This window comes from Fringilla coelebs, assembly GCF_963513975.1.
Source record: "Fringilla coelebs genome assembly, chromosome: 20".
Taxonomy (NCBI): Eukaryota; Metazoa; Chordata; class Aves; order Passeriformes; family Fringillidae; genus Fringilla; species Fringilla coelebs.
In genome coordinates this window covers 1678352-1749998 of record NC_140046.1, presented here as the reverse complement: position 1 = coordinate 1749998, position 71647 = coordinate 1678352, and positions in this window count along the sequence as shown.

The following is a 71647-nucleotide window of genomic DNA, read 5'->3' as shown; positions in this document are numbered from 1 at the left end:
GCTGGCAGTGCCTGGGGCTGGCCCTTTGTGGAAGGGGCTGGGTGCTCTGGGCCCTGCTCCCCTCCAGGAGGAGCTGGGGACAGCTCTGTGGGGTCACTGCCACCTCTCCTCTTCCCCCTGTGGCGTTGTTGCTGGCACAGCTGGAGCAGCTCTGGGGGTGGCACAGGGTGGGCATTGCAGGGCGGGGGTTGTTCCTGGGTGTCCACCTGTCCATCCTGTGGCTTCAGGACTGCCTTGGAGGGAGCAGGGCATGGCAGGGAAATCTCCATCAGCTATCTGTGCCTCAGTTTCCCCACCCCAGATCCTCAGTTTGAGTTACAAAGTGGTGCAGAGATCTCAGTTTTCCCCCTCCAGGAGGAGCTCTGCCAGGAGACACCGACCCCCTCCGAAAGGAACAGCGCACAGAGCAGCAAGACTTTAGATGAACGTGCTGACAATTAAATAATCCTGCCCTGGCCGGGAGCTGGGTGCAGTGGGAAGGCTCAAAGCTGATCCCAGCAGAGTGACACGGTGTCCCCGTGCCGGGTGACACTGCCACTGCTGCCATCAGCCCGTGACACCCAGATGAGTCTGTCGGTTCCACGTAGCGTGATTGCCACCTCCTCCTCGCCCAGCACGGCAGCCAAATTGAAGGAGAAAAGGTCAGAAAGCCCTGGTCATCCTCTCCCTTTCCCCCACATCACTCCCTGCCCGGGACGGGAACGAGAAATGACAGGTTTGTGTGGCACCTGGGAGCGGGGGGGTGGCAGCTGCAGGAGCTGCACAGGCACCGGGGCTGGGCGCTGCTCCTGGCACCTGCTGACACCAAAGTGACAGTGACAAGTTCTTTGATTAGAAGAGGTCCCCAGCACCGCCTCCCCCCTGCAGAAAGGTTTGTGGGAAGCACCACCCTCTGCTTAAAATGCTGGATGCAGAGGGAGGTCAGCTGGGGAATGGATTCTGTTCTCGTCTTCTCTTTCCATTTTGGTGCAGCAATGTGTCAGCTCAGGTCCAGGAGAATCTCAGCCTGAAAGTGCTTTTTGTTTGGTTGGGTTTTGTTTTCCCCTTCTTTTCCCCACTCTTCACATGTTTTTTTAGAGAAGGAGCAGTATTGATAGCACCCATCCAATTGTTGACCCCCCTGCAGTTATCCCTTGTGTGAAGAGCACCTCAGTGCTTTCCAGGAGACCTGTAATCACTTCGGGCTGGTTTGCACTGCTAATTGTTTTTCTGTTTTTATGCAAATGTGAAAATCCTCATTTGATCCTTCTAAAAAATACTATTTTTACAACCAAGTGTTTTATTTGGGTTTCAGGGAGGAAGCGCTGCTCTGAGAAGGCTGGAGGACATCACAAAAGAAAAAGGGGAGATGAATATTTGCCACAGATCTGCAGGACCTTGTGGCAAAATGGGATGGGGAAGGAGATGATGACAGGTAGGGAAGGTGAGAAGTGCCTTCAGGATTTTTTCTGTTGAGGCAGGTGAGATAACCCAGCTCTGTAATGCCTCACTGCAAATCTGCCCAGAAAATTAATCTTTTCATAATATTTTTATATGTACAGCTCTTCCCCAGGTCCCCCTGGGATGTCTTTAATGGGGTGCATGGGATTTTTTTTCTTTCTTGTTTGTAGAAGAAAAACTTTTTCACAGGAAACAGCCCTCCCTTTTTCTGGTGGGAAAATAAGTGCCAGTTTTGTTCACCTCTATTTCTGTGTAAATGGGGTTGTTAGAGAGAGAGCCTGTGCCTGGGGTATGCAGAGCCTCACCTGTCTCACAGACAAAACCCATCACGCCTGACAGCACGAATTCAATGATTTCCCCACGATTCCAGTCGGAGAGGAAGGCACAGAAATGAGAGAAAGAGAAATGCACACTGTCCAGGTGGAAACTGCTTTCCCAGCACTGTGATTTTTCCTGGGAACTGAAGCCAGCAGACTCCACGGCAGGGCTCCTCCAGAGGCAGGAACTTTTCCAGCTGCTCGCCCTCCCCTCCCTGGGTGCTGCTGCTTCTGTGCAGTTATAGATTTTAAGATAAGGTGCTTTTGTTTCCCAGTTGTGCCTGGGTCACCGTTTGGAACTGATATGACAGGCCTGAGGCTAGCAGAGAATTTGTTACAAGTTCCCATTTCGGGGACGTGTCTCCAGTCCAATAGCCTATTTACTCTCTCAGGGATCTATTTTTAAAAGTTATTAGCAGATTACTGGTTTTCTATCAACCTCAGGCACCAATCTCCCAAAGATACTATTGTACTTTAATAAGGTGCATTTGATAATCCTCAGATAAAGGCATTTGAAGTGAGGGGGAGGAGAGGGAGAAACTCTTGCACCGACTCGAGTAAGGGACACACGGGCCAGAAAAGGGTTAAATACACTCATGTTTCTAAATGGCTGAACTACTGTATGTTGTAGTTTTCAACTGCAAATCATCTTTAATAGCAGACATCACGGGATGGCTCATTACATTAAGCTATTTTTCATGCTATCTCCTGTAATATCCTTTAATCCAATGCGTTTCAAATCACCTCAGGCTAAAATAAGAGACATAGCGATGTAATAGCCTAGTGTATTAGTGGGTTAATTGCCCTGTTGTACTCTCTAGTAGATATCTCTGGAATGAGTTCTATATTAATTGTAAATTGCTTAATACATTTAACTCCTTGAGCAGCTTGGTCCTCCGCTCTGTCTTTAATGAAGAAGAAAACTTTGGAGTTGGGAATAGTTGGGATTTTTGGTGGCCGGCCCTTCCCCACCAGCTCCCAGCACTCACGTCATCCTCTGGCACTTGGGGAGAGTCAGCCTGAAGCACTAAAAGGAAATTATTGCTCTTTTTCCTGGCAGGTGCCAAGTTCTGCAGCCTGCAAAGCCACAACACCTCGCTCAGAGGGAGCTCAGAGCCAACTCCCTGACCCCAGGCCCTGCACAGGAGCAGGGCTGGCACTGCAGAGCTGCAGGACATTGTCCCTGAACTGGACAGGCAGAGGAGGGGAGAAAAAAGGGAAGGTTTAAATAATACATAAGATTTTGTCTTGCCAGAAAGGGAAGATGGATGAAGTGCTCTGCAGCTCTGCCAGAGGATGCAGCAGTGGGTCACTGACACACACAGCTCACAAAGTATCGCCCATAATGTGCAGCAGCTAGTTTTCTAAAATTACTTCTGCAGCACCAGGCAGATTTGCAGTCACTTTTCTGAAGATTGGAACATAAGTGTCACCAGGCTACCAGAGGGTAATGTCACTAATTTCTTTGGATTGCTCCCAGTGTACATCAGGGGGGTGCAGAAGGAACAGGCACAGTGGAGGTTGGAGAGGGTTGTATAATTTTCAGGTGAGACATTTCTTTTTGGGACATTCTGGATTCTAAAACTCCTGGCAAAAATGTTAGTGTCAATTTAAAGGCAAGGCATGGAGGAGGAATGCTGAAAAGTTTCTTGCTTTGAAACTTAGGAAGAAATTCTTCTCTGGCCTGTCAGCTCAGCCTGTTCCCAGCACAACGTGGCCATGGAGCAGCATCCTGGGTGCATTAGGGATCCCTTTCTTTATGCCTGACAGCAGTTATATGTTCTATATTAAATATAATATCATAAAGGTGCCATTCAGGACACCTTTTGTACAACTTTAATCTCAGATTCCAGTGGTTCTGATGGAGCAGCTCCTTCCAGCTGGAGGGTTTCACAGAAGAGCTGCTTTGCTCCAGGTTTGTAGTGGGGGCTCAGACAGGTCCTTCCCTGACTTTCCTGTGCTTTACATGGATAGTCTGGGCTAAAAGAAATATCATCCCTCTGTTTTAAAACCTAAGGTATTTTGGAGAGAATGTGTATGAGAATTTCATATCTTGTGAAGGAAAATGCCTGTGGAACTAGGGAGACAGTTGGGCTTGGAAGGGAAGACACAAAGTGCTTAGACTGCTGGAAAAAAAATCCATCAAGTAATTCTCTACCTATAAAATAGGTGGTAATGCAATCTGAGCTTAATTTTGATGGCACACTGTACTTCATAACAGTGACAACACCTTAAAAATGTAATGAAAGGGCCTGATTTATTGCTGAAATAATCCATTTAGCACTCCAATAAATAAAAGGAGAAAATACAACCAATGTTTCGTCAGAAAGGGGAAAAAAAGAGAGAAAAATTGCAGTGTGTAGCAGTTTTCTGGAAATGCATCCAGAGTTTTGGGGCTGATTATTTTCCTGAAGACAAATATAAATTCCCAGTTAGATTTTAAGATTTAGAGCTGATGTCCACTCTGCATTCTCACGTACTTTAAAAGCAGCAGCCCTGTGACACAGCAACGCAGGGACCATGTTTGACTGACAAAGGGGAGGAGAAAGCACTGAAAACCCACTAACTTACTGCATTACAAATATTTGATTTTGAATATGCTCTCGTAGCCATTAGGAAGTGCAAAGCAAACATATTTTCCCCTCATGCCAAATTTGTTTTAATAACATGAGGTTACTCCTGCAAATGTCAGCTCCACCCTCCTTTCCCCGTTTCACTTGGCCCACGGTGGAGCCTGGTGGGTTTTACACTCCCTCTACATCACTTCTATTAATCTGTTTAATCTGCTCCAGGGCCTGGCAGTGGCAATGACAGGAAAAGCAATAAAATGCTCCCGTGGCAGATGTCTGTGTTCAGGTGTCCTGAGAGCAGAGCTGCTGCTTCTCCAGAGAAGAGGAAAACTTCCCAGTGCAGAAACAGTCACTGCAGGAGCGGACTGAGGGTTCTGGACTCTGACACCAAAGGTTTTAAAGCCATGAATGCTTCAGGGTGACCTAATTGTGACTTCTCAGCACCTGAAGGAGCTGACAAAAAAGATGAAGAGAGACTTTGCAAGAGCCTGGAGTGAGAGGACAGGAGGGAATGGCTTCACACTGACAGAGGTTTAGACTGGGTATCAGGGAGAAGCTCTGTTCCCATCTCCCATTCCAGGCGTCGGTGCTTGCATCAGCCAGGGCTGCCCAGTGTTTCAGCCATCACCAAACTGAGTGGGAAGCAGCATGGATGTAAAAATAAGGGGAGAAAAATCAGCAAAATGCAGGCACGCTGCCCATTTTGGGGGATATTTTGCTTTGAGGCCTCAGAGCAGCTTTCCCTGGTGAATCCATCCCTGTGGGCACTCTCAGCAGCCGGGGCTGCAGGAATGGCCCCAGTGCTGGGGTCCCACAGTGCCCTGCCCAGCCCTAATTGGCCTGTTTGTTTTGCAATAAGTGATTCCTGCCTGTCTTGGGGTGGATTGTTTTTCACACCATTAAATGAAGTTCTGCTGTATTGATCCCTGTTTTTCCAATTTGAAGCCTGAAAAGTGATGAAGACATTTTCTTGTTTTCTCATGTACTTTTCCCTCAGTTCATTTAGGTGACCTGTCTTTAGTTCCTTGCTCTGCTCGCTGTAATTGCTTCTTCAGAGTAATGTTACACCGTGAGCGTGGCACTGCAGCCGGGGATGGCTCCCTGGGAGTGATAAGGACAGAACAGAGCAGCGTCTGACTCTGATAAGGGCAGGAGAACAGCACAGCCTTGCAGAAACAGATAAAGGATGGAAGTCAGGCAAACAGAAGCCATGCAAAATGCAAGCAGGAGGCCAGCGCAGCTCTGCAAGGCTGGCAAAGCAGGAGCTGTGCACAATAATGATGATATTGTGCTCACTGAAAAGCAGGAGGTGAGGAACAAGGACACCGGACCTAAAAAGGACACCGGGCGTGAAAACCCACCCTAAAGAACCATATTAGGACTTCTGCTAAGGGGTGTGACTATGTAAAATAGATTAATACATATGCATGATGTAAGTGGGGGTGGTTCATGAATATGTAATCAGGGTGCGTGATTAAAACTCTGTTACCTGGCGCTCGGGGCACTCGAGCAGAGAAAGGGCTCTCTGAGCACTCAGCACAAGGAGCTTTCTAATACCCAGAACTGCCAGGAAGTTTCTGTCTGGCCGATTCTGGTATCGGGTAGAAGTCATCCTGCAATATTTACTGGGGAAGGTTTGTCTCAAATGACACCCCAACAGCAGCATCTCTTGTTGAAGCCTTGGTAGAGCAGTGCAGAGGGTGAGAGCAGGACCACTGGACAGCTTTGTCTCTTCTGGGTGCTCAGTGTTTTGCTTAAGAGATGGGACATTATCTCTGGACACGTTGTCATTGATGTGCTCCTTATCTTTGTGAAGAATCCCAGTGCTCCAACGTTTGCATGAGATTTTGCCAGATTTTTGTTTAACAGGAGGGGTGGGTTTCTCTAGAAGAGCTCAATAGGGTGAGTGCTGAACTCAGGTTTAACTAAGGAGGGAGCAACGGTTGCTCCAACTCAGCCTCACCTGCAATTATTTAATGTGTGAGATCTAAACAGAGCCCATGCACAGAGAGAAGTTTTCCGGTGGCTTTGGTAGGCTCCACACTTGCAGAATTTACTGCTGAAAACAAGAAGTGCTGCAAGCCTGGGAGGTTGGGATTGTTTCCTGTATCCCTGAGCTGTTCCTCCTGAGCCTGGCACAGTCTGGGATGATCCTGGTGGAGGAAGGGAAGGCAGGACCACTTTGCTGGCTCGCCTCAATGTGTGGGCAGGGACTGAATTTACAGTTTGAGTTGTGAAATGTCTCAGAGCAGCATCCTTGGTACCCCTGTACTCCCCAGGCTGCCTCCCCACGTGCTTGTATCAAGAGGGTGGCGCAGTAGACATAGTAAAGAGCAGAAAATGCACAAACAAGGAGGGCTCAATAGTTTCCTTTTTTCCCTCTCCAAATCCTTGGAAAAAAAAGCTAAAAAATTAGGTGGTAATTTGCGGAAATGTTCAAATCTGCACATTCCCTAAGAGATTGGAAAGGATTTTGGGTTTTAATTTTTTTTTTAAATTGTAAACTACCTTATGACAATTGGTGATAAAAGAGCTGAGCCTTTCAAAATCCATTTTAATAAAACACCGTATGACCTCATAGATATGCATAGGATTTAGAAATAACATGGATTTTAATGAAGGTACTTGAAAGGTATGGTGCCATATTGCAATTTTATGGAAGATCTTAGATTAATGAAATTAAACGTGAACTGCATTGTTTAGATGATGAACTTAAGGTCATATCTGCAGCATTTGAAAGAGAAACCTTGAGTGGAGGGTGTAGAATCATTGATTTAGACCCTGGTAGACAGCTGAATAGCAAGCACTGAAGCATGAAGGTAAATTCCCATATTTCATTGTTAGAAGGTTAGCTGGTGGCTGCCAGCTTTTCAGTGATAATCACCAACCAATTCCACCCTGTTTCAAAAAAGATTTTGCCTTTGTGTGCTAAGACACTTTTAAAAACCATTACTGTTCAAAGCAGGGGCACACTGTTTAAAGGGAAGCTATTTCTGCAAAAGGCAGGATGGCAATGAGTTGATGCTGTCCTTGGATAGTGATGCTATTAAGTTCATTAGGATCATCATCCATTTTAAATGCTTATAAGCAGAATTGCCCCTGTTTTGCTGGAGACACCAGAGGTACCTCCTCCAGCGACCCCCAGTGATGTGTCATCAGTGATTAGCTCTCTTGCTTCCTTTAATTTTTGGTAAGACAAGGGCCCTTTTGGGTTTCAGTTCTGTCTGCATCCTCAGGCACACGCAGGGAATAAATGCACGAACATGCACACGTCTTGGACTAATAGACAGGAATTTGTACAACAGGAAAATTGCAAGGGACGAAATCCTCAGGCCTTAAGAATAAGTGATAATAGAATGATACTGCCAATTACTGCTGGAGACCAGTGTTGTCACAGGGAACAGCTCCTGGAGATGGAAGGACGAGGGGCGGAGAGAAGATTCCCTTTCGACAGTTTGCCGTTAAAGGGAATTTGTCAAGGATGTTAAAATTAGATCTAACTGGGCCAGATCCTCAGATGACATAAATCAGCCTGTAGACTTCAAACCCTGATCTGGCCACATGCTCCCCTTTGTTCTTTTCCCAATCTTTATTATCTGCATCCCGACCCTGCCTGGGTGCTGCTCAAGCCCCAGCCCTGCTGATGAGGAATATTGTAATATTTACAGGGAGCATTTAGCTGCTGGGGTGCTGGACTCTAGCTGGGGACCAGAGAGAATAAACCTAAAAAAGATGCTCTCAGGTGGGAACTGAGGCTTCTGTGTCTAATGTACTTCTTTGTATGTTCTCTTCCAGCCTGAATTTTTGGCAAGCTAAGCTAAACTCTGCCGCATCGTGAAACCGTGTGAAAGCTGCCAGTAAGGAGATTGAGTAAGAAATAGTGTTAGATAATGGCTGTAAATGCATTATGATCACTCTTTTCATTAGAATCTTCTTTGTTTTCTCCCTGGTGTATACCACAAACAGCTTGCACATGATTTATCTGTGTGTGCTTGGGAAGGAGAGGCAGAGGGGAAAAAAAGTCTTTGCCATGAGATGTTTTAAAAGGCAGTTGGGACACTTAGAGACATGGATGCTTATTAAAATAAATGGAAGCTGACTGTCTAAATCCCCAGGTCATCTTTGGAAGCCTTGTCCCTCATGTTCATCTTGCAGTAGTTTCCAAAAGAGGGATTGCATACCCCATTTCCAGGGTGTGTCAGTGCAACTGGACAGCGAAGCTGAGATCACACAGGGGCCAGGCACAGCTCATGCCATGGTATAAAGCTTTGAAATGGCCAGAGCACTTTCTGGGAAACTCTCTGTAGAAAAACAAGTCCAGGTTCTACAGAAGTTAAGGGATTGTGCCTTCCCTCTCCCATTTCCAGAGGTTTCTGCTCTGTGCAGCTCTCAAGGCTGGACAGACTCACCCTGCTGTGTCCAGTTCTGCCGGGCTGATTTGCTGAGCTTTCAGTACATTCATAACTTCCCACCCTGTTGTAAATCTTCTGACAAATATGTCTTAATTTTTAAAAGAAAAAACTCTTGGCATTGTCCACTTTGGAAATGCTGGCCCATTAAGTCTAAACAGGGCATGTTAAATATCAATTGATTATAAAACCCATATTAATTGATGTTCAGCAGCCCTGCTAATGGAGAGGAGCTCATTACATAGCAGTTAACCCTCAATGCATATATATTAAATAATCAATTAGTATTTATTTAACATACAATAACCTCCCTATTAGTGCCAAATTAAAAGCCTCTTTATGGAGGCCTTGCAGAAAGCCCTGCACTGTGCTAACCTGGAGCCAGGAATTTGCATTAAGAGCTCCAATCTTTGTTACCTCTGGTGCCCCCAGGATGATTTTTAGATGTTAAGTGAAGGAATAAAGGGGCTGTGTTTGTGACAGTCACTTGGCCCTGCTGGGGAGGGGGCCAGTGCCAAAAAGTTGGTGAGTTGCTGCCCATGTGGTCACAAGAAGATGCAGAGACCTGGCAGGTGATGGGTGAGAGGAAAACAGAGGGACTTGTACTCCAGTAAAAGAAGTAGAAGTAGAGGAAAAGTATTTTCAAATGGAAAAAGAAAGGAGAATGAGCAGAGAGACAGGCAGACAGCAAGACAAGATAAAAGCAGAGAAGTGGCACGGCTGGGTAATAGAAACAGGGCAAACTGGGGAACTCGGAAAAGGAGTAGTTGAACTAAATTGCCCAAAATGAGTCTCTCCTGTGCTACGTCCTGAGCTGCCATTTATATCTGTGTGCTGTATGGAATATTAGCAGGTGGATTCACTCCCATCTCTGTCTGGCCTGAGTGTGACAAGGAGGGGAATAGAAGGCAGCTCTGCTGTTTTCCTTGGAGCCTGGGTGAGTTTTATATTGGGGTCTAATAGGTCCAGACCCTATTTGGAGCTGAATTACATCACATGCCTATGCAATAATCTCTTTTCTGGTGGGGGGAAGCTGGGAAATCAAGCAGCTTCTCCAAAAGTCAATTCTGGTTCTCAAAATGGAGCCAGCTCAAGAAATTGTCATTGATCCACTTCTGAACTTGGAGCAAATTTCCATAAAAATAATCAGATCCTCTCAGCTGCAGAAGTTTTAATGCCATGCGTTTCACTGGGTGGGATGGGCAGGCTGGGAGAACAGGAGCTGAGCAGTGATTTGGGCTCTTCCTCCTCTTCCCTGAATCACTTCTGAACAGGGTGAGGGGGATGGGAGACAAGGCTGGTCTCCTTGCAACTTCTTGGCAAAAGGGAGTAAAAACCAGTAAATTGTTTGGTCTGATCCTTAGTGGATAAAAACTAGAGCAGTCCTTAGAAGGGCTTTAAAAAGCTTGATTAATTTTGGCTCCTGGGAATGTGGCTGGCTGAAAACCCCTTGGAAACTCAGAGAAGCTCTGACAGTGGGGCAGCCAGGTCCAGGCTGGAGCACGTAATGACAGCTCTATCTCAGAGGTGTGAAGAAGAGCAGAGACCCTGTGGAGCAGCCCTGGTGGGATGGGGGTTTTCAGACATGTGTGAAGGGGGTGGGTGCCCCCCTTCCCTCACTGCCCTCCTCCAGAGGGAGAGGGAGAATCCTGTGGGAAAGGGAGACAAGGAGATCTGGGGCTGACAGAGATGGGCCAGAACAGGTAAAAAACCATGGATTTGAAACATCAGCAGGCAGAGTTTAATGAAGGGATAAGCAAAATAAAACTGGAGGTGAGTGTCAATACTGTCTGAAGGGTAATAACGAAGCTGATGGAAAAATTGCTTTAACCATTTTGGATCTCGGGGAAGACCCAAATGTAATTTTACTGAGGAAATGTAATCATATTTCAGGCTTTCCAGGCCTGCCAAGGAGCGTAAGGCATGCACACATCACCGCCTGCTCTTCCTGAAGCTCAGGAGGACTTTGCTGTTGGCTGCTCACTGTGGTAGAGAGAGAGCTTCGAGGTCTTTCCCTCCAAGGACAGCACCAGCTGTTTGAGCAAGTGATGGTCACCTGTATTCACAGGTATATGATGTATTTGTAGCACTTGCAATAAATTACTTCTTTTTCTCCTTACAGCTTCTGGAAGCATTCCCAGTGGCTGGCCTATTCATCAGGGCTGTTACATTGCTGCTGCTGCAAAGAGGGAAGTACCTTTTTTCTCTTCCTCTTTATTAGCATGTGCCATGGTGTGAGGAACGGTGCTGGGGAGGGAACCCCACTGTGACCAGCACTGGGTAAACACAGCCGAGGTGACAGTGACAGTCCTCATCACTGAGTGTTAGCAATTCAAACAGCCACGTCAGTCAAGGAGCTGGAGAGAAGGGAGAGCAGAAGGGAGAATGTGACAGTTTGCAAACACTCCGCTGCATGATTTTGTCGTAGGTGTGTTCATCCTGGAAGTGTCTTGGAGGAAATGCAAATGAATTTTGTGCTGGACAAGTCTGTGTGCGAGTGAGGACTGCTGGGGCTTTGTTGAGTGTGGGGAAATTTCTTCCTCTTGTAGATTGAGATAATCAAAGGGCTTTTGGAAATTTCAGGAAATTATCCAAGGCCAGGTTTTGCCTACATGGCAGTCTTTACTAATCTATTAAAAATAAGCAGGAGAAAGTAGTAAAACAAAAGCAGTGAAGCAAAACCAAACCCCAAAATTCCACCAAGCAAAACCTGATTATTTTCCACAGTGAAATTTTGGGGTGTTTGAAATGTATTGACATTTTCTAAAATCACCAATTTAATCCCTCCACACTGCACTGGAAATATCCAACCTAAGAAATTTAAGAAATTAGGCTGAAGGTTTTCTATTACCCTGAAATTTTGCCTTTGAGAATTGATAACAGATGGAATTTCCTCGGGAAAGAATTGAGTAAAGGATGCTGAGGAATTTTTTTAGTTAAACTGACTGCAATGCTAAAAATGAATCCTGGATTGGTACAGTAAAGAAACTCATACTGGAATATTAATTCTGCTTCCAATCATCCAAGGAATTCAGTCACTGAAGTCAGGAGTGAATTCAGTCTGTCTGGTTTCCAGAGGCTTTAGGGAGGCCTTGCCAATACTATTCTTTCCTGCTGGATTTGTCTGCAACTCTTCAAAGTTATTAGTGGAAATAATTTGCTCTCCGAAGAAGCAGCCGCCTCTGTCCTGCTGGTCTGTCTCTGCTGTGGATTACTCCCTCACACATCACATCTCCCCTCAGTCCTGGGAGGCAGCTGTGCCTGCAGGGTGTTGTTCAGCCCTTTACCCAATTATCCAGGCACAGAACACCCATCCCAAGCTAATCAGGAAGGACAATCTTCTCTGGGTGAAAACGCTCTCTGAGGACTCACCTCTGCCATGGCGCCTTCAGGGAATGAAACCACTAATTATAGGAGAGGAGTGTTTGCATTATCTGCATGATGGTAAGAGCAGAAAGGGAGACCTCAGGGCTGAGAACCCTCTGCATCGTGGGTTTGCTGTGCTCTTTCTGTGGGGGACTCCCCTCCTGGAAAATCCCAATCTAAGCACAAGTGTGCAGAACTTTATTGAGTGTAAGAACAAGGAATTTCTATCTGTAAGGAATAATTCCTATCTGTAAGGAATAGGTAATTCCTCTCTGTACCCCATTACAAATCCTCAGCCTGCAGGCACCTGGGCACAGTAAAATGGTGATTTGAGCTGTATCATCTCTATGATTTCTTGTCCTCCATCACAGCCCTGTTGATTTCAGCACTCCAGAAGTTCCAGAGCTGCCTCACAGCACTTGCCCACAAACTGTGCAGTTTGAGGAAGATGTTGCCTGTTTCTTGAAGGACAGGATGAAATCACCCAACATTTGCCCTCTATCTATTGCTTCTCTGAGCAGGGAAAACCAAATTGCCTTTCCCACCATTTTATTTATCGTCTTTCATCTGTTTCCTGGGAAAATCCTTTTTTTTTGTACTTTGGTGCGTGCGTGTGAGCCTGTGTGGGGTAGGCGTGTGTGTGTGTGTTTAGGAGGTTAAAAAAAATTTCTTGCTGTCAGCAAGTGATGTTACAAACCTGCTCTGACAAGGCTGGTTGTATATTTACAGTTGGTGAGAGCGAAGGCTTCATCAATCTTCACGCTTTGAAAGGGACAGGCCCGCTCCCATGAGCACCTGCTCCGGGAGAACAGCTGAACTGTGACTTTCCAGGGAGCTGGCTGTAAATTTTAGCCATTCCCCCTGCAGCCCACGCATGCTTGAGCTCTTTAACCTTCCCAGGCTGGCAGGAGTCCCAGCAATCAGTTTAGTGCAAAGACTGGGGTTCTTTTTAATTAACCTTTTGTTTCCCACTGCAGGTGTTTCAAAGTTTTAAAAGGAAGGGGGGGAGGAAAAAATATTGTTTGCAGAGGTGCATCCAGGTTTTCCATGCTTGGTGATCAAAGGGGATCAGCCTTTCTCGTGTTTCCCCTCCACGTTCACCTCCTGGATGTGTGTCTGTGCCAGCATCCGCTGGGAATTGGCAGCAAGGCTTCCCTTGGGACACCTGCAGAAAGTATTCCTGGGAGTGCACTGTGCTGGCAGAAAAGTGAAGTACTGCCCTGTTTGATCAATAGAATTATTAGTAGGACAAGGACCTGTTGTATCGCTAAGAAAATTCATGTGCGGGAATTTATCACAAGGAAAAAAAAATGCATTCAAGCCCCACTTAAAACAATAAAACATATCTTTGAGGGAAAGTTTCAGACTTTCTTCTATAAAGGAATAATGGTTTCTATAATTTAATAGGTGGTGAATTTGGTGAGGACTGCCAGCAAATCCATTTCACATAATGATATTTTATCTCCCTGGGTATGGTCATTTTCATGAATGTCTTTTTATTGGTTTCCTTGTCCCACGAAGTGTCCAAGGTGGTGCTGCTCATCCTCAAACGCTGAGCACATACAGAGGCAGGGATGGCTGGAGAAAACTATTAATAATGGTGACACAAAAAATGGGCAGGAACTGTGTGACAGTTAAATGTGCTCCCTATAAATAAAGAACATTTCTATTTGACCCTCAGGGCTGTGGCTTTTCAGCACTTACTTTTGTAGGAGTTAAGGTGGTCACAGCTATTAAAAACTAGAGATAAGCTGCAAGGAAATTCAGCTGAGGATAACAGGGTGTGGGAAAAAAAAAGAGGGTTTCCAAAGAAGATTTCACTGAAAGTTGCAGCTAGGAAAAAAAAAAATCTGAAATAGCCTTTGGTGAGGGATTTTGTTTACATAGGCCAGGGCAATTTGTTTCTTGGGAAAAGGAGTGATTTATTCACTTGGTATCTAATTGCAAATTCACAGAGGCAAACCTTTGCCTCATGTAGCTCTGCTGAGAGGGATGGGAGCATTAGTTATGGAGGTTCACAGATTTTTAGAACCCTCACAGTGTACCTCAAATATAAACTAAAACTCACAGTTATGGTTTCATTCTGGCTGGTACTTTATGCTGACTAGAGGAAGCAGCCACAGTCAGTGACTGCTATCACACAAAATAAACTGAGTTTCAGGAAAGGGAACTGAGAAATTTTTCTTGAGGGGAAAAAGAAGCAGCAAGTTGGAAGAAAATCAGAATAAAATGGAAGGAAAGGGGAAATATACAAGAGTAAATTTCCAAGATGCAATGTATGGTATTATCTATGTGACATATGCACTTGGTATAAAATGGCCCAGAGCAGCTGTGGCTGCCCCTGGATCCCTGGAAGTGTCCAAGGCCAGATTGGACAGGGCTTGGAGCACCTGGGACAGTGGAAGAATAGTGCCATGGCAGGGGGTGGGATGAGATGGGCTTTAAGATCCCTTCCAACCCAAACCACTCTGTGATGCTGTGTTTCACAGTCAGCACAAGGTCTTTGCTGCCTTCCCTCTGATGTGCCATACATGTGTGGAACCAAAATTGTCTGAATTTTGCCTTTGAATTCTCCCACCTAGCACGGCTGGTTGCCTGCCTGGGAGATCTGCAGACCTGCCTACCAGGAGGAACAAGGATTGCCAACTTGTGGTCCTGGAACTGCAAATTCAGAATGAAGCAAGGAGCAAAAGAAGTGACGAGATGAGCCGTCATGGGAAATGAAGGAAAAGTGGTGAAAATGGTTATAATAAATAATAAGAAATGTAGCATGGGCCAAAGGAATAATAGATCAGCACTGGGAAGACTCTAAAAGCTGCTGAGAGTTATTGATAGACATTGTGTAAGGAAAAGAACATAAAAAAAGAAACCCCTGACAGTTTTGCCTTCATGTTCACAAAGGCGGGTGGCAGGGCAGATGCCAAAGTGAAAGATAAATATCCTTTTGCATAAAGAAGAAATATTGAAGGAAACTGGGCAGAGGTGAGGGAGAAATTAAGAGTGTTAAAAGACCCTGAAAGCATGTGGTCCATGTCAAACCCCCTTCAGGATTTTGAGCCAAGTCAGCAAAACATATGAAAAATCTGTTGAGGGAAATGAGAACCTCTTTGAAGACCAGTAATGGAGAAATCCTACAAGTGTCAAGTCCAAGGAAGATTTCCAGAAAGGAAAGGTAGTGGTTCAGAAGAAGGTGCCTTGCACGGCCAGGAGGCCAAAGTGTGTTTTAATCTGGAGTTCCACTGGAGAAATACTTAAGAGAAATTATGAGCTTAATTAAGGAAAACCATCAAGGATTTAAAAAAATTGGGATCCGTGCCAATAAAGGGAGAACAAAACTGACAGCAGCTATCTGAGGAATTAATGCAAATCACAGGCCAGGGAAAAGCCAAAAGATATAACTTCTGCTGTGGCAGGAAAGGTTGGATACAACAGTGGGAAAGTGTAATCTGGAGTAAAAGTGATGGGTGAGGGACATGGAAGTGGCTGATGGGTTCTTGCCTCCAAGTAAGGATGCACTTGCTTGCGCTCGGAGAAAGCGTGATGCCAGAGAACTTCAGGACAAAGTGATTATTGAGGTGAATTTAACTGAGGGAAGCACAGGGACAAGGGGAAGGGAACAAACCCAGCCAGGGTTTGAGGGCGCCTGGCTTGGGTGGGGAAGCAGCGAGCAAGAGTTCAACACAAACACCGCACGGGCAAGTTTGTGTGTTTCTGCAACAAGTTTCCATGAGAGATTTCTGACACACACACACACCCCCTTAACGAAATAAACTCCAAGCATTACGGAAGTAGGTAAGTGCACGTTGAAGAGCCACCAGCAGATGTGGTGAGTTGGACTTACCAGTGAGGGAGGAGGACGGGAAGATGGCGGGGAAGGCGGGAAAGTACAGAGTCCGTGGGCAAGGTAAGAAGGTGATGACTTCATGGGGAAGATGGGAATGTGGAAGGTCTGTGGTGAAGGTGGGAAGATGATGGATCTATGGAGAAGGTGGGAAAACGAGGAAGGCGGGAAAGTGAAGAGTCTGTGGGAACGGCGGGAAGGGAACAGGTGTGTGGGGAAGGCCGTGTTGTCTGTGGGGAAGGCGGAAAGATGGAGGCTCTGTGGGGGAAAGCACGGACGCGGAGAAGGAGGGAAAGCTGCGAGTCTGTGAGAAAGGTGGGAAGGGGATGGGTGTGTGGGGAAGGTGGAGGGTCTGTGAGGGAGGTGGTGGGTCTGTGGGGAAGGTGAAGGTGGGAAAGCGGAGAGTCTGTGAGGAAGATGGGAAGGTGACGGTTCTGTGGGGTAGGTGATGGGTCTGTGGGGTAGGTGATGGGTCTGTGGGGTAGGTGATGGATCTGTGGGGAAGGTAATGGATCTTGTGGGGAAGGTGATGGTTCCGTGGGGGTGACAGGAGGGCGGGAGAGTGGCGGCTCTGTGGGCAGGAGGGGAAGGTGAAGGTCCCCGAGCAGAGCGGCCGCAATCCCCTCAGCCGAGCGCCCGCCATGCTGGCTGAGCCGACATGGCCGCCGGCCGCCACTAGAGGCTGCTCCACACCTCATTAAACAAACACAAACAGCAATTAACGCACGAGGGCCCGGACGGCGAGGCTTTGACCTCCCTTCCCGCACACCAGAAAGATGCGGGACATCTCCAGGATCTGATTCCCGCAAGGAGTTTGTGATGTACAGCGGGTGTTCTCCTCAGCAATCCCCGGGGGTTTTGCCAGCCAGAGTCCCGCACTAAACGCGTCTCCGCAAGTGCCCCTTGCCCACTCACGGGGAGGTTTTATTGGTGAGGAGAGTTCCTTTGTCTGGCAGGAACAGCACATGTGGTGTTGGTCAGGCAGCACCCCATAAAGTCATTCCCTTTTGGGAAAAAACCAACAAACAGCCCAGGGTGATGCTCAGGTAGCAGCGGCACAAGTGCCGCACTCCCCGTGCCAGGCTCGGCACCGTCGGCCTTGGATGTTCCTGTAACTTGCACCAAAGATGCAGTGGTTGTTGTTAATCTCGGTGCTGCTGCTCTCACAAAACAATGCACAACTTCATCCAAGCGTGCTGCTGTCACTGTCTGCCTGGCACCTCAGGCTGCTGCCGCCAGGGAAGGTTTTATAGGCACTGCATCTGCAGTAAGGAAATATCAGCATTTTCCTTCCTCCTCTCCCCCAAAGCTCAGGCTCTATTTCTGTTCTCCCCACCACCTTCTTTTGCCACCAACTTCATCTTCTTAGTTTGCAAAATTATAGCCTTGCTGTAAACCTGGAATTCGGAACTGAGGAGAGCCCCTAGCAGCAACACTCATATTTTCATTTTGTATTTTTCACCAGTGATGTTGGTCCAGGGTTGGTTTTATTATTACTATTATTTTTTAATAAACAGTGCTCTGGAAGGATAAAGCTGGAAAGCCCTATCTATTTCCTGGAAAAGGCAGTCTCTGTCTGTCAGTATCTGCCATGCCGTGTACACTATGACTTGAAAACAGCTACAGCAATGCACAGACCAGGCTAGAGAAGGGATTTCTCTCACTCTAATTCCCATATTCAGTGGCCCATAGTATTTCTTGTTTAGTCCCAGTGAGTGGGAAGGCAAGAAATAAACAAGAAATAAACAAGAAACAAACAAGAAATAAACAAGAAATAAACATCAATGAAGTGATGGTATCTTCTTTTTGCACCCTGATTTTTTTTTTGGAGTGGTCCTCAGCAGGGGCAGGAGTTGGACTTGGCAATGCTTGTGGGTCCCTTCCAAGTCAGGGTATTGTGGAATATTCCCCTTGTCTTCCTTTTCTCTCATCTGGAAAACCCTCCTGTAGCATTTACTGGTTTTTATAGCTTTTTATGGAACATGCAACTCTGGCATTTCATTGCTGCTCCATAATCAATGTTAATTCTCCTTTTATGATTTTAAAAATCTACAAGCTCTACTCTTCCAAACTCTGTAAAGTGCCATTAGTGTGTCTTGGGATGATCCTGTTTTGTTTACAGATCCCTTGCTATTGTAAGTCTCTGTGTTTCACTGGTACAGTTACCAGAAAATGGATTAAAAATTAAACTAACATGTTGCTTTGTTTATTTGTTTTTAATGAAAGCTGTTTTGCAATTAGCTTTTTATTTGATCAAAGATTGCCTCTGAGTTAATTGTGTGATTTTGCCCAGTCTACGATTCTTTCCCTGAGAAAACTGGGTCAAGTTTTGTGTTGTGACCCACATAAACTTCATGGTAAACCACACTTGGTTCTCTTTCCTAAAACCAGAGCAGCACATAGGACATGTGCCTGGAAATTAAATTAAAAGCACAACTGTTGTGTAGAGTTATTTGATCTCAGCATGTCTCACTTTTTCAGGAGAATTTTGATCCCCTGCTCTAGCTGCCATTCCTCTTTGGGTTACGTGCTGGGTGAACATTACAGACTTTGGCAGAGGCAAGATGCTGCTCACAAACTGTGTGTGCTGCTTGTTGAAATCCCTAATGACGTGTACGTGCTGGAGAATCTCTGCTTTGGGCTGTTTCAGTTTGGAATCTCTTACAGCCAGTTTTTAAATGCTGTTCCACCTTGTTTTGTAGTGCTGTGCCAGGCTTCAGACGGTTCCTCTTCTCCATGTTCATTTCCATCGTGGGCTCCTTCCTCCCCAGCTTTGAAGAGGTGAGAATGACTCCTGAGTCACGGCTGATCCCAGCTTTGCCCCAAACACTTGTCATTATGAGCCCTGGTGTGGCCACTGTTACCAGGGTCACTGTCCAGTGCTGTCTTAGGAACCATCGTTTGGAATTAGCCTTTCCCAGCAGCTCTGTAGGTAGGAGTCACAGCCTGGCCATCTCTGCCAGGAGAGCTCAGACACATTGCTGCAGAGGTTTGAAGAGTTGAATCTGGCCCTGAGTGTCTCTCTAGGATGTTCCTTTGGCAATTCCTAGCAGGTTTTGTCCCAGTCCTTCGTGCAGTGCCTTTGGCAGGTCCCTCTCTGCGCTCCGTGGTGACGCAGCGAGGGCGTTTTGCAGAGACAATGTCTGGCTTTGCATCCCTGCCTCTTAGGAGACCGTCCCTAGAACTCCTCTTTGGCCCGTGTTTCGCATTGCTCCGAGTGAATCACAGGATGTGATGATGAGCTCTGCTACCTGGGATCTGAAATGAATTGTTTGCTTTCTCAGGCAGCCTCACGCTCGTCCGTCGCCGTCCCCTTTGCACGCACACGGCCGTGCTTGCGCTCGCGCAGGCACGCGGGGCCGCGCCGTGCGGCAAATTGCTTATACACATGTAAGCAAATATCTTCTCAAATCATCTCTTATCGCCAAGTGGGGTGTGGTGCTTCTTGTTCAAGGGGTTGAGGTTGCCTTTCAATCTGCCAGGGCCAGCCTGACACCAAAAATAAACAGCATAAGCCTGGAACGGTTGTCACAAGGGGCAGAGAGAACTTGTCAGGCAGGAGTGTGTGAGCCGGCAAGATGATAATGTGGCATGACACTTCTGAAATGAGACACCGGTTGCCATGGTGAGGAGTCAGGAGGGACTATCTCTCCAGAGGCTGAAATAAAACATGCTTTAAATGATGTTTGATTAGAATTTAGATCATGTAACTGAGTGGCTGGACCCTTTTTTTTTCTCCCCTTCCTTTTTTTTCCCCTCCCTTTACTTGTTGTTGTCGTCTGTGGCTGCTGGCAGAGTTCACTTTGGGAAGAAAGGGCTCCAGGGTTCCGAGCAGCCCCAGCTGTAACCCCCCTCGCTCCACCACTTCCAGCGTGCTGAGAGGTTACTTAGTTCCATGCCCAGTCAATTATACTCCTTGCTAACTCTGCTTGCATTTTCCACTTGAGTCCATCATAGTTTAAACCAGTTAAAAATGATTCCCTCTGTTCTGAAAAACAGTTAATCAATAACACCCTGAGAATATTTCTTGCCTTCGTTTTCTTTCCCTGACCAGTCTGCTCAGGGTATCTGTCACCTTGTTAATATATATTAAAAATGCAGCCCAGGAAGGATTATACACAATATCCTTCTTGGACTTTTCATATTAAAGGTGGATGTGAATGTGTGAATATGTGACAGTCTGAGTGGTAAAAGGAACCTGAAGCACAAGGGACTGAGAGAATAATGCAAAACAATTGTCCTTGTGGTCCTGTAAATGGAATAGGATGTTTAAAAGTAATTTTGGCTCTGTTTGCAATTTGAATGCAGTGCAAAACCAAACGTATTTTTCATGTCTCTCCCAGCAGAAATGGACAATGAAAGAGCTGGTTCTGGGGTATAGAGCTTTCTTCCTCTGTGGTGCCTTTTGGTTTATCACAATCTTGGAGTGGGTATCCAATGTCTGGATAAATCTGCTGGAAAACAATAGACAGCCAATTCCAGTGCCTGGATGAGGACAAAAGTGCTCATCAAAGAAGGACAAATGCAGGGAGTTCTGCTAATTCTGCGATCACCTGAGGGCAAGTTTAGCCCGTGCTGGTGCACAAACAGCACCAGGGCTTTGCCAGGTGTCATCTGCAATTGGCTATGAGTGGAAGGTGCTAAAATGCAAGGGATATTTTTTGTATGGATGCTGGAGTGAGCTGAGTTTGATGAATCACTGTTGAGTGCACGTTGGAGAAGTCAATGCAGGGCAGGTGTTATTGGCAATTTTTGACTGAAAGGCAGAAAGTCAATCGTGGAGACTCCACTGCAGCCTACACGGTGTGGAGACACTTTGTGGAGACGATCTGTACAATAGCAAAATTGCTAATGCCAGTGAGGACACTGACACACACACATTCCAAATGAGCTTCCCCTGTAGCAGCACATTTCAATTGTGCCCATTTGCTTTGGTATTGAAACAGTTACACCAGGCCACTGAACATGTGATTACGTTTTTCTCGCCTATTAAAATCCCTATACGAGCCCATGCTGATTAGAGATCCTATTGTGTGTGTTTAGGGGGAAAAAGGCTCTGTAGTGGCTATGCATGAGACAGAGAGTGTTCCAGGAGCCAGAGGATGCCCTGTAATTTATGAGAGACAAAGAGGTACATTAGATATTGTTAGAATACATAATAATCCCCTGGCAATAATTTATTTGGCTTGCAAGGTTAGGATCTCCATAATTCTTGGTTGCACTCTAATGAAGACTGCTGATGCTGATTATATATTTTTGTGTACATTAGGGATACCTGTGAATATATGGATACTGCACTTGCCTCCTGCTACCTCACTACTCACAGAGCTGCCAGTGGGACTATATTGTATGGTCCATTTGTCTAAATAGTCCAGGCAAGTGCATCAGCTGTATTGGCTTCTTGTCAGTGGTTCTCTGTAACTTTGGGCCATAAAATGATCTTCTGTAGATTTCACCTGCTTTTCTCACACTGTTAGGTCACCCCTGGCTCCAGGGTGACACGAACATCATCAGGAATCAGGGGTTTCAACAGGACATGCTGTCCCTCTGCAAGTACAGACAAACCAGGCTGGTATTCCCCCAGAAATTTTAAACTTGGAACTCAAAGCTGATTAATTTATTGGTGGGATGGGGTGGGGTGCTCTTGACTGAGAGAAAAGAGTGGAGGAAATGGAAAATTCAAAACTTTCCTCCCCCCTCAAGAACTCAGTGACTTTTCATAAAAATTTTGCTCTGAAATCAGTTTATGATTCACCAGTAAGGTCATTTTCAAGTGATTTATTACCATCTGACAGTCCACTCCAGGATTTTTGGTGACACTACATGGGTCTTTTGAGCTTTATGTTCAAATTTAATGGTGGTCACTGCAGCCAGATGGATGAAAAATACCCATTTCTTCACCACGGTTTCTTGTACTGGCCTCAGGGATTAGAAAAGTAGGTCTTTTATTTAGTTACACTGTCAGCAGCAATTTGTATGTGAGTTCAATTGCTTGGTTTGGAGTTCAAATATTCCAGTCTGAATACAGCTGTGTGGGCTCATAAAGCATCCTGAAATCTGCTCTGCCCCGTGCCCCACATCAGCACAGGGGATTGTGGTGGTCACTGCTGGGTGTAAACACAGAGGATGAGAGGGAAGAAAAGCCAGGGAAGAAAATAAATCCATTTTGATGGAAAAACAGGGAGAACTGGAAATGCATGGGTGAGAACCTTGCTGAGGGCAGCACAGACCTGCCATGGTTGGGTGTGTTCTGTTCACATCCTCCTTAAGAATCATGGTGAGGAAGGGGTTAAAACGGCTTAACTATAGGGCTTTTTTGTGCATATTAATTAGGCATTGCTCTATTTTATCACTGTAGTGCGCTTTGTACAGCAGTTTTAAAAACGCTCTGAGTAATGTTTGCTATGCTTCCTGCAACCTAATCTGCCAAATAATTTAGGTTATCCATGCCATGGAATTGACTTAACACTGGCGTAGAAATGAGCCCTGAAGTGCTGGAAGATCCCAGAGCTGCTGATTAGGGGGGTCTGATAAGAGCACAGGCCTATAATGATTTTATACAATGTTTTCCTGTAATGGTTCTTCTGGCTTTGAAGGCAGTCAGCATTTTGATCATGGAGATGCACATTTGATCCTCACCAGCCATTGGAAAAACCACTCTGGGCAGGCTGTGCTTTGCAAGGCTCCAATATTAAGCAGAAGATCCTTGTAGCAGAGCTGTGTCTGTGGTCTGGCATCAGCCAAGGTCACTCACCATGGTAGTGACAGTAAAAGAGCTAAATTTTTTTTTTCCCCTTCCTGATTTCTCAGGTGGTGCAAGACACTGTGGCTTCTCTGCAGTTGGGTGAGGTTTGTCTGTTCAATCCATCTCTAGATTTCCATCTCCCATTTCAGGGCATTTTAGTGAATCTGCAGCAAACGTTGGTAGTGTGTCTCTTTGAGAGTGGCTGATTTTTGCATACAGCTGGCTGGAATTTACCCTTCCTGCTGAAGCTCAGTGCATCCAGTCAGCTTCTGTGGTACAGGGCTCCACAAGATAATTAGGAATCAGCAGAGAGGAAGTGATCTGGAAATTATTATGCACCTTCTTGAAGGACTTTCTATGCAAGGAGATTTTTTTTTTCTTGAACAGAGCATTGAAATCTACGAGATTCTTCCACAGGGAATTTTCCAAGTTTTCTTTTTCCATACTCTTGCCTTCCTTTCCTTTGGCCAAGGCACATACCATAACATTTGCATGTGCTATTGGAGCACACAGCTCTTCTGATCCCACATCAGGTGTCAAATCTTTAATATGATTTCCTACATGTTTGACTAATCAATGCAGAACATCATCATGAAAGATAATTTTACCCTCTGGCACTTCAGGGACAGGATAATGAGGCCTGGTGTTTTCCATTTTTTATTCTTCCACAAGAATCTACATTTTTTAGTCCCAGCTAATTGATTTAAGTTCATGGAGGAAGGTTTTTTTCCCTTTTGCTCCCAGTATCTTGGATATTAATGGATTCTAGTGAGCTAGCAGAGCTGTGTGATCAGTGTGTTTAGAGATTCAATATACTGCCATTCTGACCTTTCAGAAGCCAAGGGAAAAACATCAGGCCCAGCATGTTGATCCCACATGAACACAGAAATCTCAGGCAGCTTGGAGCTGCTTGAGCTGCCTGGAGAAGAGGGGTCCTCTCCAGGAAGGGAGGTTTGCTCTCAAATCGTTTGCCAAACAGGAGGGAAGTTTCTCTGACAGTGCAGTGAGAAGTGGGAGATTGCAGGCAGAGCTGGAAGGCACAGGGGGGGAAGCAGAGACTTTCAAAAGAGCTGGGGTACCTGGCATTGCTCTGGAGAACGTGGGCAGGGAGCATGGCATGGCAGGGTGAGGGATAACCACGGAGCTCCTGCTCCCTTGACTCCAGCAGGGAGTCATTATCCCCTTCCTTTCAGCAGGCTGTGAAGTCTTTTTGACAAAAAGCTGGTCAGGTTCTGCACTGATCATCTGTGGAGCTGAAGGAATGGGACAAAGCCCTCTCCAGCAGGAGCTGGAGTCTGTTCATCTCAGCAAAAATATTTCTTAGTCTAAATATCCTTCCTTGAGACAATGGGAACTGTTTTGTTTACTGATATGATGGACCAAACATTTCCCAGCCACTGATATTGTCCCTGTTGGCCATGGATCCACTAAATCTACTGGATGAGACTCAAAAAGGAGTGTATGCCTGCTGCACCATGTACCTGAGGCTCTAAAAAGTGTGAGCTAGATGTGTTTTTATGAATAATCCATATATTTCTTCAGTATTTTACTACCATTAACCAGAGTTATTCTTGTATTATTATTTTTTTTTTAGGGATGGCAGCAGCTTATGACAGATTTGTTTAGGGTTAGCCCTATACATAAATTAAGTGGCAGATAAAATTTAATTTTTCTTATAAGAAAAGCCTATAGCTCCTTAAATTGCTCATTTAACATCACTGAAAAGTAATACTCCACTTTAGAATGGACATGGTATTAACTTTAAAAGGCCTATTTAAAGTGACGGTTGTCAGTGAGTGAAAGCCAGATATGGTAATTTCCAGTTACAAATCAGAGTGAGGAAACTGGAGAATGGACAACCTTGTTAACACAAGCGCGACGGAGGAAGCACTGGGGTCAGAGTGCCAGCACGGAGAGGAATAAAGACACAGCACCAAAAATATGTCCTATAATTAGGGCAGCTGTAAGAGTCAAGGTTGAAGATTCTTCACCATGACATGTCTGATATAGAAAAAGTGATAGCCAAGAGTAATCACTTACAGGCACTGAGCCTTAAAGGAGCAGCTCTGCGCTACCCTGGCTGGGGCAGGCCAGCCTGCAAGACAAAGAGCGGGGGGCACGGGGTGACTCTGAGACTGGGAGTGGGGAAGGGGGTGGGGAGGAGCTGGAAATTTCAAGGGTCAACACTCAAAGGAACCAAAAATAGAAAAAATTGCTCACTCGGCAGAGAGGTTTCTGATCATGGTGTGGAACACTGGTGACTCAGAGAGCGGGGTGGGCTGTGTTGTGTTGGGGAGGGTATTCTGGGTTCAGATCCGAGTGGATGGGCACAAAATTACTTCGGGGGGGGCACTGGGGGAGGAAGGTGACAGGAGGAGCCTGGAACAGTGTGTTTGTAAATGGGGGGACTGAGGTATGCTGGGCAGTGGGAGAGCAGAGCTGGGGAAGGGACAGTTTGGTGGGCACACAGCCACAGCCACTCAGGAGGCACAGAGGAGCCAGGCTCCGAGCAGGCAGGGCACACATCCCCTGGGATGGCCAGCAGAACATGGGGTGCAGAGATGCTTCCTCCAGCTCGGCTTCCTCAGGGCTGGGTGCTGATGGAGAGGGGGCACAGCTCATGGGGGTCTGCTCCAGACTCCCAGGTCAGCCTGCAGAGATCTGCCCCTTCCTTTGGGTAGGCAGTGAGTCAGGAGCTGGAGCCAGCGTGCAGCACGCTCCACACTTCCTGTGGGAATCTTCGTGGACACTGGAAAGGAGCAGGGAGCTTCCTCAGCAGCCTGGCTGAGGGAAGCTGGTGTGACCTGACCTGTGGGGATTTGGGGAATGCTCTCTTGTCCTGGCTGCAATGCTCAGAGGAACATCCCTGACAGCCGGGTCAGAGCAGAGCAGGAGACAAGGGGACATTTCCATTAGTGAGGAATAACTCTGTATTCCAGTTTTCAGGGGATGCCTTGGGATCTGTGGAAACCTTTCAGGCTTTCTGCCTCGTCCATGACCCCCTTTGGCAACGGGTGTGTAAAAGTCCCAGGAGGCTCTTACAGGAGGAGCCTTCTCCTCTTCTGCTGCCTTCTGCTGCATTTCCCCGGGGAACAATCCAGCCCAGGCAGTTAATGTGGAGTGACATGGGCACATGCTTTTCCTCCTCAGTCCCCACCTCCTCCATGGGATCCACTTGAAAGGAATAAAGGAGATTCCAGCTGAACTAAGTCCCTTATCCACATACTCTCTCTACATTAAAGGGTGTTCCACAAGAACAGCTGTAATGTAACATAACCCCCTTCCAGCTGAGCTCCCTGTCCTTCAGTGGGGAGCTGGGGCAGACCCTGGGGGTCTCTGGGAGCTGGGCAGGGCTCAAGCTCCAGCCCCACATTTCTGAATAACCCACACCAGCTCCCGGGACCAGCCCATTCCTCACCTGGCCTGGATCCCTCCTCTCAGTATTTAAAGGCTGGTAAGTAACAACCATGAGCCCTGAAGAGAAGCACTCTTTGACCTTGCTTTAGGCTACTGCCTCCCACTGCTAGTCCAGATCTGGTTACCTGATATCCACTTTTCCCTGCCAGCTCCTAGAGCCAAACCTTTCTTCAAGGGCAGGAGGATCAGCCTGCCCCTGTGGACGTCTCCAGCATCCATCCTTTGATTTGCAGCGTGCTCAGCACAGGGTTCAGAGGCTGATGGGAAGAAGAGCATTTCCACCTCACAAAAGATCCTGGGAACAGAGTCACTGTGGCACTGGACACAGTTTCCTGGCAGACCAAAGGCCAGGAGTCCTTCAGCCCCTTTGTCAGCCAGTTTATTTTGCCTTTGTCTTTGTCAACCTGTACTTTGGGATGCTAATTCGATTTTCCATTGAGAGGTGCGGATATCTATATTATTTTCCTAAAACTCCAGAGAATATTATAAATTTCTTTTTATTGCTTCCAGCCATGTTATTTAAAGTAATTAACCTTAATTTATAAATTTTTATATCAAACTGCCTTTTAACTTTTAGAACTGGCAGGAGAAGTCCATTTCCCAGGGCTCCTAATAGTTCTCCATTTAATCAAAATTCATCCATCAGATTCCAGTGTTAAATCATCTTTTAATTGGGAGTTACATTCTGGTTAATAGTTTTATAATTCGCCGCCTCTAATAGTTTTTACCACAGGGATCTACTCCATTTTTTCTCACTCTATTATTCCTGGTGTTCAGCAGGGACATTTTAAAAACGTTCACTTCCCCTGCCTGTTCTTTGTGATCTCATTAATTCTTGATAGCAAGTTCCCTTTCTCCTCATTACTGGAGCATAACTACCTTTATCACTAGGTGAAACCTTGCTTGTTTCTACAAGTGCTGTCCAATTTTATATTTTTTTCCTCCTCTTAAATAAAATAACAATCTGCAATTTATTTCAGAAAACAGTATTCTGTGTACTGCTTATGGTCATGGTGCTTCACACTGCAGAGATTTCAGAGAGGAGATTTTTGGGGCAAGAACTTGCTCTAACTTTGTGTTTGCAGTGTTTCTCCCAGCAGGGCCCTGATAGTAGCTGGGTTTTCATGGAGATAATTCCAATTAATAAATTACTGGTTCTAGTGGCATGAGAAAACCAAGGAATTGATTGACAGGAATGGCAGATCTTTTTGGAGGGGATCATTCCATGTGACCCACACCCCTTCTGCCTGCTCTCGTTCTCCTGCAAGTGAGGAGCAGGATTGGGCCTCAGCACCTCCACACCAGGGGCTGGTTTTGCTCCAGGTGAACTCCACGGTGGAATTGTCAGCCAGGGCCTCGCTACTGCAGCTCTGAGCAGTCAGGGCAGTGTTACATTAGCTTGGGATCCTCCCCAAACCATAAAAACTGCCCAAGGAGAAGTAAATAACCTTGTATATGAGGCAGTAAAGCCAAGCTTGTTGTTTTTTTAAAAAATGCCTAGAATTAGCGTAAAATTAAATTTGAAACCTTAATCCTCCAAGGGCTGATTCTCAATTTGCAGATCCACAAAACCTCTGCAAATTACCCCACCAATCCTACTGACAGTCTTATAGGAATATGTTATATTGACTACCCGAAGTCAGGCTCTGCAAAGGAGAGCACATTGTAAAGTGCCATTGGAGAGAGTGAGGAAAAACAATCTCCAAAGGTTTATATCTTAGTCCCTTGAACAGTCCCATAGAATCATTTCATATATAACTTTCTACAAGAAAAATAGGATGGACAAGTGTAAACAGAATTATTATACAATTACAGTGGTCCTTGCAATAACTATAACACTGTCCACTGTAATTTTTATGTCTCCATAAACTACCAGCACTGCAGGATTCCTGTAGCCCTTCTCTCGCCCCACGTGGCAACATAATAACTTTTCCTAGTTAACGTATGCATCAGTGCAGTAATTTGATATGACAATGATTACAAAATACTCCAGCAGTTTTAATTGACTAGTGTTGAGATCATATCACCAGCAACAGACAAGATCTTATCTCGTGTATGACTTCCATCCCGCCTGACTGGGACAATATTTATGTTAATAAGGATCGCAGGCATTAGCCAAGTATTAAGTCCTCAGCTGTGCTAACTACATTTAGATGCAAACAATAATTTCACAGACTGCTGGCCACCCTTTCCTATGTGTGTAGTGGTCGTAAATAAATAAAATATTTAGGGTTTTTGCACGGTACAAAATCTACCAAAGCAGTTTTTCTGCCTGGAACCCAGATTTCAGGATTCCTTGGGAGAAACAGGACTGTAATTCAGCAGTTAAGAAGCCACCAAAGCTTGATACTGTATCTGAAGAAATTACCATAAAAATCCGAGGCAGTATTGTGCCTCCTGTATGCAGAGCAGGCAGACTATTACCTCCTCCTTTGTTGCTGCTGCAAACATTTACTTGGAGAGACCTTATTGTCAATGAGTTTTTGACAGAGGTCAAAGTATTTCTGAGTGAAACTGAAAGAGGTCTGGGACTTATATCAGACAGCTGACAGCATCAACAATAGTGTGTTTACTCATCCTGCATGCTGGAAAAATTAATTAAAAGTGTTTGTGAGATGCTCTGAGCTGGCAGAAGCTTCACATGCTTTTGGTAATGAGGATGCTGCTCTTGTCTGTGGGTGGAGGAAGCCTTGTGGAGGGGCTGGAGCACAAGGAGGAGGGCTGAAGGAGCTGGGGCCGTTCAGCCTGGAGAAAAGGAGGTTTTAGGAGGCCCTTTTAGCTCTTTGCACTTCCTGAAAGGAGGTTGTGGCGAGAGGGCTCAGTCTCTCCTGCCAGAGAGGAGAGAGGATAACAGGAAATGGCTGAACTTGCACCAGAGAGGCTTAGACTGGGTATCAGGAGAAAGATTGTCATGGAAAGCACAGTAGAGCTTTGGAACAGAGTGCCCAGGGAAGTGTTCAAGAAACTTGATGTGTCTGGGTTTTTCTGTCAGTCAAGCCAGGTAACTGAAGCACCTCACAGACTCATCCCCTAAATTCAGAAAAATCCCAGCAGTGATGCAAATGACAGATTGGTAGGACATTAAAACCAGTGCCTTTGGTTTTGTGAATATATATACACAAACACTTTTAATATTTGGCCACTTCAAATATTCATCAATTATTTTCATTCTGTTGCTCTTCACGAATGCAATTTGAAATGCATTTCTCTTGAATCAGCCCAGTCTCCCCTTTATGAATCCTTATCTCTGTCCTATGGGCATCTCAATTCTGCCCTAATGTTCCGCTGTACAAGAACCAAGCTGCTCATAACCCTAATCATACAAAAACAGATGATTCATTACTGAAGTGGATGAAAGAAGGCATTAAATACTGGCATAAAGGAGAAAAGATAAACTGGTACCAAAAGGTTCATCTCTATCAGCTAAAGTGTTTGGGGACACCACAGAAATAAACCCAGGGTTATAAATATTGCCCTGGATTGGGAACCTGGAAGGAAATCTAGGAGAATGGACTTCTGTGTTCTGTTTTGGACAGGGGTCTGCCTGTGTGTGTCCAACTGAGGGTCAGGGCTGATCACTGCAGGAGCATCCTGGGTGCAGCTGTGCAGGATTTACCCTGTTGGTAACTGTGGGCATTCGCAGCCATGGAATAACTCAGGAATTAGAACTAAAAAAACCAACTTGTGGGCTCTTTTGTACTGCAGGGTGGATGTCAGGGATCTTTATCTCATGGCATTTCTCATCAAGTAGGAAGATTAAAGACTTCTTGTGTTTTTTAAGGCAAAAGGCAGTTGAATTCAGTGGACTTCAGGAGCTGGGACTTCAGGAGAGGATCAGGTCTTGTAAAACTCCTGACTAAACAAGAAAAAGAGGGAAGCAACCTGCAGAGAAGAACGGCACTGCTGTAGAAGGACATCAGTGATTTGCAAGGTGATAAATACAGCCCTGTTCACCTCACTGGTCCCAGATATGAGCTAGGACACAACATCAGGCCCCTACAACCTGTTCTTTGGTGCACCAGCCCAAACCCTGGGGATGGGCCTTTGAGCAGAGGGCAGGGGCGGGGTGGGCAGCAGGGAGGGTCCTGGCAAACCTGTTCCCACTCACTGCCGTGGGGCCCCCAGTTGTGGGTGATTACCCAGGAAATAAAAGAGGAGCTGGGGGGCACAGCCCTTCCTCTCCAGCAGGGTGAGGGGTGCTTGTGCCAGGCTGCTGCAGTATGACCTGCTTGGTGTGTGCTTTGGAAAGCTGCTGCCTTGGCTCCCACGTGTGGCTCATCTCCCAGGAGAGGTAAGACATTCCTGCTTTTTTCTCAGGGGCTGGGATGTGGAGGAGGTGGGCGAGGACGTGGCTGTAGCAGTGTGGTGTTCCTGCGTCCAGAGCAGGCTGTGTTTGGCTTCTTGTGTTTCTGCCTGGTAAAAAATGAAGGGTTTTTATGGCTGTGATGGTTTGTTCTTCCTCCTCTGGCCTCTGGAAAGGTGCCTGGATCTGTGCCCTCTGCAGCAGAGTGCTCTCTGTGTCTGGGCCAGCTCTAGGGTAGGAGCCAGAGTCTCCTCTGCAGAAGAGAAACAAGGTAGAGTTTCCAGATAGAAAACCTCTGAGTTCAAAATCCATGGAACAAGATTTGATTCCCTTTTATCACTCAGGTGGTTTCTGTGGAAGCAGTGCTTCCCTGGAGCCCATGTCCCAGAGCCCGTGAAATAACAGTCCCTCAGGCACAAATGAGCTGTCCCTGGAGAGCCAGGGAAGCGGGCAGTTGGGAAAACAGCATCCTCCGAGCATCCTCTCTCCCTGCCGATGGCGTGTTCAGCTACGTGCTGTGATGTAAGGCAGCCCTAAATTACAAGCAAACAAACACAACCCCCTGTCGTTCCTCATCTCTCTGCTGTGTGGGCAGAAACTCATCTGGTAGCCTGGAACAAAGTGCCTGGGTGGATGGGAGCCAGGGAGGCGGCTCGAACCGCTCCTCCCGCGGAGATGCTGCAATTTAGTGAGTCATTAAGAAATAATACGGGGTGTATCGCTCTCTCTTGTTCTCTCCACACACAGTCAAACAGAAAATATGCAACGTAATCTCGCGCATTTATTTGGGGTGAGGGATAATGGCCCTCAGAATTAAACACCAGCTGTCTTTGAAGGAAGCAAAACGCTCTGGCCGCCCTCTGTCCCCTGGCTGACTGCTGTACTTTATTCCTAAGAGCGGCAGTGAAGGGGGGAACCCTTACTGAACTAATTTAGTTAAAATTTACACTCCTTGATTTTGTGCCTCTTCTTTTTCCCTCTTCTAGTTTTGTAGCTATGATGCAGTATTGATCCAAAGATCTATAGGATCATACCATGGCTCCAGGTGGGTGGCAGAATTGAGGCTAGGCTTCATTTCCATCTGAATGGTGCAGAAAATAATTCCACTTTCCAGCTTTTATTGCTCAGAACATTGCATTTCTCTCATTGCAGTGTATGGGAATTAGCTCTGGAGGAAAGAAATGATTTTTTTTTTTTTTTGCTCCCCCCTTGATGTAGAGTGGAGCAGAAGGATTCAGGAAGAAGTAATGTAAGAAAGCAGACAGCAAGCTCATTGCTGTTTGAATTAGGTGCAGCTGGATTGCTCTAACGAAATGGGACTGCTCATCCAGGGTTCAAGTGGTGTTTCTGCTCAGGGATGGTCTCCAGACTGCAGATGTCTTGTCTGGCTGGGACAGCCCCCTGCAGCCCTGAGAAATGCAGGGATAGCAGAGCAGGCAGCAGCTCAGCTTTGTTCCGGCTGTGGGTGAGAGGGGATGCACGAGGAAATCTGGTTCTTTTCTATCGCAGCCTGCTGCAAAGGCTGAGGAGAGCAGCTGAAATGGTGACCCAGCCTGTACTGGCAGTGTTGCCACAGCTCATTGAGTTTGCTGTGTGAATTTAGTAGATCAGAAGGAACTTCCCTGCCAGAGAAGCAGGCTGCCACCTGTTCATCACTGTGGCCACCTTAAACTCATGCCTCTGCTATTGTATCCTGCTGGAAGAGCTTCCCACAGTTATTTCCTGCTAGAGGGGGAGGAAGGAGAAGTTCAATAATGTGCCAAGGAAATACTGCTGTCTGTGCATCCAGGAAAGGAAAGCCTTTCAGAATGCAGTGCATACTCTAATAAACACAGCTCAGAAAATGTCATCAGCATGCTATGACTGCTTTCAGAAGCACAGGGCCTGGGAACTCCTTGTCAGTGCCAGTGTCTCAGGCAGGAGTCAAGGGGAAGTAAAAAACAATCTACAAGGGTTTAGGATAATTTATGAAGGTTCCTGTAAGGCTGTAACCAGCAAGATGCTAAATGTTTCTCATACCACAGAGGTGCTCTCAGGAGAATACCTGTCCTCATGAAGCATTTCCCTCTAACACAGAATAGATGCTGCTGCTGCCTGGTGTCACTTTAGTCATGGCACTTCCCATGACAGCAGTGGGATTTTGCTGCCCTGCTCACCCAGCTGGTCCCACCCTTGGGGCTGTCCTGGGCAGGTCTCTGAGGGTGCTGATCTCATTAGCACCCTGAGCGGTGCCTGCTCGGCTCAGGGCTTGGAAATGTTCTCAGGCTCAGGCCACAGGATTTGTGCTTTTTGTCAATGACAAGTGGAGCAAATATGACAGTGCTCTCTGAGACTCCAGTTACTCTTGCTCTTGTTAATTCAGGGCAAAATTTATCCTCGTGCCACGGGCCTGTGTTAGTCTGTGCTATTGAAACAACTGGACTGTCTGCTCCCATTTTTTGCTGTGTGGATAATTTGGGGAATAAGGGAAAGAAAACTAAGGGTGTGTTTGGTCATCTGTGGAGCTTTATAAACTTCTTTTTTAACCCCATGCTCTTCTTTCTTACTTCTAACCTCATGTTGGACCACTCATATGCAAACATAGTGAAATTCTGTTAAAGTTACTTCAAGTTGGGAGAGGGGGGAGATGGAAATACAGAGAGCAAAACAGTAATTTTCTTCCTGAAGCCAGTGAACTTCTGGGTAATGCCCTGGACATCTATCGCTTTTAAAGACTCCTAGATTTAAAGAAGGAAAAAAAAAAAAACCCTGTAAAAAACAGACATGGAAAAAACCTGGATTAAACTGTCACTCATTCACAATCTATCCAGGAAACTCATCCATGCCCCTACAGGTAGCTAGTTATCCCATCAGGAATTTCATATTCTTGTCTGAATCCTGGAACACAAATTGCTCCAGCGCTATGGGTCTGCCTTGATTAGGGTCTGCTGACACAGATGTCCCCAGCATGTGTTCCTAAAAAGCCTGCTCAAATAACTGCTTCTTTCCCCAAAGGGATCAAAGGTTGAGATGGTCTTTCCAGAGCTTTAGCCAGGCTGTGCAAAGCATCTGCAAAGTTTAATCCCTTAACCTTTCCTTCCCTCCCTCCCTTGTCTATTTTTTTTTTTTAAGGATGGTATAAATGGAGTTTAAGGGTTTATATTTTTTTCTTTATAAAAACAGCTATTACTTGTGAAGAACCCCTGGAAAAGAAAGTGTAGCCTTGCTTTTTAGCCAAGAGACAGGTTTTGGCTGTTTTGTCAAGGATAAAGCCCAGAATGCCTCTGTACACTTGTGCAAATATCTAATGTTGACATCTTTTGCCAGCTGCTGTTGTGGCTTCTTTTTCCTTGATGAACCAAATCCTCTCGTGATGTGGCCACTGAGCACCATTATAATTAAAAGAATTAAAATTCAATTTGAGCTATTGTCGTTACACAATGCAAAGTTCAACACCACTGAAGGTTGATTTTATTGATTCTGTATTGGGCACTCCATGGAAATCAGTTACCTTGACACAAACATGCTATTGGCAGTAGAAGGCACAAATGGTCCAGCTCCTGCCCTTGCTCACTCTTATTTTACTGTTAGCAGCACCTTTCACAGTTGAGGCAGCATTTCTATCTTAAAACATGTTATTTCAAGATCACTTTGGTACTGGATTTATCTTCAGCTTAAATAGCAATATAAGATTTGCAGCCTTGGCCAGAAAATATATGTATGAGAGTTAAATGCTACAAAGCTTGTTAAAATTCCAGCTGTCATTGGCAGCAAGGAACCCTGTTCTTCCTGAGAGAAGAACGTGTGGTTGCCTTTTTCCCCCCCTTGCTCTCCTACTGTCCTGGCCTGCATCTATCTATTTTCTTTATTTATTTTAAACCCCAGACACAAAGTTTATCTGAATTTTCCCAAATCTGTTTCACTAAGAAACAACCAACTGTCGCCATCAGCTGTCTCTCTATTCAACACAATTATTTCCAAGAGAGTGGATATTGACTTGAACTCAGCTCTTGTGAGTGTGAGATGCTTTGAGGCACTGATGAGAATTGTTGCTGCTCTCTGGAAGTGCTCCTCTAAGCGGAGCAGCTGCAGCTCCTGCTCGATGCAGCAACGGCTCCCTCCACCACCACAGGGGCTGGGCACTGGGAAGGTTCAAGCTGTTGTGCTAGGGGTCTGAAGGAACCTTTCTGGAAGGCAGGGAGGCACTTGCACAACAAGAGCAGGGAAAAGGTTGATCTGTGGAGGCATCTTTTCTGGTCTTTATCTCTGTGTTTTCAGTTTGGATCAGACAATAAACATTGCTTTTCCCTGGAGTGCCTCTGTGCACCAGAGCTGTTGTGGTATAGTTAAATGATAATAATGATTGAACAGAGCTGGGAGAGGATTCCTGGACAGCTCCCTTGCTTCCATCTCCCATTCATGCACTGGATCTGGAATCAAGGAGCAGCTTGTAAGGCTGAACCCCAGCATGAGAGGGACCAGAAGCAGTGGTTTGTGCGTGCCTGGCCTTTCTCTTCCAATGTGTCACCTGTCCTGTTACGCTGGTTTCCAGCTCCGGAATCTCCTGCAGTGTCCAGTGTGTGATGACACCTAAACATCCAGGCTTGGTCCTCCCTTTGGGAGAAAAGCTGGCTGCGAGCTGTCCTTGTGGAAGAGGCGAGGGCTGGATGGCAGAGACGCTGCTGTCTGCACGCTGTAAATGTGGTCCAGCCTCTGCGGGCACGCCTGGGGATGCTGCCCGGATCCGCAGAGCTCACCGGAACCGGGAGCTCCCCGGGCTGAGAAGTGCGGCTGCTGGGATGGCGCTGAGCCAGGGAAGGGGCAGGGACACCCCAGCCTGGGGCTGTTAGCGCCGCGTTCAGCACATCCCGAGCTGCGGCAGCTTCGGGGAGGAAAAAGCTGTTTGGGAAGGAAAAGTGTTGCTGGTTGTTTTGACAGAAGTCGCAAACTGCCTGGGAAGACCTTGTCTGCACATTCTGTGACTGCTGCTCAGCTTATTGCTACCTCATTAGCAAGGAGCCACCTAATTAGCGAGGCAAGCTGTTAATTATGTGTGTACTGCGTTAGCTTTAAAAATGCTTTTAGATGTTAAATATTTTAGTGATAAAGAGTTGCTGCTAAATTATTTTCTTTCTGTATAGATTTCTTTCCTCTGTCAGAAGGGAGCAAATCATGCCCTGCTGTAACCACCGCAGACTGGGGGAAACCAACTGGATTTCTTCTGGTGGAGTTGGCACTAATGAACAGAAATAATTTTTAAAAATAAGATAAAATGGCAAAGACTTGGTAAGGTTAATAAGATAGTGGAACCCCCCTGTGTCCAATCAGTCTTGATAAGAGAACAAAAGCTACATGTTTGCTAAAATAACTTTAAAAACAAATAACATTGACTTTCCACACCTAGTGGAGACCAAATTTTCACTTGCCTGCATGCCTGCTCTCCCGGCATGCTCGGACCTGTCACCGTTCCGGCTCTCCCCAGGACAGTGTGACTTTGATTTTTGACTGCTGGGCAATCTTTTTCATCAGATGGAGCTGGATTGCAAGGTGGAAATTAGGTGTCCCTGCATCTTCCCACTCCTCCAGCTCACATGAAAATTTTGTGTTGAGGACATGGATCCACTTCCTACCGGCCCCGCCGCGTGAGGCTTTGATTAGCAATTATTTCTGAGATATTAAAAAACACAATAGATGTTGCAGGGCTCTGGATTTTCAATTAGGATTAAGGGAAAGGAAGGACTGTGGTCACAGCTCAATAGTTGTTTGTCCATGTTAGAATGTGAATTATTGGCACTGCCTTATGATCCTGTGTGCATGTGTGCCCATGTACCAGCACTTTGGTGTGTTACCTGTGTCTCTTTGCATTGATTAGTTGAATTCTGACTTTTACTCTTTTTTTTGGGGGTGGGGGATGGAATAAACTAAGGCAGACAGCACAGAGTGCTTTGTTCTTGATCTCTCAGTACTGTGTCTTTACCCTTACCTTGTTCCTCCTCACTGTATGTGAACTGGGATAGTAAAACTTTTGATTCAGCTTTAGAGAGGAATGTAATCACTTCAGCCATTACTGAAAAAACTCAGATGAGACCTCTGATCTGCAGGACTATTACATCTTTTGGCTGGTGCCTTGCAGATGCATTGCAAGCGTGCCACAATGGCAGCATCCTGGTGACAGGACTTTAAATAGTGCATTTCCCAAAAGCTGCTGGAACTGCGTTCTTGAAAAACTTCTTAGGAACACATTCTGGAGCTGAGCTAATCCAGAATGCTGAAACACTGCACAGCTGAACACTGTGCATTGTCTTTAGCTGACAAATGACTGAGAATTAGAAATAGAAACCATCATCTGGAGGTACAGCAGTCAGGAAGGAGACAGAAGAGCAGAGGAGTCTCAGATGAGGTGCACAGCTTTTAGGGGACAGGGCAGGAAACCCACTTGGTGCAGCACCGCGCACTGGGGGTGCTCCCAGAGCTCTCCTGAAACAGGCAAGTGTGTGATCTGTTCTTCAGACCCAGATAAAGCACGGTGGAGGGATATCTTTAAAGTAAGTGTCCACTCTAATATTTCAAAAGGACTTTTGGGTAATGAAGAATAAACCGAGATGTGCAGTTTGTCTTGGGGTGAAGCTAGAGGCAAAGAAGAAATATTTGGGGCTTCTACCACTGATTGCACTATGGGTTTAAATTCTTACTTGATAGTCAATAAAGACAAATTACACTCAAAAATAGGCTCAGTAGAGGAGGGAGCTGGCAGTTTGCAGAAGGGGGTGTGCGGGATCTTAACGTGCAGTTGCTTGTAAAGGCTGGGGAAAAAAATTTTCAACTGCACATTATCTGAGTGAGCTTCCATATTTTACCATGACACCGACTCCGAGACTCATTTCCCTGGGTTAAGTAGTGTGGGGTGAAGTATCTGCCTCCGTGCCTCTCCCGATCCATCTGCTGCAGGATCCTGGGCGTTTAACCTGCAGCGCCTGCTGATGTATGACCAAATCAGAGAAAAGAGGCCGCGTGTTTAACCCTCTCCCTTTGTAGCTGCACTTAATGAATGTCACACAGGCCCACTATAGAAATGATGGAACATCCATTCTGGCAGCAGGAACAGAGCCCACCGTGCAATGATATGGTGAAATATGCTGAAAATATTCACAGGAGCCCGGGAACATAAACCCATGATTATTTTTTTCCCTTAAATTTCAATATTTTAGCCAGTTTCTCCCCCCCACATAGTAAAAGTGCAGTTCTAAACAACATCTACTTTTTTTTTGAGGGGCAGAGAACTCTATTTTCTTTTTAATGTGTCTGTACCAAAATTGCTAACTTATGCTAACCAAAATGTAATTATGTTGTCCATGCAGGTCATTTTGTCTTTCTGAAAAATGTCTTATAAGTAAGATTGCAGGTCTTAATGACTACATCCAGTAGTTCCTGGGTTAAATTCAAAGGTGATAAAAGTAGAGCTATGCCTTTTCTAGAAGAATTCTTCATCTGCAGGTGTGCTGTCTGCTGGCCCAGTTATTGCCCCCTCTCTCACGGGGAGTCTCAGGTGGATTTTAAGAAAATTCACTCCATGCTGAGAAGTTTTTGTTCAGCATCTTGGAGGCAGCACGAGTGAGTGAGCTGTGAGTGAACAGGAGGAGTTTGTAGCTGCAAACCTCCTCTTGCCATGAACTGGAAGAGTTTCATCCTCATTCCCTGCATGCATCTTTTCCCCCTGAACTATCTTTTTCACCTTTTCTCAATACCATCTACATTTTGCTTCTTCTCACCTCCAAAACTTGCACCAGACCTCTTTCTTTTGGGCTTCATTCAGGGAGAGAAAAGAGAGTGAAAGCTGTTCATTGTATGACTGTACAAAACCTCCTTCAATCAGTTTTCCTAAATCGCCATCATTCACCAGCCTAACTTAAAAATAAATAAATCAGTTTTGTTGCTTCAGAAGGAGAATATAAATTTGAAAAGCTGGTGGCTAATTACTTCTGTTAGACTCAGCTTCATGCTGGCAGCAAACACCTGTCAACTGCTCTGTCAGAGACTCCTGTAATTGTCTGCATGTCCCTGTTAGAGGATGCTGTGCTCCAGGGAGGCTTTTCCATGGAATTGCTCCCCAAATAAGAACAGCAGCACCCTTGGGTGCCTCAGAGTGCTTTGCTAGTTGATGTACTCTCAATTTACAAAGCCTGTGTTCACACTGGAGCAGAGAGAGCAGGAGAAGCTTGGATCTCAACCTTTGCTTTTCCAAGATAATCAGCAAACAGTGCATGTGTGTGTGTGAACACGAGGTATGTAAATAAATGGAGGCAATACTATCTCTGGGACCTTCATTTCACCCAAGCTATTGAATCATCTCATCATAACTGCTTGTTATTAACCAAGTGGCATAATTCCAACTTAAACTTCCCCTTTGTTTACTAGAGACTTGCTGAGGAGCTTGTGCTGAATACTTAATTCTCAACCTTCTAACTGCATGTATTCATAGAAGGACCAAGCAGTGTTTAACTCAAAGATCTAGAGCTGGGTGTGAAACTCAGGTTTATTCTTAAAAGAAAGTTTCAGGTCTGTGTTTTAACAGAGAAAAAAACATAATGAACATGATTGTCAGAGGGAAGGGAGGTGATGATTTGCAAGAACTGTCCTCACAGAAGGTTATGTGCACTCTTACCTCCAGCCAGCCCCAAAACTGAGCACTTCTCATGTGATGACCAGAGGCTAAAAGTGTGAGTGAGGGCCTTGTCTGTTCAGGGCAACTGTGCTGTCCATGAGCCTGATTTCTGGTCAGCAGCTCACCTGAAAGGGAGATTATTCTCAGGATAGCTCTCCTCCTTTGCTCCCCTCTCTTGCCTAATGTCCACAATAAAGCAGGGTGATTCTGCTATAGGAAAACCCCCAATAATTTACTTTATTGACTGGCACAGTGGAGGGGGTTGTGCTGGAGCTCCTGGTGCTCGTGTTGGGTCATGGTGACTCCAAACACATCCTCTTCCTTGCAGCTCCTGCCAGAGCTCAGAAGATGTGAAAGCAAGCTGTAAATCATGCATGCTGCTGTACATCTTAATATTTAAAATTAGGGTGGAAAGGTGGCTGTGCCTTGGAGGCTGAAGGACTGTGCTTGGAAAAGCATCAACAGCTTCATGGAGCAGACTGAGGGCAGGGGAGCTCCTCATGGAGCAGGGCTGTTGGAAATTCTTTATGGAGATGAGAAAAGGGGAGTAAAGGCACCTCAATAATTTAATTTAGGTGTTTAAATGATGCTGTTAATCCTTTCTGTAAACAGGACTTTAACAATAAGCTCTACCTGTGCTTTCTGTTTCCAAATGCTCCTCCCCGGTGCAGAACCACCAAGCTGATTAACACCTGAAATGAAGCAGAACCCGCTCTCTCCTGCGCACTGCTGCTTCCTCCTGGAGCAGGAGCACCCTCCCCCTTCCCAGCAGAGCCATCCCTCACCCTCGGAACCCCGAGCATCCCTATTTTCCATGCCTTGTGCCGTGGGATGGAGAACAACCGTGGCCTTCAGATTTTGGGCTCTTGTTCTTCAGAAAAGGATTTTTCTTTGAAAGTCTGTAACTTTCGGGGTCCCTCCCGCTGCGTGTCCCTGTGTCCCCGCGGAGTTCTTGTCCCACCCTCCCGTGGCGCGGCTCGGTGACACACAGAGCCCGCTCGCACGGGCAGCCTTGACAGAACGGGTGCCCCAAGATAAATAGGCACCTTCTGCACGGAGCTGAAAATCGAACGGTCCCCGTGCTCATCTGGAGCTGAATAGATTGTCACAGAGCCTGGGGACAAGGGCAGGGCGCGGGGGGAGCGGGCAGCGCCGGGCGAGGCCAGCGCTGCTGGGTGAGCGCTGCGGGCAGCAAAGCCCGGCCCGGCTGGGCTGGGGAGCTGAGCCGAGCCCCGCTGAGCCCGGCGCAGCAGCCCGGGCTCTGCTCCCGGCATCTGGGGCCGGGCTGGAGCACAGGGGGGACCCCGGGGGCCGGGGGAGGGAGAGGAGCGCATATAAATCATTATTGGCGAACATCTCAGCTCTTGAGCCAGGCTGTCGCTTGCTGCTGCTCGTGGTGCAGCCCAGACATAAATCATAATTCCCCTACAATAGATCCTTTTGCAGCCGCCATCAGGAAAAGTGTGTTGGTTTTATCGATTTTTTGACACCAGGGCCCTGGCAACGGCCGCTCTGAATCATTATGAAATGAAACTGATTAGGAATTCATGGAATACTAAATAAACTTTACGAGCCCGTTGTAAGTTTTTTGATGCATGGGGAGCGGAAAATGAAAACTAATGATATAAAAATTACACAGCGTGCTGAGTATTATTATACTGCTATTGATTTGTTTCAAACTGTACATCAAAATCGAAGTATGCTGGGTGTGCTTGGCTGCAAGGCTGATGCTCAAAAGCTTTTGAGGTTGGTTGTTTGGTTTTTTTTTTTAAATGCTGGCCCCAGCATTTTTTGCCAGTTGGAGAAGGCCGTGCCACTGCAGGATTGCTGAGTGCTCCCTGCACCTGCCTGTCCTCCTGCAACCACCCTCTGCATGGTGATCACGGATTTTATTCTGCCATTTGCATGGGGATTCTCCCGAGACAAAAATATATCGATGAGGATTTTAGCCTAAGTGGATAACTCCCCCCACACACACACTTCTGCTCCAGGGAATTTTACTTCTGTTCCTTAATAGCCAACGTTGTGAGGGAAGCCCAAGACACTTGACAAACATTTATGCAAAACTGCACAAAGGGATCATTTGTTCTGCCACTAACTGCAGCCACCTCGGGAGTGAAGGGGAACAGCTGGTTATAATGCTGCCCATCGCTTTGGGTCAAGAACAGATAACTTGCCATTTTTTAAACTTTTCTTTCTACAAATAGACAATTTGTAACATGATTGTAATAGCCCTGTCCAGACTTAAAATCAATGGAAATAATGAGTGGAATCGGGGTGATCTATTTGCTTCCTATTTACTATTTTTGACAGCAGAATTTAGCAAAATTAAGTAAGAAAAAAAGGTAAAAAGGCTGGGATTGTTTCAAGTGTCACTGTGAGATAAAATGCTGAATAAGAGCAGGGGGGTGTGGTTAGATGTAGTGCTGTGGGTGTCATTGCTTGTTTTTGTTGGAGTAAAAAGATTCTCAGCTGCAGATTGCCCTGCTAGCCTAGGAAAGTCTCTGTCCTGGCTGTGGTTCTGTATTGCAAAGTGCCCACCCTGGCTCTCTGCTGCAGGCAGCATGCTGGAGGATGCTGCAGCAGCTCATCTTGCTATGATTTGCTTTAGGAGAAAAACCCTGCCCTGAGGTAAATACCTTTCTTCTTCAAGGCATCCATTCTGCTTGAATTCCATGTGTTGCAGAAGAGCAGTGGGACACACGCAGCTGTGTCCCAAGCATTATTGGGGAAAGGCTTTTTGTCATCTGAGTGTAAAAACAAGGTCACATTTAGAAATGCCTGCTGGTGTAAATGGATTTGGGAGGTGATGGGAGCAGCAGTAACAAATAAGCCTGTAACAGAGCTAAGCATGTGCAGAACCAAACCTCCTTCCTCCTGCAAAACCAAGACCAAAATAACTGCTGCTGGTGGGGGCACAAACCCTGGATCTTCAAGGATCTTCAGTGTCCTCAGCTGGGGAGCAAATGCCTGAGCTGGGCAGGAGGTTGCAAAGTCTGTGGCTTTGGGATTTTGGGAGTCTTGTGAGCACAGCTGGAGCAGGGGTGGGTGTATGATGGGGTTTTTGGGGCAGACAGCAATCCCAGGGCTGAGAATGTTTCTGAAGTCCCCTGCCAGGGCAGGAGCTGTTTCTGCAAGCAGTGACAATATTGTGATAGCTGAATGTGAGGTCCCATGGCCTCAGCTCCTGGAGCAGGTACAGGAGGGGTCTCACAGGGGTATGGCCACTGCTGTAGGATCATCTGGCAGCTGAGCTGAGCTTAATGCAGGGGACTTCTTAGGGTCAGCTCTATTTCCAGCTGCTCATGCTGGTGATCATCTCTGGCCCAAGCACATTGCCTGTAAATGGAAATGTAATACTGGAGAGTAGGGAGAAAATCCAACAGAATCAGGAACAAGAGAGGAGGAGAAAATTTAAGCAACTGGAAATAAGCTGCTGATCCACAGAGGGCTAAGCTGCCATGTCCCTTGGTAGTCCCCTGAGATTCTGCAAGTAAACCTCCTGCAGCTCCTTCTGAGTCCCTGATAAACCTGGATGTTGCTGCTCCAGGCTGCACATCCAGCACCAGCTTGTAAACTGGGATTTCCAGTTCTTCACCCCACAAACAGATCCTTCAGCTCCTTTCTATTCCCAAGCACAGAGAGCTGAGCCTGCAGGGTATTAGTGGTGAATTTTGTTATGCTTTGGCTGGGGAAGCTGTGCCTGCAGCCATTGTGATGCTGTCCATGCCGCTCTACTGTGCTTCTCAAATGTGGGCTGGAGACAAAGAAGCTGTTAGCTTCAGTTTCTCTGGAAAACAAATATGGGGTGTAGGATTGAGCAGCCCTATTTATTTGGAAAACAAACCCCTTATTTCCACCAAGTAATGTCCTTTCAAGAGTGAGCTCCTGCTTCTGGTCCATGTCTGAGCAGCCTAGGAATCAAAAATATATTACATTGTATATGAATATAGCATGTATTGAAGGAGAGCAGCTTTAGGGTTTCCCAGCAGGGCTGTGTTTAACTGTGTCCCAGACCTTGTGCAGATCCTAGAGTAGCTCAAGGAACTCCTGCTCTCAATCCCCATCCTCCCAAGCCTGGCAGCCTGGTCCCAGCTTGCCACAGGCTCCCATAAATTCTTCAGCAGCCGTGGGCTCGTTGCCATAATCCAGGGCCATTGGGGTGTTTTGTGTGATGCAAGCAGGGGATGATCTGGGCTGGGGGCAGTTCTGCTTTCCCATGATTGCAGGGCCTGCTCTCGGCGCCTCGTCAGCGCGGGCGCTGGGGATTTTTCTAAGATATGTATATTGAATTTAGATTTGTGCTCTTAGTACCTTCACTCATTCATTCAGAGCCATATTGACTACATAAATTGAGTGTTACAAGTAAGAGAGAGTTTAGCCATTATTTTCTCAGTGATTTGATTTAATGGCCTGGCTGTTTTGGCCATTACTTCTGGCTTTTCATTTGCATGAATTCTTGGCACTGCTGATTAGCATGTTTTTTATATTTGCCATTTAATTGTTTTTTCCCCTTTTGGAAAGCTGAGTGTTTCATAATTAAATAAATTCCTGCATCTGTTTTGTATCTTTATACAAACACACATAGAAAGACCTATATACATGTTATATATATATATATATATATATATATATATATATATATATTTCCCCCCATCTCTGCTGATTATACAGAGTTAAATGCAGCTGTCTGTGTGAGAGGAATATTGTGTACAGTGTATGGAGTGATATACAGGTCACTATATTACTGATGAATAAAAGTTTCCTCCTAAGGCAGCTGCTGCAGATTACTTAGTGCTTGACATGGCGTGTCTTTGTGTCACTGTTACCGGGTGAAATTAAATCAGAACAGGAAAATATTAATTTAAAGTAGGGGATAGAGGCCGCTCACTTCCAATTACTCTCTACCCTGTCAGCTTTATATGGGCGCAAACAAGGAAGGAGGCTGGATTAATTGCTTTGGACTCTGCCCCACTACAGGCCCAATTATAGAAACATATTGGCTCCCAGCACTATTATATACACTGCTGTGCAGGAAATTGTGTGAAATTTTAACGGATTTCAGACGTAATAATAGAGAACACGATTCAGGACAGCATTAGCAGGCTGGGTGGAATCTTTACGGATGGGTTAAGGTTAAGCTGTTTGGGGGTCCTTTGTGTATTAAAGGATCATCTGGTTAACCCATGTACTGGGAGCTTTTGATACTGGCCTGGGAGCAAACAGAATAAAAACATTCATCCTCTGACAACAAGGAGCTAAATCCTCAGTTGGAATGAGGGCAGGAACATGCAGTGTGAGGCTGGGGATGCAGGGCTGAGGAAGAGCCTTGCATGGCATTAAACACGCTGGTGCTGGGAGGTGCTCTTCAGAAACCACCCCTGGCTGGTGGCAGCTTGGTGTGAGAGCCACCTGCAGAGCCTGGGTCAGAACAAGCAGGGTGATCAGCACTGACATCTGAAACAGGCATGGGATGATTGTTTTGGTTGTAGGAACAGTACTCCAATATTTTAGTTAGAATTTTTTCATGCTTTTTGTTCCTCTCACTGTGAATCCCATCTGCTGTTTCACTCCCTTTTCTGTGTTCAAACCCACTGTTGTAAGCACCTGATAATTTTTGTGCCAGATCAAGGGACTTCAAAGCCAGAGCTACTCTCGGGATTCCTGAATGTCCTGTCAAAGTCTCTGTGCCTGTGTGTGGAGTGTTGCATAACCACCATGAGCTTGTGGCTTTCTAAGACATTTGAGGTATTAGAAGTGAGGAACTAAAGAAATTCTGTTGACTCTCTGCTTCCTGCCCAGACAAAAGTGATGAAGTTGTTGAATAAATGCACCTTTGATCTCCTGCCCACCAAAAGTGTTGTGGATTTGGTTTCACAAGAGCCCTGCTCCGCAGAGTGAGAGCAAACTGTGAGTTTAGCAAGTGTCTACCACGCTTCCTTGGCAGCCCCAGAAGAGGCTCTGCAGCCTTTGACTTTGTGATCTCTGAAACTGTGACTCTGACACCTCCCAGCATTTCCTCTTCCTCGCTTGGGATATTTCAGTGGCAACTGCTGAGGATTTTGGGGGGATGTTAGAGGAGGGCCAGCTGGTTGGGATCATTACTGAGATAAAGCTGGGTTTAGCTGGACTTCTTTCCATCTGATTTAACTGGTAAGGTTGTACTGACTCTAGAAAGCCTCGAGGTTGAAAACACAGAGCCCTGAAGAACATGAAGTGTGACTTCAACCATTCCTGCCTCTTGAAATACCCAGAGAGGGACCTTTAGGGGGATCCAAAAAGCATTAGGAATGGAAATCTGTCTTAAGAAACAATATCCAACAGCAAGTGTGATGGGACTGGGCAGTTCTGTGCCCCTGGGTGGGAGCACTGTGTGAGTGAGGCTCAGGCTGGAGGCAGCCCCATTTCCTGCTCCCTTGGCTCCCTCCTTGCACATCAGTGACACTCTGGGCTACAATAAAAGTGTTACAATAGAGCTGCTGATCCTCTGGCAGGGGAAATGCATAAAGAGTTGTCTGGAGGATCCAGGGTGGTAGAAGGAAATTAAATTCTGACCAAAAGTGGTTGTTGAATGGCAGAATCTTTGCTGTTTTGTCTGAGGAAGGTCCATTTCGTTCCTGGATGATTATTTGAAGGGAAGCTACATCTCCAGCTCAAGTCCTTTCCTCCCTTGGTTCTGGTCCCTGCTCAGAGAGCCAGCAGGACCTGCAGAATCCTCAAAGTGTCACTTTTATATTTGCTTTTTATATTTGGTTTGTACTGGTTTTAAACCAGGAGAGGTGAAGGACTGAATTTATGATGTCTGGTTTGGGAAATCTATTTTTGTTCCCTGTAACTGATTGTCTTGTAACCATGCCTGTTATGAGTGGGGAGTGTTGAATACAGAGCCATGTATAAATATAAATGTCAGGAGACACGTGTGGAATCTTACCACTACCAGGTGACACTGAAAGTTCTTTTGGCACTGAAGGCACTCTGGTATGGTGACCTGGGGAGGAGGAGGAGGATGCAGGGTCCAGCTTGGCCTGAGGGTGCAGGTGCGAGATGGGACAGGGAATCAGCAGAGTGACCGCAGCGTGGTTGTTGGGCAGAACTGTCTTCTGTTCCCTGCGAGCCTGAGACAGACCCTTGCCCTCTGAGTGGGTGCCACTTTGCTGCTTACAGTAATTATCAGCTCCTTTAATTTCTTTTTCCTAGAAGCTTGTCAAAATGGGTTGGCTTTTGGGGAAAAAATATTCAAGTGTTGCCTCTTAAGCACGTGAGATGGATTTATCACTGATCTTCTGAACAGAAAGGCTTTAAAGGTGCCTGTGGAGCTGGAACAGCAGAGAGAGGGTTAATACTCTGCTTTGTTGGTTTTGACTAGGGCCCATGGTTTTACTGCAGCAGTAAAGTCACTTTCCTTTTATGTTTAAAAGCCAGCAAGGAAAAATTGCAATTACAAAGACAACTAAAATCTTCACTGGTACTCAACAAGGTAATCAGTTCAATTGATTTTTTTTTCCCTAGCCAGAAAAGTATTTAAAGTTAAATTCTATCTGTGATTTTTATATGGAAAAAAAAAATCTGCCCTCTGAAATGCTTCCTGGTTTTAAAAATGCTCTATTTTATTTGCCCTATAAATGCAAACTTATAAAATGCGATAAGGGATCTTTCTCTTCTCCCTGCACAGACCAAGACCCGAGCGAGCTCCCTGCTATCCCTGCATGGCTGCCAATTGCACAGACAGATATCACTCCATTAGTCATTAGCATCTAAATCATCCCACTTCTCATTCAGGTTTACTGGGCTGTGATGGCTACTGGATTCATAGGACACCTGAGCCAGGTCTTTTGTACAAGGTCTCCTGGAGCAATTGATTGTAAAAAGACAGCAGGAGAGCAAACCACTGCTTTCTGTGCCCTTTTGAGCAGGGAGGATGGGCTGTGCTGCCATGTGTTTTCTCTATGAATTATTGAAGTTTTTTCATCTTGAAATATTGTAGGAGGATTCAGTTTGTGTTGTGTATAGCAGTGCACACCCCAGTGCAAAAAAACTGTGAGGATTTTTGGAAAAAAAAAATAAACAACCCACTTAATTTTCAAGTGTCATACAATAGGAGCATCTCCTGGAGTGGAAGGGGGGTGGGGATAAAGGAGCTCCATGGCAGAGCAGCTCCATTAGAGGTCTGTTCTTGGACCATTATAATTACAATTGTAGTTAATATTATAGTTAAGCTTGTTCTTTGTAGAAGCCAAGTCTTATTTACATGGATCAGGCTTCAAAATGTGATGTGTGAATATGGCTTTAAAATTAGTGGGGTTTAACAGCCAAGCACTCTGGAGCACGTGGGCCGGGCTGTACCTGAGCTGCCCTGTACCAGTGGGTTTTGTGACCCCTGTAGCTTTGTTTAGGGCTCAGAAAGTGCCTTTCATTTTGGGGGCTTACAAAAACCCAACCACCAAACAAAAAACCCCAACCACTTAAGTCCTTGGAGCTTTCTAGAGCAGGGAGAGAAGGAAATGAAAGAGGAAAGCAGTCTGTGATCCAGCACTTGCTGTCGAAGGGCTGGGGAGAATCCATGAGGAGAGAAAGGAATGCCCAGCACATGTTCATTTTCACTTGATGTTTTCAGAGGAAGTAGCTGACTTTGCATGAATGTGCTGGTTTGGGGGTTAACCCTTCCAGCATCCCTGTGCCTACAAACATTTCATTACAAGCAAGCTCCCATAAATTCCTGGCAATGGTATCCTTCCCAAGCCCTCGGGCTACAGGGATCTTTAGTCACTTTGGATTGGACTGGATTTGAAAATAGGTCCCTAAGGTGAATGGCCAATACATCAAACCAGTAAATCATGTTTTATACCAACTCCTAATAATGAATGAAGTGCCATTTCATACAATACCTAAGTTAGGATTTTATTGATTAACTCTCATCTTGGTGTTCCACCCAAATCTAAGATATATTGCCTGCTGTAATTTTTACATTAGCTGTCAAATTCATCTTGTCTTCCCAGGGTTATGATGTGTACGAAGCAGACAATAAAAACCATCACAGTTTCAGTGTTTATCTAATGAATATACACAGGCCAGAGAGATTAATAATGATTTGATAGGCAGAGCCAAGAGGCAGGAAATGCTCATGTTGGGGCTGGAGCTCAGGACCAGGATTTCAGATGAAGGCAAGGGCTGGAGGAGGAGGATGATGCTCACTTGTCTCACCCCACGCCTCCCTCCTCCCCCTGCCAGGCTGTAATGGATGAGGGGAGTCTCAAGGAAGCAAAGATGATTTTTTTTTTTTTGTGCATAACATGAAGAGCAATGGGGAAGGGCTGCTGGTAAACACTAAACTAATCCTCTAATGATGTGCCAAGGCAGAGCTCTGTGCTGGTGCTCAGAATCAGAATCCCAACAAACCCGTGCTTGCTGGCATTTCACCCTGGCATTCCTGGCCAGTGGAAAGAAATATTTTTGCTATGCCCTTCCTTCTATGGGTTCTGGTTAGTAACCACTCCAGGTCTCGAGGAGAGCCCTGGCAGCACTTTCCTTGTGTCCTTCCCACAATCCTGCATCCTCCTCCGGGATGCTCCGTGGCCTTTGAGGCTTCCCCCGAAGGCAGAGGTGGCCGCAGTTGTGACGGGAGAGGGAGCCCTCATCCCGGCCATGGCTCCGGCCACCGCTGTGCCCCGGGGCTGCGGCCGCAGCTGGGGGCTCTGCCTCGGGGCCCCCGAGAGGGAGGAACAGGAGCTCCCTGGCTGGAAGCTGGTGGGATTCAGCTCTAAATCCCTGCGAGCTTTGGTGCTGAGCCGTGTGAAACGGGGAGATTGTGGCTCTCCAGGAGAAGGGCAGGGCGGGCTCTGTTGGCTGAAGCAGCGGGCTGAAAGGCGCTGGGAAAGGGCAAAGGGCTGCAGCGTGCGCTGAGCACAGCCCCGGCCCCGCCGCGCTCCCTGCGGGGGATGGGGATGCGGGGCGGGCAGGAGCCCCGGCTGCCGCAGCCCGCAGCGGCACGGCTGGGCTGGCTCAGTATGTGCTGCTCTGCCTGGAGTGTGCGAGCATCAGAGACAGCAGCGGTGCGCTCAGGGGTGCAGGGGAGCAGAGCCCGGCGGGGGCTGAGTCAGGCTGGCCTCGGGCTCCCAGCCAGGTAGCCCCTCGCTGTTCCTGCTAGCCACGGCAGCCCCCAGCTGAGCCCTCCGTCGTCCTCCTGACCTAGCAATGCCTTTGGCAGTCCCATACTCGCTGTAGTTTGAATGGTGAGCTCCGCAGGGCAAGGACTTTTCCCTCTGTCGCTGTTTCCCGATGCCAGCAGGGTCCTGCTTGGGGCTGTGGTGTTGAGCAGGTGACTTTCCCAAGCATCCCGTGCTATTCAGTTCTCCAGCCAGGTTTGGTGCGTGTCACATCTTACATCCCAACCCGTCTATTATCTGCACAAGCAGTCAGATCATAACCTGTTGAAAAATCTGTTTATTAAAGAGAGTAACGAAGCCTCAAAACAAATGTCTCCCTGCCTCCTTTCCTCCCCTTCTTCCCTTCAGCCCGTGATTGCGTTTTTCCTTTCTACATCCCAGCATGAAACAGTAACACATTACAGCACAAAGCAAAACACCACTTATCTAATCTGGGCTATAATATGGGGTAGGCCCCGAGTAGGATGCAGCCGGGGCCAGGAGGGGGCTGGCTGCCAAAGGACAATGGATCGCTGCAGATGCGGATTGAGTGAGACAATTGAACCAATTATACTATTCCGGGCACTTCAATGAGATCGCAGAGCATTTCCCGAGCTTGGGTAGGAGTAATCAGCATTCCTATTCATCTCTGCCCCATCCTGCCTGCCCTGCTCTGTGCAGAGTGCAGCTCCTGCACTTGTGGCCCTCGGACAATTCCCCGGCACGCTTTGCTCCCCTATCTCACTCTTTGTTCTGGACAGAATTTAAAAATCACTAATTACTTTCTCCCTTCTATCTAAGCTCATATAATCATTTTACTTGAATAAGTAATATTTTTGAGTCTCCCACTGAAATGTTTGGTCCTGTCTGGAAGCAGCTGGTTTTTTTTTACCTCTGAAACTGCTGCATTTTGGCAGCTGCTGGAGGGAGCTGCAAGTCAAACCTGAGGCTGGTGGGCACATTACAAAGTGCTCTGTAACACTTTGGGTGAGAGGAAGCAGAATGACCTGTGCTGTTTCTTTTTAGCACCGTTTAAGCTGTAAAACCAGCCAACCAACCCTCTTCCAAATGTTGGCTGCTGAGATTGACTGCACTCATGAAGATAACGGGGGGAAGTATTTTTCTCTTAAGTCCACAGCTGTCCTAAATCAGCCAGGGATCCTGGAGGGCCAGGGAATGCTCAGCATCCCAGCCAGGGACATAAAGACACCAGGCAAAATGTCACCTGAAGTGTTGCCTCTTCTTCAGCAGTAACTCTGCTCCATAAATGCAATTGATCTCCTGAGAGAGGAGGGATTTCTTCAGCAAATGCAAGCTTTGTGAGGAAAAATATGTGAGCTGTTGGGCTGGTGTTCCTTCTGTGTGTGCTCCACACCCAAGGCCTCTGAGTGCCACAGCAGCCAGGGGAGCTGGGGATTGCTCTGTATGGGTTACACACTCCACAGGGTGCTGAGTTAAAGTTGTGTCCAGATTTAAAATCACTTCAAGCCATTATTGCAATGCAAACTGAGCAGTGAGGGTTTATTTTTTATTTCATTTGTGGCTTTTAGTACAACATTGTTGCTGCTGTGAGATCTGGGCTGGATCACAGCTTTAAACCAATATGAATAGGAAGTTTTGGCTCAAGGAGGTTTAGGTCTTGGCCTGGCTGGCCTGAGCAGCAGCTGGAGCATCCTCAGCTCCAAGGACTATTTTGCAGGATGGGCTGGGGGTTGAGCAAGCAATGGTAGGAGTTTTACAAGTGTCTAAAAACAGAAGCTTGTAATGAAAGTGCTTCCTCAGCCATAACTATAGCGTGCTGGCATAATTGGAATGCTGAGTGGTGTGCTGGGTTTAGGAAGGTAATAAGAACTGCAATCAGTATTAAATAAAATGTATCTTCCTTTAGGGGAAATAAATGTATATTAAATCAAATATTCATGAATCCGAGTTAGTCTTCATACATTACACAAACAGTTTTTCAAAAATGCAGCTATCCCTAAGGCTGGGTGTGATATGTGTGAAGGAGAGGGATTAGCTTGGAGCTGGGGAGAGGGAAAGGGCCTGGCCTGTCACCACCCGAAGGAACAAAGCCCTCTGGGCTCCAGTAAGGTCTTGCCTGAACAGCACCTTTGAGAAAGTGGTTTAAATTGTGCAAAAGCGTTAAAAGAAGCAAAAATGCCTCTTTACAATATTTATTATCTCCAGCAAATACCCGGACATCCACATGAGCCTTCCAAGAACTGAAACCTAAACAGGGAGTGGGTTTCAGTTCACAGATATTTCAGTAGATGCTGATTCCCTGCCAAGGATTCACTTGCCTGTCCTCAGGGTGGCTTTTTAGCTCCTGTGAACTTGTGTTTTCCTGCCTGCCCTAACACAGGCAGGGCGGAGGAGAACATCCTGCGGGAGAGGCACAGCAGAGCCCTCCCGTTCCAGCCAGGCTGAGCACTGTCCTGCTGCCAACACCCTGGGATGAGGGAAAAACGTGAAAAACTCCAGCCTGGCACCAGTACGGAGTGTGGCTAGCACACACATGTGAGCTCAGACTCCAGGGGCTGGGGCAGCTTCCTGCTTCTCACCTGGAGGGACCCTGGTGCCCACAGGGGCTGGTGCTCTGCCGGGCTCTCAGAAAGGTATTCCTTGTTTGTCACAAGGGGGCTCAAAGCTTCACAGCCTCGCTCCTGGTTTCAACACAGCGTGGTGCCAATTTGGCTAAAAGTGTGGGGCTTAGGGGGCTTTGATTTCGTGCCTCTCAAGTCAGGCTGTGCTCTTAGCTAACACCTCTGTGTTTAGGAGCCAAGGCAGTAAAAGTTCAGGCTGGTAAAAGCAGGGACAGATCTGTAGGTGTTTCCAGGAGAGAGTTTGTTAGTTTAATCAAATTGGACTCGTCTGGAGTTGTGTCAGCAGAATTCTTCTGTGCAGTTTATGAAATGTCAGTGCTTTTATCCAACAGCTACAATCAATTTGCTGTTTGATAAAATAAGCAAACACCTCCAGGCTGCATCCTCATCCCTGCCTGTATAAACAGAGGGGCAGGGAGACACGGCCATGGATTCTGTTACCTTCCTGGGGCGAGGAGGGTTTCGTTCCTGAAGGTTTCCAAAAGAGCGGCACACAGCTGTGGAGAGAGGGCTAATTTGTGTCATTTGCTGAAACCACTGGGCTCTTCTTCCCTGCTTGGGGAATTATTGATTTTATCACTCTCCGACCTTACACGTGTCACTGTCTTGTGCGTGCTGGCCTGTAGGAAGTGCTGTCTACTGACTCACAGCTGAGGAATAATTCTGTTTTATTTGCGATTACTCTCTTATTTTTGGCTCATCAGCCATGTGCACTTGTTCTTTCTGCCAGGCTGAAATCCTCAGGAAATTGTACACAATAATACAAAGTACCCAAAGAAAGCCTCCCCCCTGCCATACCACCCTGCCTCTGTGCTTCCACAACCCAAACACTTTTATTCATCTCTGCACATGTTACTCTGTAGAGACTCATCACTGTCCCATTGATTTCATTGTCTGGGTGTCTTCAGCAGTTTTCTTGGGTCTCTGTAAGTCGGGGAGAGCGGAATATGATTGCAGATATCAATACATGAGCGTGTAACCCTGCTGAAGTGCTGTCAGGCTGGCTGAAGTGCATGGGGGTTGCTGTGTTATTGTGCTGCTTCCCTGCCAAAAAACTCAGTCCCTGCTTGCAGAAGTGAGGGGGGATGAGCAGAGATGCTGTTAGGGAGGAGGGTTGGTTGTAGGGAGGAAATATATGGAGCATCTACTAAAGCTTGCATGGTACATTAATTGTCTGTAGCTTTTTCCTTTTCTTCTCAAAGCAAAATTAATTATGGGGAGGTGATGTTCCTTTAATGAACATCATTTAATTTAAAAAACGGACAAGTACACTATCATTAGGTCTCTTACTTAATGTAGTGTGTTTTCTTAAGCTGAGTCTGGTTGTTGTGGCACCGTGGAGGTGAGGAGAGTTCCCTTCCTGCAACATCCGAGAGCGGCTCTCGGCTGCAAGCGCCGCACGAGCCGAGTCCAATCTCTGCTGCCTGTGGGGGACACTGCTTGACCGCTTATTGCATATTTGATCAGCTCATTTCTGCAGCCCAGAGCCTCGCCGGGGTGTCAGGGTGACGCTGGGGTTCAGATTAATTGGCAGGGCAAGGAAGGGAAGGCGGGGATGTTCCGTGCTCCCAGCCCGGAATGGTTCCCCCTTCCTCTGAAAGTGCACGAAGGTGCTCTTTACAGGAGAGGCTGGGGCTGGCAGCAGCTCAGGGACAGAACTCACCCAGGGTGGGGCTGGGTTTGCCCCACACTGCTGAAAATAGACTCATCTACAAACCACCTCTGCTGCTCTCCCCCTGCCAGCCTTCATCAGCTGAGCAGCACAAACACAGGTCAGGCAACGCAGGCTGGAGGGACACCCAGCGCCACCCTGGCACAGCCACCCCACAGTTCCCCCTTCAGCAGAGGGCACACACGTGAAGGGCTTAGAATGTCACAGTAAAAATGGTAACAATCTGAGAAGTCCAGGTTTAATTAAAATACAAGTGGTGTGTTGGTGAATTGAGGGGAGTGGCAGCTGGTCTGGCTTTGGGTGTTCTGTTGTACCACGTCGAATCATGGCTCTAAGAGGTTAATCTCAAAATTAAATAGGTGGTACCTCTTAAGGACTGGGCTCTTGTAAAATCAAATTGTCTGCTAAAGACAGCTGACTTCCAACATGCTTATAAATAAAATGGTCAAAATTAGAGATTTCTTTCCTATAAGGAAAGTGGTACATGGGAAAAAATAACTTGAGGGTTTTTTTCTAATTGCTTCTGCTTTTTAAGATTGAATATGGTGTTTCTGGTCTGATTTGTGGCTATCAGAACTTTATAGGAAGTGTAATTCTTGATATATGTGTTATCTCCATTTTCAAACTAGGCTTTTTATGAAAAACTAGAACTTAAATTGCAGTGGATTAAATAGGAGCTATTCCACATAAGTTTTTAGAAAAGAAAAATCAAAATACCCTTGTATGGAGTCACTGCTGGAGGTTTTTGGCAGTACTTGAAGACCAAGGAGCAAGATCTCAAACCCATTTTTAGTGTTTTTGCCATGGCCCTGAGCCTTTGCAAACCCATTCTCACTTGCTGCGGTGGAGTTTGGATAAGGCAGTTGTTGCTGTGCTGCCAAAACAAGCATCCTGATTTTCAGCTGTTTGTTTTCCTTTGGCCTCAAGTGGCTGTTTGCAAATGAGCTGTTGGTGACACCTGAGTGACTGTGTTTGAGTTAATTTTTTTTTTTTTTGCTTTGAAGATTTTTTTGGGGTTAGCCTACATATGTGGGTACAGAAATACCCACTCCTTTTACTTTTATTTTCTACAATCTCCACTGGCTGTGTGCTATTTGCTCCCACCGTTGAGGGGTTATTGCATTTGTCATCTCCTTTGCCATGAGGGGCGAGAGGCAGCGTTTGTTAATATACAGCAGAGCTGGCACTTCCACGTCTGCCAAATGATGTACTTTGGGAAGTCACCTGAGGTGAGAAGTGCCACGGGAGGGTGAAATGTTATGTGCCTGAAACAATGGCCGTGAGCAGTGATCATCTGCAGCGCTCACCTCCGCGGGGCCGGGGTTCTGCCACCCAATCTCCCGTGCTCAGATTAACTCAGGAGCATTAAACACACGCCCTGTGCTGGCTGCTTCCCCCTTATCTGCTCTCTGTCTTCTGAGCATAGAAATTCTTGCTTCTCTATACTAAAATGGGATTTTTTTTTTTTTAACCTAGAGAAAAGTGTATTCCATTGTTATTACCTTCATTCCCAAGCTGTGTTTATACTCTGATAACTGCCAGCCTAGTTTCCAGCAATAGCTGCCGATAGAAAAGATTACCTCTGTATTTTGAGCATTTTATTGACTTGCTCAATAGCACTTTTCTGTTATTTGCCATGGCTGGAGGGGCTGGCCATGGGGCACAAGAGGTACCAGCAGCCCTTTTGCTGTCCCCAGCACAGCACCGCTGTCTGGCTGTGCTCAGACCTCTCGGCAGTTCCAAATTTGGGTTATTGGCAAACAACTTGTGCAAGCTGGGGCTCTTGATCCATCTCTTTGTGGAGCCTAAACTTGCCACGTCATTCGTGTGATGAGGGGAGTTGGTTTATGCACAGTTTAGGTTCATGCACAGTGAGCTCTGTGTGATGTGGAGGTTATTGGGTTATTTGGGTTATTTGTTATTTGCGTGGAGCCGGAGCTTCCCCAGGACCCCCCTGTGTGACTGGGATTTATTTTTGTTTCTCACGCTGGCTGGAGCTAGGTTTTAGCTCTGGCTCGGGGAATACTGTGCTGACCAGGCTGCAGGAGGCTCTGTTGTGCTCTTGGCAGGGTTCAGACAGAGCGAGCCCCCTCCGTGCACCAGCGCTGTGGGTAACCAACGCTCCCGGCTCTGCCGGGCCGTGTCCTTGGCCGAGCTGGGCAGAGCCACGGGGCTGTTGGGGCTGGCAGGATGTCCCCAAGGAGGGAGAGGGCTGCCGGCAGCCTGGGCCAGGCTGTGCCGTCCCCGGCGCTGCCCCTCGCCCCCTGTCCCCGGTCTGACAACATCAGAGGGCGCTCCGCCATCTCCGCTCCATCTCCGCTCGCTCTCCGCCGCCGGCCGCCTTTGGGAGCCGGGATGTGCCGGCTCAGGGTGGAAGTTCTCTGCGGCCGGTGCCGGTGCAGCTCTGCCATCCTCACCCAGCGCCCCCTCCACCCCCGTGCGTGCCGGGCACCGCCGTGTCTCGGCTTTGGGGACAGTGGATGTGCAGCGAGGCCCCGGGCTGGGATTTTCCCGGCGCTTTGGGGGCTGTGTGTTTGCTTTCACCCGCAGCAGTGTTTGAATGTCCCCGCAGCTCCGGGCTGGCGGCGAGAGGAGCCCTCGGTGCTGCTGAGCTGCGCGGTGTCCGCGCACACCCTGAAAGGAGCGCACTCACCTTGTCCGGGGGCGGGATGAGCTCCGGGTCACCCCTCGGATCCCACCCGGGCTCTGCACCGAGCCGGTCCCGAGGGGCAGCGCAGCCCCACGGAACTCACCTCCGGCGCTTCCTCCCGAGGGCAGCCGCCTCTTTCGGCTCCAGCAGCACTTTTAGTTACTGGAGGAGGTTAAGTAACTCTGCTGATCCATCCTGTTGTTAAGTGAAGGTAGCAGGGTGCCAACAATTAAAGAAGTAATTGTTCAATTGGTTCTGCAATAATACTCATTGATTCTTTGTTTGAAGTGATTCGCTTTTCAATCCTCCTGCATTTAGAGATCTTGTTTCACCTATGTCAAGGCGAGTTCAGGAAACCTAATTAACTGGGTTTTGTTTTTTATAATTAGGTCCCTAAAATAATTCATAGGTGGTGTTAATAACCCCATTTAAAAATCTATTAAGCTTTTGGAAAAGTTGGACAGAATCCTCTGTGCTGGTTTTTTTTCTTCCCTCCCCTCTTCCCTCCTCCTTTTCCCCTTGGAGATGTGGTGCTTCTTCCTTTTACAGCGCACTAATTAAAAACAGTAGGATTATGGTGGGAAATAATATGCATGTGAGGTTATCATCCACAGGGCAAGAGGAGGCTGCTGCCTCCCTTCCCCGCCTGGCTCCGAGGTACCCTGTACATCTTCAGCGGGAGCTGGCAGAGCGCATTAAAGGACAGATTGCCTGTGCGCACCGCAAGGACCCCTTGGCATTTGCGAGCCTGCGAGCCGCGGCCAGAAGGGAAGCGACAGGAAGGGAAAATGTGCGGAAAACGCCGGGCTCGCCCCATCCTCCCGCAAGGCAGCTCTCCTTTCAGGGGAGGCCCTCCCCGAAAGCTGTCTGCAGAGAGGGGTTTGGAGACATTTAAGCGTTTGTCCCGTTCCGCTGCCCTCCCCAGCTGGCCGTCCTGGCACGGTGGCCGTGGCGGCTCGGTGGCCGCCAGCCCTCGCCGCGGGCAGCCCTGGCACGGCCGGCCCCGCGCCGCACCTGGGAACGCGTTTAGAGTCCTTTTAGCGGAACCAGCTGCCCCATTTTACACGAGCTGCTGGCTGCGGAGCGGCTTCTGCGGGCTGGTTCTGTGCCCTCGGCCGGAGCTCTCCCGGGGCGGGGCAGGGCGGGGGCAGCCGTCCCTCGGTGCCGCTGGCGCGTCCGGAGGCTCTGCTGCCATCTGCGAGCGGGCCCGGCTCCCTCGGGCTGCTGGAGCGAGGCAGGGATCATGTGCCCTTTGGGATGCCAAGGCTGTCTGACATGGATCCTGGGAGGAATTTCAAGGAAGTGCTGCCTTGTGGCTCATGCACAGACATATGCCAGCTTGGAGCCTCAGAGCTGGGAATGCTTTGTTCTGCTCCCACTTACGGGGGTGGTTTTACCACGTGTATAAAGATAAATACTTGTCTCAGTCAGGTTCTGGAATTCCGTGGAGTGGTTCACCTGCAGGGTGGTTCAGGAGGCTTTGCCTTGGAGGGTGAGCCCTGCTGTTCTCCCCGTGCAGGGGCTGTATAAATTCCAAAAGGAGACGCAGCAGGAAGATCTAGTTAAACCTGGCGTCACCTGCAAGGGGGGCTCTGCATCCTCAGGGAAGGTTGCAAATCCTTTTTTGCCGGCAGAGCTGAGGTGCTGGCTGGGAAGTGCAGTGTGACCTTCTCCGTGGGCCCTGAGGCATGGCGAGCGTCCTGAGCAAGCTCCAACAGCCACATTTTTCCACCACATTTTCCTCCTGAAAGTCAAAATGTAAATTTTTTTATTACCCCTCCTGAATGTGACAAAGTCCTACTTAAAAATGTAAAGATTCCCATCTTCCCATGCACCATAAAGGCCTTTGCATTGCACGTGAAGCCTCCAGACCGTTGATTTATTATCGAGCTGCAGTGGCTGGAGCAGAAGAGCAAAGTGAAATCTACGAAAGTGGCTGATGTGACAAAATTAACAGTTGTCAGCAGAGGAGAGGGGAAGGCAAATGCTGAGACTCAGCAAACTGAGGCCTGGGGAAGCAAAGTTGTCTTCACATTTTGGATGCAAAAATCTCCCTGCAACACCAGGGAAGGGGTAGGAGGGATGCTTAGGGATGGGATAGGAAGGATGCTGAGGGTTGGGACAGGGCAGAAGGGATGCTCAGGGGTGGGACAGGGCAGGAGGGATGCTCAGGGATGGGACAAGGCAGAAGGGATGCTTAGGGATGGGATAGGAAGGATGCTGAAGGTTGGGACAGAGCAGGAGGGATGCTGAGGGTCTGAAGCTGTTGGCAGCAGTGCTTGGGACAGGCTGCAAGGCCAGCACAGCTTTCCTTGGGGAAGAGATTGCAAAGGAAGGGAAAAAACCCTGTGGTGCTTTGTCCTCTCTCACTCCCATGGTGTGGGGTTATATTTTAGGGAGCAATGTTTGCTCTACAGGGGGACTTGGCCAGTTCCCATTGGTGTCTGTAGTAGCTTGGGTTTGGGCATGGAGAATTTTAGGTTCAGACAAGGAGACAGCTCAGGAAGGGGATAAAAAACCCTTCCTATTTTGGGTTATTTTTTCAGTTTGAGCCCAGCTCTTGATGTTCTATTTGAAGCTGTTGATGGTGTTTTTCTGAACCAAGAGGAGGGGCAGATGTCATATCTTGCAAGTGGAGCTGAGATTTTGGGGGATGAGGTTAATGATGGGGTTATTTGTTATGAACTTCTGAATTGAGATGTTTTGCTGAGTGGGCTGAGTGTGTGATGTGCAGCAGGGAAAAGTGGAGCCCTTGTCTAACAAAAGGGTGAATCGTGTGTTCGGTGGAATTGTTTATGGCAGCCTGGGGTTAAAGTGGTTTGAGATTTTTGCTGTCACTTTCCAGGCTTCTTTTCACCTCCACTTGCAATTTTTGGGGGTTTTCTTGTATACAAATAGCTGTTCCAGTCCAGCAGGGCCCCTCTTGGGTTATTTGTGGTGATGCTGGCAGGAATTGACCCTTCTGGTACCTGGGAATTTTTCATGTGTTTCACTTGAACAGCTCTGATAAAACAAATTACTTCCTAAATCAATATTTTGGGATAAAACCACCTTTATTCCCCAAACATCTTGAGTTTATGAAACAAAATGTGTGAAAACTTGACTGACCAACCATTTATTGGGAGGTGTGGGTCATGGTTTGGATGAAAGGCTCCCTGCAGGACTCCAAAGCTAGAAAATTCCCTGTAAACCTGTCTGGAACAAGGTTAACATGAGATGAATTGAATTATATTAGTGAAAATTGCATCATTAGGAGAAGCCTCTTCCTGCAAAATGCACAAATATAGCTGAATTCACAGAAGCATTTTGGTCTTCTGCACCAGGAATATTTGTCATCCCAGAAAAAAGTGGAAGAGGCTTGTTCTTCAATGCCTGGCATGTCACTACATGCTGTGAAGTGCAAATAGTGGAAGAAAAATTAACACATAAAAGAAATGTACTGTTTCTGCAGGAAAATTAGCTAGTTAAAGCTGAGGGAAGTGGCTTTTTAATAAAATAAAATAGAAAAAAAAAAAAAAAAGAAACAAAACCACAGCAGAAAATAGCAGCATTTTCTTTTTGCTTGGCTGGGGAAAAAATAAGCATATTTTATATTGCAACTCTGAGTGCTTCGAGCTGGAGGAGATAAGTCTTTGCATGAGAGGAAAAAATAGTTCCTAAAATACATAAAGATGGAACAATCCTGGAATCCCCTTCGTGTCTCCAGAGCTGCAGTTCCCCACCAAGCACCAGCTCCAAGTGACTGTGCCTGGGAGGGAGGAGGAGCCGAGTGCTGTTGCATTGCATGCACGGGTTTCTCCCTGCAGAAACACCCCTGCAGCTGCATTCCCTCCCCCCTCCCCTGCCCGCTTCCACGGATGAAAAGAGGGTCTCAAACTGTTGCTCAGTTGTGCAAACATACTGAGTGTAAAAGAAAATAATTTAGTTATTCTGTGATGAGGCACTAGCAAGTGCTTTAGATCCAGTGTGGGTCTATTTCTCACCTTTATTTTGTTTTTGGAAAGGATTTTGAAGGCTAATTGGCTTTTTGACTCGTCCCTTGATACTGTCAGCCCTTCTGGATTTAGTTGGCTTTGGGGGTGAGTTGGTGAGGTTGAGCAGGATTGGACTCCAAAGAGGAGGAGCTTGTCAGTGCTTTGTGCTCCCAAAAATCCATGAGAGAGAGGAACAGCTTTGGGTTTGGGCAGCCAGGGTGAGGAGCTGCCAGGCAGGGGAGTGTGGACCTTGGTCTCTGAAAAACAAACACTGGAAAGGCAGCGTTGAAGGCACTAAAAAAAGAAAAAATCCACTCACCTTCTCCTTCTTACCATGAAAAATGGATCAGTGTCCTCTGATCTCATGGATGTTTTGGGTTGGGTTTGTGCCCTCACTGGGCCCTTGGGCAAAGGATGCAGAGGATGCAGGAACTGCAAAGGATGCAGAACTCTCCAGCTCGTCCATCCTGATGGCTGGCAAAGGAGATGAGCAGAGCCTGGTGCTCCCCTTCCTCTCCTGCCCTGGGAATGCACTCAGGGATGTTGGATGGGCACAGCCCCTGTGGCTGAGGACCAGGGCTCACCACAAAGAGCCTGGACCAGCGCACAGCTGAGGGTGCACCCAGCCTGGCTCATCAGCCTTCCACAGACACCGCTGGGAGCAGGGAGGGCCTGGAATGGTCTCGCTCCTGAGCACTTGTGAGTTGCTTCCCAGGAGCTGTTTGAAGTCCTGATAAAGGTGTCTCAGAACAAGGAATGCCTCTGTCTTTATTTTCAGGATTATGTTGTATATTTACATCAGAGAGATTTTTCTGAGTGAAGTAGGAGGGGATGTGGCTGTGGAATGAACAGAACGCTCAGCTCTGGGCTGAGAAAACAAACCCGGGCTCTCTGAGTGAAACCCCTCAGGTGTAACCCCAGCAGCTCCTGGCTGCATGAGTGTGTTCTCACACAGAGAGGCTTTGCTCTGACCAGCACCTCAGCCTGTGGACCTTTCCTCTCAGGCTGAAGGGTGGACTCTAAGCTGCAGTCTAGCAAGGTGTCTCCATTTCGCTGCTCCCCACATCCCCACAGACAGCAGCACCACCTCGTCCCAGCCCTGGTGTGCTATCATGCCTGCAGTCTGGTCTTTGCAAGGCAAAGGGCACTAAGGGGCAAGGGAAGACTCGCTCAGACCTCCTCAGGCAGTCGTTTTTAATTGCAAATGGTGTGATTTTGAAAGGGGGGCTGGGAGAGCCCTTGCTCGAGGCGAGAGAGCAAGAGATTGAAAGCTTGCTGCGGTGGTCATCGGAGGTGAAGAATAAGTCATAAATGATCTGAGGGCAAAGGGCAAATATAGACTGATGGCTGCTTTGTTCCTGCAGCCTTGGGAAGGACCTTGGTGCTGCTCTGTGCTGGAGGTGCCCTGGACTTAACCCTTCCCTGCTCAGAGCATTCCAGCAGTGGATGTTCTGTGCTGGTGTCTGGGTGCTGGCCTTCAGCCAGGCTGCTGGCTCCTGAATCTCCAGATGAAAACCAAAACGCGCTGAGAATTTCTAGGGGGGACAAGGAAAATGGGAAGCGCTATCTTCTACTGCTTAAGAAAGTCTGTAGGGTTGTGGTTCTGAAAACCACATGGATATTTTCTTCCAAATAGTCTGTGGGAAATAATTTTATCATTTTCCCAGGCAAGTTCATGTATTTACCTTGGTTTATGTACTTAAAATGAGCACCATAAAGTTAAGACCAAAGCTCCTGGCAAGTTCCTCAGAAGCTGCAATTCCTGTGCTACAGGCTTTGCTGTGGTTTGAGTGTTGGGAGCTCACAAGTCCCAGGGTGACATTTTCTTGCCAGGATTGCCTTGTAACCTGGTGGGGCACATTCATTCTCTTATTAACCTCTCTTCCCTCTGCCTTTTGTCAGCCCCTCCTCACACCAGTCTACAGCACAGATATCCCCAAATATAAAGGTTGTGTACCACAAAGCTGCTTGAGCTGTATGAAGAGACACCTGGTGATGTGGGAAAGCTGGGCAGGGCTGGTCACCTCCTTTCAGTGAGCCAGGACCTCCTGAGGAGCAGCTTGGTGGCCTTGAGCCCTGCATGCCACTCATGCCCCTCCCTGTGCCACACCAAGTGTCTTTCACCCTTCAAAGAAACAGAAAAGGAAGTGATTCCCTCCAGAATCAAAGTGGTTCTGCAGGCTGGCTGCAGGATTTGGCTCATCTTAACAGCACAGGTTCTCTCTGGAGTGGGGTCCTCTGACACTCCCCTGGTCCTTTTCCTTGGGACACGGCACAGCTTCCCCCAAATTTAATGGAGATACACCAGGGACAGGGAATGCTTTAGCCCATTATCCTCCAGGAGAGGCAGTGGCTGGATATTCCCATTCCTTGCCAGGTAGACCAGGGGCTGGCTTCTTGCATGTTTAAAGTAATACTGATAAACAGAGCCCTTCCTGCCGCGGGTCAGCAAGGGGGACAGCAGTGTGAGCACACATCTCTTTCCCTGCCGTGCCTCGTGTGCTGCCGGGACTCTGGCGGAGCAGGAAAGCTCTGCAGGGAAAAACAAACGCACAGCCCAGGCTGCTGCCGAGCCCCGGCAGTGCCGGCAGCCCTGTGCCCGGCATGCATTATTGCTGGAATCAAAGGGGGGATCGGCGGCAGCAATGTTTAACCGGAGCTGTGATCCTCAGGTGTGACACCCGCCCCGCCGCAATGAGATGCACAGTCATGCTCTCTCCCAGACGCAGGGTTAAAGATTTGCTTGGGGCCAGTCAATAGCACGCACTGAGTATCTTCCTCAAGAATGTGTCTGCTCTTTTCCTGCCTCCAAGTAGCAGCACTTGAGTCTCAGTCCCCTACTTGAATCACTGCACTATCTCCACTTCATCAGAAACCAGAGTTGAGTCTTTGATGATTGTTGTGACTCACGGTGTCACAGAACTACTTACCCTGTGATTTCAACTTTAATCACTGATCCACTATCTATAGAGCTGCCTGTGGAACAGTTCAAATTGTAATTATAGGAAGCTCATCTGCTGCAAGCCACAAAGCAGGCTTTACCATATGCCTTTAAAGGTGAGCTGATGTCATGATGAAATAACTGTGTTTTGCTGCAGATTGATACCACTGGCTGGGAAGTTAACATACAGCATGAAAGCTGTGACATTTTGCAAGCCCCGCTATCGCTCCCTAAGTCATGTTAACCTAACATTCCCTGTTGTTTTACAAGGGATCTGCAGGTAACTGGGAAGTGTCCTCAGCTGCCTAAGGATGGGGAGGGGAAGGAGCTGAGGTGGGGGATGGAGCTGTGCAGTGCTACCTGTGCAACACAACAGAAAGAATATGGAGGTGTGTTTGTCCTTTGCCCCTAACCTGACATTGACATTTATTTTGATCTCTTTTTCTCTGCTTTTAAAGGTATTTCTTGATTTTCTTCTCTGGGGTTGCTGCTGTGTCTAACTCAGCTACATTTTCCTAGGGGCTGTTTTCTGTCCCCCCTTGCCCGAGTGCCAAAATCCCTGGCAGAGCTCTGCCCTGTGCTCATTGTTTCCCAATTTACTCATGAGAATATTCATGGTCTGTAAAGCTCAGTTATCATATTGGGAGGACATACAGGGCAGAACACAGGTGCAGGGAAGTGATTTGCCCAAAATCTTAATCAAAGTCACACAAGGGTTCCTGCAGTACCTTACTCCTCAGAAACCCAGGAGAGAGTTCCAGAAGCCTGAGCACCATCACCTTGCCCTGAACACGTGCCATAGGGAGCATTATTTGCTTTCTCAACAGCCAGGTGGGAGCTGTAAGGCACAAGGCAGCAGAGAGCCCTCTTTGCCAAGGCTCTGGGAGGGAGCTGGGAATGTTCTCCCAGGCTTTTTCCAGCTGTGCAAAGCACAGAGATCAGGCTGAGACCTCTCCTTGTTCCTTGTACCTGCAGCTCCCAGTGTGAAGAGGAGCAAAGTGGAGATGGCAAAGAGTTTGCTGTGAAAGGTCTTTCAAAACCCCTCAAGAGGAGTGAGCAGTACTGAGCCGTCAGGGATGTGGTAGAGGTGGCTGCACCTCTCATTCTTTGTTTACCTCCTCCTTCTTCCCAGATGTGGCTGCATGTCAGCAGTGACACATTTAGAGACTTTTGGTAGCTGGAAGAATCTCAGTAAGCCCAGCCCAACCATCTCTCAGTAGATTCTCTGTCTGTTCCCTAATTAAACTTTTGCCATGAAGTAAAGAAGTGGGATCTGCAAGTCCAAAGTTGGCGACTCCTCCCGACTCCTCCAGCTCTCTGCCTGTGCTACTCTGCTGCTCTTTTCTCCTGCAACTGGCCACATAAAGATAAGTAAGGGAGATGGTTTTATTGCAAGCAGCTGGGGAAAATCACGTTGCTTCAGTTTCCATAAAATAGCCGAGCCTCAGCTTTTTTATCCTGCCCATTCGCACATCCACTATAAAAGGGACATCAGTTATAAACATTTCCTGTTTGTGCATACACTCTTCCAGTGCTTATGATGTATAGACTGACAAAAGGCTTAATGCTTTGAATATATAAAACACAAGGCCTGTGCAATGGAGGGTGACAGTTGCCCTTTAATGTTCTGCTTTTTAAAGATCAGGGTAGAGTTCAGAAAGCATAGTCATGAGGTTTAATGATTTAATGGGGACGACTGGGGAGCAAAAATAGTTACTACACCCTGGGGAAAAGTGGTTCCTCATACATATTACTTTAGCCTAATGGCCTATGAATGCTTCCTCTGTGGCATAGGAGGGTGTCACGGTACATAGACTCTATAATACTGAATGGGTTGATTAAATGCATATTAAACAATACTAAATTGGAAAAAAAAAGGCGCCACCAACTGTATTTATTCTGTTCTTAGAAAATGTTGTTACTCATTCAATTTCATTTGTGATATTATTATAATTTTCCCCCCATTTCCTGCTTGTGGCAGAGTGAGGGAGCCGAGTGTAAACACCATTGATGGATCGGCCGTGGCTGGATGGGGATGGGGAGAGGGGCTGGGCAGCCCCGGTGTGCTGGTGGTGGCTGCAGGTGGCACCTCCTCAAGGTGCCAGACCCAGCACTTCTCTGGGAAATGGCTTTTTCCTGTGCCTCCACGCCAGGGCAGCTCCCTGCCCCGCGCTCTGTGCGCCGCGCTCGCTGTCAGCTCTCGGGTGAGAGCTCTGTGTGTGTTCTGTGTAGCTCAGCAGTGTCACCCCTCTGGCACCCCATGAACGCTGGTTTGTCACCAAACCCAAGTCCCAGCTGACCTGAGGAGTGCAATTGTTCATCCTCATGGCACAGATGGGTGAGGGCAGCCCTGGTTCCGTGTGCTCGCAGGCTTTGTTTGCGCTGCCTGCCCTGAGCTCGGCTCTGTGTCCCCTGTCCCCACATTCACCCAGTGACAGAGCACACCCTGCTCCACGGGAGCCGCCTGGGACAGAGGCAGCAAGGGCAAACAAGCCCTTCGTAGGCAGTTTTTGAGCCAATGCAAACACTTCCTGCACCAGCACTTCCCACTGTGCTTTTAGGACAAAAAGAGAAGAAAAGGACGTGAGCGTTTGCTGTTGTTAATGCCTCCCTGCCCTGAATATCTGTGCCAATTCACCATTTCTGGACAGACTGTTTTTCTTGTCACAACCTGGTAGTACTCTATGAACTGCTAGAGATTATAACAAATCTCATTAAGTCTGATATTTTTGGAAGTCACTGGACAGTTCTGCCCAGGTATTTCTATACCACAGCAGTGTCTCATGTAGGATGTGTGTTAATTATCACCTGTATTTCATCTCTGACATGTATATTTCCTCCCAAATCTTGTTACCTTGATGAATGAAGAATCTTCTTTTCTACAGCCCTTCCACCAACATGCATTTGCTCTTTTCTTTTTCCTTTTTACTGCTTCAATCAGTTGCTTTATTCTGCACTTTGTAGTTTCAAACACAATTTACAGTTTGCCACGCTGCAGAAGTAGCTGGAGCACTGAGCAACCCCAAATTAAAGGGAGAGGAAAAATTGCCTTTGTAATAAGAATGGCAGTAGGGCTGCAACCAGCAGAAATAATAATTTGTCTGGAGGAAAAACAGCAGTGGGAAGGCATGAGTGGAGGTTGTGTGTGTCAGCTGGGGCTGTAGGGTTTGTGGGACTCTTAGAGGCATCTTTTCCTCCTCTGTCGCTGGAGTCCTGCTGGTGTGACGAGAGCAGCATTCAAATATTTGCTCACATCCCCTCTGTGAGCTGCCCAATGTGTTCTGGGAGTATGGAATATGAGAGCAAGGGTGGTTGAGGGAATTTAATGGGTTTGAAATGACAGTGTCACAGGTTGTGGCTCCAGTGATGGCTCTCAGGTGTCCCCACCCCTTGCAGGCCTGCTCCTAGAAGCTTGTGTTGTAGCTCTTTATTTTGAGGTGGTTTTAAGCAAGATTGGCTGGAAAGGGACCAAAGGTTATCTACTTCTAAATCTCGCTGTGGGCAGGGACACCTCCCAAAAAAAAATTAAAATTTTAAAATTTTAAAAATTGAAAAATTTTCCTTTCCTTTCCATGGCTGGCAGCTTCTGCTCTGCAGACTCCTGAGCTCTTTCTCTGGTGATGCTCAGGGAGGCTCCTGAGCTCCACAGGGTGAGCTTCCTTTACTGCCCATGAAATTCCCTCCAACACAAACACTGATCCCAGCAGCCAAGGAAAGGACCTTCTCTCCCCCTCCCAACAAATTATTATTGATGGAAACATTTTATAAATAAACATCTCTAGGTAACATATTCCATAAAATATCTAATTATAGATTATTGGATTGAACATTTCTTTCTTCAATTAAGTGATAGTTTTTTCCCCTCAGGAAGCCAGCTCAATGCTCTTTCTGGGGAAATTATGTGTATTTATTCTATGTTCTATAGGCAGTGTCTTTTTATGTTGTTAATAAATAAACTACAGTGCAGGGCTTTACCTAAGTAAAACTAATGGAGGTCAGGCTTTTTTTTTTCCTTTTTTTTTTTTTCTGATCAGATCTCTCCTGTCTGGTGGTCAGCAGTCTTGGTACAGTGAACTTTGTAAGGAAGAAAATGAAGGGAGAAGGGAATGAAGAAAAATGCAAAATGGCTTGGAGAGCTGCATTCTTGTACCTCCCCCAGAGCAGATGCCTTTAGATATTAAAAAATTATTGAGAAAAAAAGCTGAAAGCCCAGGATTCAGCCAGGGTGTTGAATTTCAGCCCCATTCATCCTCTGGGCAGCTGTTGGAGACTGTAGATGTGAGAGTTTATTTGCACCACTGCCAAGCTGGCAGCATTTTCTCAAAAATGTGCCTTTAGCTCTGGGTCAGAGCCCCACCAAGTGTCTGGGCTTGGCTGGGTTTAAATCCAGGGCTTTGGCCCCAGCTGCAGAGAAGCCCAGAGAAGCTGGTGTGTGGCTGTGGTGTTTCCTGAGGGAGATGCTGTAGGTCAGATATTCACCACCTCAGGGACTCTCCTGAGCTGGGAGGGTCCCATGGGGATCATCCATGTCTAAATCCTGAGTTCCAGAGCAGGCCTGGCAGAGCATGGAAAATCAGGGGATGTCATTGAGCACTCACTGTGCTGGAATAATTTAGGGTGGACAAGATCTTTAATATCAGATTGAGCCACTGCCCCAGCACTGCCAAGGCCACCACTGAACCATGTCCTGAGTGCCACATCCTCTCCAGGGATGGGGACCCACCACTCCAAGGGCAGCCTGGCCAGTGCTTGCCAACCCTTCCAGTGGAGACATTTTCCCATCCTTTCCCTGGGGAAGCTGCAGCTCAAGCTGAGCTGTCTGCAGGGACTTGAAACGTGGCAGGCTGAGCTTGCAGGCTCCTCCTGGATCTGCATGGAGCCCTTGAGATGGGCCAGCCTGGGATTTACCCTTTGGCCACGTTCAGAGCAGAGCAGTGGAGGTGGCAGGAAGGTGTGAGAGTGGCTCTGAGCTCTTCTGCACCCTCATCCTGAGCAGAAGGGGAGAGAACCCCAATCAGGGAGCCGCTCCCTCCTCCTGCTCCCTTACCTGCCATTTTAAACAAATGCAAATTAAAACCCTCCATCGGGTTGGTTCATTCCCTTCCTTCATGTAACTGATGTTATTGGATTTTTATGCAGCACATTACACCCTGAGCCATGTCTTCTACTATTTTGCTTTCAAATTGTATCTCCTGCCATTTGTGTCACATTTAAAATGCTAACAGTATAGAATGTCATTTACAGAATCGGGGCGTTTGCTGCGGAAAATTAATTTGACTTATTCCTTCTGCCTGTTCCTATCTCCAGGCCAATATTATGCTACTCATTCTACAAGAGTAATACTTAATGAATAGGACTATTAATAATGTCAAGGTCCATGGGGGTCTTATGGGTAACGGATAGGCGTAGACTGTGAGGGGGCAGTCACCTGACTTCAGTTAATGTTCCATGAAAATATCAGGCAGTGCAATGTAATTATGGAGCAGAGGATAGTAAAAAAGGCAGGGAACTTGGAGTTTCTTAAATATTTTTTCAAATTAGTCAGTGGTTTTTCGGTAATTTACCTGGCACCTTCGTCAGACCAGGTGTGAAATCTGTTTAAAATTCCAAAGGGGAAAAAACCAACAACTGGCTGCCTAATTCATAAGGAGGGAATAAGGCAGAGGAGTTTGCAGTGCTGGGCAGGAATTGTGTGTGTTTGGTGGGATGTGTCTGTGTGTGTGATCCCTGTTTGCAGGAAACAGGAATGAGAGGAAAGGGGCTTTGCCTGTGGCTTTGCCCCTTTGTAGTGCTGCTAGCTGTGCAAATCCCAGGCAGGATGGGATGACTGGAAGCATGGATGGACATGGCAGGGCAGGGCTTGTTCTTCTCCCTTCTGTCAAATTCAGCCCTGATCTCCAAAGAGCAGGTGAGAGGCTGTGAAAAGGGTTGGTGTTGTGCTGCAAAATCACCTTTAGTCTGCTGCCATCCTTTCCCAAGGAGTTCAGTGTTTCCAGAGGCTGCCTGGGGGCTGCAATGGTATTGGGAAAACAGAGGTGGAGAGAGAGCACCAGGAGATGAGGCTGGCAGAGATTTCGGGTTGTTTCCCATGCCTGGTGTCCCAGGAGCTGCTGGTGCCTCACACCTGGCCCAGGAAACCTCTCCCCCCTGTCTCCAGGAGTCTCCCTGAGGAGATGCTGTGGCTCCTGCAGGACAGCAGACCTGGTGGGATGGAGAGGTGATCTCGGGTTTTTGACCCCTAGAGGTTTCTCTGTCCCATGGCTGATGGGGCTGTTGGCAGCACACACACGGCACAGGAACACTTCCCCATAACTGAGCCCTGGCCAAGCTGAGCGCAGCACACTGGGCTCCCCCTCGCTTCCTCCTACTCCTCTTCATCCCCTTGCTGTTATTTTTTCCCCTCGAAGAAGCTTTATTCATTTCTGAGCGTGCCTTAATCCCGGCAGCATTAGGCAGCCCCAGTGTGGCTCTGTGCCTCACTAATTCCCACTATTAGGCCACCTGCTGGCACCTCCCGAACGGAGCCGGATCCTGTCACAGCTCCCATGAATAAACATGAAAGAGACAAATGAGGCAGGGCTGTGGCAGCTCCACCGCCCGGGATTCCAGAGCCGGGGCTCCCAAAGGCACTGCTGCACAGCCCTGCCGTGGCCAGGGCTCCCGGGAGGGGTGGCAGCTCCTGGGGATGCTCTGGGGCTGTTCCCTCAGGTGCAGAGCCTGGACTCCTCTGCCAGCACCCAGGAGCCCCAAACTGGAGCCACCTTGGCATAGCCATGCCTGGACTGGCAGACAAACCTGTTCTCCTGAAGCTTTTTGGAGGTCCTGTCAGGCAAAGGCAGCTCAGCATTTCCCAGAGCCTGCCAGCTCCATGTCCAAAGGGACTCAGGTCTCCTCTCTTCCACTCTGACCGACATTTAGGGTACAAGGGACCAGCTCAGGTGAAGGAAGGACCTAGAGAGGGATGGGGCAAAAAATTGTAACTGCTACTTGCTTTCTTTTTTTTTTCTGTTAAACTTCCTTCAATCAGAAAACTTAATGTGGGACCAGATGTTGAAGTATTTTTAATGGTTCTTTGCAGGACATTGGTGGTTTTAGTGTTGATTTATTAAAACAAACAAACAAAAAACCCCATGAAAAAAACCTAACCTACAAAACAAACAAATGAAGCCCAAATGAAACTCACCAAATATTGACTGAAAATTGAAAGGGAGTTTACTTTGAAACTTTCCAGCGGTTGAAAAGGCTCCTTTTTGTGATACACCTCTGTGAGGAAGGAAACTGTCTCTGAGTGAAGAATTGGGTATCCAGGGATTTCTCTTAAAGCTGCTCCGCTTTATTAGACAGACCAGCTGATTTCTCTAAGGTTTCCCCCGACTCTGGATGACTGATGAGTCTAACAAGCCTTGTGTGTACATTTTTAAGGGGCATCCCTGCTGTTTTACCCATTCCACTCCAAAATGAGTGCCTAGGTGTGGAATAAAGGCTGGTGTGAGCTGCTGGGAGCAGCAGCATGGCAGAGCAGCCAGCCAGGGGTGTGTAGGTGAGTGCTCTAAATCCCTGGATCACAGGAGCTCAGGGGCCATATCCACAAACCAACACAGCTCCTTTCCCTTCGACCCCCATCTTCTCCTGCCACTCTTTGATTTCTCCTCTTGCCTCAGATTTACAGCTACCTTGTCCAAATATATTACAGGAAATAAAGGATAAAATGCTTTAAAATCCTACCTTCCCAAGCCAGAGAACAGGCTTGGGTGAAAATAAACGAGCTGGTTTGTTATATTGCTCAGCCTCTGTCACGTGGAGGTGAGGCCTCCTTTTTTATTATTATTATTTTTTATTGCCACCCATTTGCCTTCATTATAATTTATTTGTTAATCCATGCTCCAGCTCATGAATTTTGCATTTGGGGAGGGAAAGGGGAGGGGGATTCAAAGCACCAAAAAAAGATGCTGGCCCACTTAAAGTTGAAGGACACAGTTGGAGGGCAGGGCTGCCTCCCTGGCCTTCCATCATCCTTTTAAAAAGGCAAATATGCAGTCAGCAAAAAAGAGAAAAAGAGGGGGGGAAAAAAAGCCTAAAGACTTCCCAATTAATAATTACTCTGATGGCCTCAGTGGGATTCAGAACCTCACAGGTCAGAGAGGACAAATTCCAACCCCCTTTTCCCGAGCTCTTCTCCTCAGGTGAGCTGATGGCTTCGCTGCTGTGCTTCCATGTCCCCCATGCCAAGTTTTCTTCCTTCCTTTTCAGTTTTTTTTTTTTTTTTTTATGAGGCATCCTGAGTGTAAAAAATATGGCCTGCCTTTATGGTGCTCCAGCACGAATGAAGCTATAAAATTATGAACAGTTTTTATGATGGCTATTCAGGGGATGCTTTTATATTGATGGTGCACATGCTGTATCTATCTTTTTTCCCCCCTTCCTTTTTTGAGTCCCTCCTTTTCCCTGGAAAAGATGGCAGGGATATGTGTGGAGGGGGAAAGCTCAGGTGGGGGGGGTGCCTGTGTAACTATTTTTCATGCATTTAATATATTAATTATCCAGTAAATGCTCCCTGGGCTGTGCTTGGGATGCCGAGCAATGACAGCTTTTCAGCGAAGCTCCAAAGGCAGCCCA